Genomic DNA, 68701 nt, shown 5'->3' on the forward strand with positions numbered 1-68701 from the left:
ACAGATCCAATCAGCATGGTGCGTTCCTGTGTGATGTCTTGTGTAATGGAGGGGCAGTCGCGGTCCCCACAGCCTTGATAACACAGGGCTGGAGACATAACGTGGCCCCGAATGTGGACAGTGACAGCGTACAACTGGCCCTGAAGGCTAACCACATACTGAACCTGATGGCTTTTACAGAAAGAGCCAAGAAAATAAACCCACCAATCAGGAGCTGCACAGCAGGTGCCAAGAGGATTGGTGGGTTTTTTCTATGGGTCTTCAGATGGAGTAGAAGTGGAAACTGGAATGACCTGACACACAAGAGCCTGCTTCTCCAAGGCCCGTCTATGCCTTCCGTGAAAACCAAGTAGGCAAGTTGAGTGGGGATGTCTGAAACACCTACCTCTGTATCTTTTTGAGTCCTCGATAGCGGTGCAACTCTGTGCAATCTCTTCAAGAGTGCAGAATTACCAGGGTCCCTGGGTGGCTCAGGTGGTTGAGCGTCTGATTTCAGCTCAGGTCATGATCACGCAGTTCATGAGTTCGAGCCCCACGTTGGGCTCACTGCTGTCAGCCTGTCAGCACAGAGCCCGCTTCAGATCCTCTGCCCCTCCCCCCGCTTGTGCTTTCCCCCCAAAAATAAATAAATATTTTTTAAAAAAGAGTGCAGAATTACCTTCGTTCCACTATTTCGGTAGGGAGACGTGTTTCCAGAGCCTTCCACATGGCCTTTCCTTTGCCAAATCTCTTACTCCACGTGTCAGAAAACCACTGCCCGTTGTTGAGGATATCTGTGCCGCCTAAAGATTCCAGAACTAGGGGCGCCTGGGTGGCTCAGTCGGTTAAGCGTCCGACTTCGGCTCAGGTCACGATCTCACAGTATGTGAGTTCAAGCCCCGCATCGGGCTCTGTGCTGACCGCTCAGAGCCTGGAGCCTGCTTCAGATTCTGTGTCTCCCTCTCTCTCTGACCCTCCCCCGTTCATGCTCTGTCTCTCTCTGTCTCAAAAATAAATAAACGTTTAAAAAAAAAAATTAAAAAAAAAAAAAAGATTCCAGAACTAGAAAACTAACTACAAGGGTGGGTTCAGGGACCCACTAATCACACCTCCTCTTTACGCCTTTACTCTCACTGGCCCACTCAGACATCAGTAGTTTGGGGGTCTCCAGAAGTAATTGAATATTTATAACCAAATGGTAAGGTCAACAATGCATTTTTAGGAAAAAAAAAAAATCCGCAGGAGACTAGAGGTTACTATTTTACCAGTAAAGAAGGCAATGGCATTGTTCTTAAGTGAGGGGAGACAAAATGTTCAGAAACTGAAAAGCCTGCACGTAGGGCATGGCGATACCGTCCGCTCTCAACTTCCAACACACGTTCCAAAACGTGAATGTGCATGAGGCGCGGGTCCTAACTTCCTCCTCTCTGGAGAAACAGATTCTCCTGGGAAGAGCTCTTCATCCCCATTTCTCCTACGCAGAAATTCTTACTCTGTTACTTCCCATTTCAGGGTAGATACCAGATCTGAATCTGCCTCTCTTGGTGACTCTCCACTCCTATCTCGGCCTAACGGTTTCCTGAATCCCTCCCCGCTAGGCTCCCCTTCACCTACAGATCCAATATAATCTCACCTGGTGTCTAGGACTTTCATGGAAGTGACTAATTTTGCACTTCATGCTATTAACATGCTATTAACACATAGATTTTTTTTATGTGTTTTATGCTATTAACACATAGATTGTCTCTCCCTGCCTCGTAAATAATTGTCCCTGACAGGGTAGCGGGTGCATTTCAGAATTTGTTATAATGATTCTGTAGACAAACAAAAGGAATTCAGCAACAAATTGCCCCGTGGAAATCTTGGTTTTTAAATTTTTGGTAATCTTTATTTATTTTTGAGAGAGAGAGAGACAGAGCACGAGTAGAGGAGAGTCAGAGAGAGGGAGTCACAGAATCCGAAGCAGGGTCCAGGCTCCAAGCTGTCAGCACAGAGCCTGACGCAAGGCTCGAACCCACAGACTGTGGACTGTGAGATTGTGACCTGAGCCAAAGTCGGATGCTTAACCGACTGAGCCACGCAGGCGCCCCACCCCACCCCCGCCACGGAATTCTAAGCCACATCTTCTCAGTGCTGAATCATCAGCAGACCTCACACTGTGCTCCAGCATGTGAAAGATAATACGTGAACGTTTATATAGCAAACAAACACATTATTAATGCTTGGATAATATTTGCTTAGGTGATCGCCAATGCTTAGTTAAGACTATTTGTGAATGAATAGTAAATTGGTAACACACCACCAAGAAGATAAATTTGAGGGGAATTTTAAAGTAGAATTCAAGGGGGCACCTGGGTGGCTCAGTCAGTTAAGCATCTCACTTCGGCTCAGGTCATGATCTCACGGTTTGTGGGTTCGAGCCCCACGTCAGGCTCTGTGCTGACAGCTCGGAGCCTGGAGCCTGCTTTGGATTCTATGTCTCCCTCTCTGTCTGCACTCCCCCTGTTCATGCTCTGTCTCTCTGGGTCTCTTAAAAATAAATAAAAATGTTAAAAAAAAAATAAAGTGGAATTCAAGGCTCATTCTAAAAGTACAAAGTGATATCATAAATACGACTCACTTTCCTTCCCCACAGAGTACAGCAGTGAGTTTCACAACCTCAGTGACTTTCCTGCCGGCCCCGGGCTGTGTGGAGGGGCCAGGGGACAGAGCCTGGAAGGCCACACTGAGCAAGAGGGTGCATGAGTAGGCATCATTACCCTCCGCCTCTGTCCACATTTTGACACTGAAATTTTACAGGAAGCAGAACAGCTATTTCCCCATTTGTCAGTCCCTATAGTGGTCCCAAATGTGATGTGGACTTCTCCTTTCTCAGGTAACCATTTCTACGTGTCATAAGCACACAGTTGTGCATTGCAGGCGCTGTCCAAATGTGCCATCAAGTGAAGAGTGCCCGGAGCCAGGTTCAGAGCTGGACGGTCAGAAGGTTTGTGGTTCCTGCCCAGGTGACCGGCTCCCCCTGCACTTTGGTGGTAGACGTTGAGTACCTTTCCTCACAGCTGCTGGTCACGGCTGGGGTGGTGAATGGAGAAGACCGAGGGCTGATGAGAAGGGGTAGGCTCTGCAGAGGAAGAAACCATGGTGCACACGAAAGAAGAAGTTTGTCGGACGGCACCTCACATTTAGATTCGGGATGTACATTTTGGGGTGGAGTACCACTCCAGCGACGTTGTCCTCATTTTTTCTTGGGATTTTTGCTTTCAGAACTTGCTTAACTTTGGCACCCCCCCCCCAGGTTTGTCCACAGTGAAGTTGCCATTAGCCCTTTGTAATCAGTCACTGATTTGTGGGGAGCTAGTTTGAGACTAGGTACATATCACGTTCCCCCATGAAATTTCCACCAGCTGATTCTGTCAGCCACTGACCATCATGCTGAAGCAAATGCCTTCTCTTCTCCCAGAGGTATTCATTTTTATATAAATAATATTGTGGATTTCACTGTTTTTAAATGCCTATGAAACATAGCTGGAGCTACTGGTATTTCTTTCTTTTTAAAAATGTGTATTTATTTATTTTTGAGAGAGAGCCCAAGCAGGGTAGGGGCAGTGAGAGACAGAGAGAGAGAGAGAGAGAGAGAGAGAGAGAGAGGAACCCAAGCAGGCTCCACACTGTCAGCACAGAGCCTGATGTGGGGCTTGAACTCATGAACCATGCATGAGATCATGACCTGAGTCAAAATCAAGAGTCGGCCACTTAATGGACTGAGCCACCCAGGGGCCGCTCCTAATATTCCACAATAAGCAGCGGCATCTGGGCTTTCTGATTCCCCCATATCTTCATATTGATATCTGATGTTCTTACAGCACCATTTTTTCTTCTCTTTACTAGTATGTTCTTTTCATTTAACAGTTCACCCTAAAATTCAGTTTATGTAAAGATAACTTTCTTGCAAAAGGGTGAAGTTGGACCACTTTCTTAACACCATGCACAAAAATACACTCAAAATGGATTAAAGACCTCATTGTGAGACCTGAAACCATAAAAATCCTAGAAGAGAACGCAAGCAGTAATTTCTCTAAAATTGGCCATAACAACATTTTTCTAGCTATGTCTCCTCAGGCAAGAGGAAAGTTAAATCGTTGGGACCACATCACAGTAACAAGCTCTCATAGCAAAAGAAACCATCAACAAAATAAAAAGGCAACCTACTGAATGGGAAAAGATATTTTCAAATAATGTCTCTGATAAAGGGTTAATATCCAAGATATATAAACAAACTGAGGGCTGATGGGGGGTGGGAGGGGGAGGAGGGTGGGTGATGGGTATTGAGGAGGGCACCTTTTGGGACGAGCACTGGGTGTTGTATGGAAACCAATTTGACAATAAATTTCATATATTGGGAAAAAAAAAGAATTTACACAATTCAACACCAAAAACACAAATAATCTGATTAAAATGGGCAGAAGACATGGGTAGACACTTTTCCAAAGACGACATCCAGATGGCCAACTGACACATGAAAAAATGCTCCACGTCACTCATCATCAGGGAAACACGGATCCAAACCACAATGAGATACCACCTCACACCTGTCAGAATGGCTAAAATCAACAACACAAGAAACAACAAACGTTGGCGACGATGCAGAGAAAAAGGAATCCTCACGCACTATTGGTGGGAAGGCAAACTCGTGCAGTCACGTGAAAAACAGTATGGAGGTTCCTCAAAAAGTTAAACTAGAATTACCATATGATCCAGTGATTCTGCTCCTGGGTATCTGCCCAAAGAAAATAAAAACACTAATTTGAAAAGACATATTTATCCCTATGTTTACTGCAGCATTATCTACAAAGGCCAAGATACGGAAGCAACCCAATCATGGATAAGGAAGCTGTGATGTGTACATAGACAGATACACACAATGGGATGTTACTCAGCCATGAAAAGGATGAAATCTTACCATTTGCCACAACATGGTTGGACCTAGAGTGTATTGTGCAAAGTAAAATAAGTCAGATAGAGAAAGCCAAATGCCATATGCTTTCACGTATATGCAGAATCAAATCAAAAACAAAAACAAAAACAACCCAAAAGAAATGAATAAGCAAACAGACAAAAAGCAGAATCAGATCTATAAATACAGAAAACAAACTGGTGGTTGCCAGAGGGGAAGGGAATGGGGGTGGGGGGTGGGCAAAAGGGGTGAAGGGGAGAGGGAGGCACAGGCTTCCAGCTGTGGAACGAGTAAGTCATAGAATAAAAGGTACAACGTAGGGAATCTGGTCAATGATGTTGTGATGGCATCATGTGGTGACAGAGGGCAGCTACACTTGTGATGAACACAGCCTATCATACAGAGGAGTTGAATCACTCTCTTGTGCACCTGACACTAATATAACGTTCTGGGTCAACTATACTCTAAAAAAATAAAAGAAGATAATTTTCTATTGTTTTTTACCTTTACAGTTTATCTAGCTCGATTTCCCACTAGCTCACCAGTACAAATAATGCTTCAATTGGTAACCTTGGGATATATCTTCTCATATTTTGGAGGGCATTTCCTGGGCAAAAGCGTAATTTGCATATGGTGTTTTGGTAAATAATGACAATTTCCCCTAAATGTGAACTGTCCAATTTCTTTTTCCACAAAAAAGCAATCCCTTTATTTAAAAAAAAAAAATTTTTTTTAACATTTATTTATTTTTGAGACAGAGAGAGACAGAGCATGAACGGGGGAGGGTCAGAGAGAGAGGGAGACACAGAATCCGAAACAGGCTCCAGGCTCTGAGCCGTCAGCCCAGAGCCTGACATGGGGCTCGAACTCACGGACCGTGAGATCATGACCTGAGCTGAAGTCGGACGCTTAACCGACTGAGCCACCCAGGCGCCCCAACAATCCCTTTATTTTAAGGAAATTGGTATTTCCCAAAGATATAGAACTTTGAGGGTCTGGGTTCAATTTTGCATTCCTACCAACAATATGAAAGCATTTCTGTTCCTTCTCAGATTTGTAAAACCAAGTTGGCAAGTTTCTATTTTTTGCCAAATAGAAAAAAATAACATTTTGGCTTAGTTTAAATTTGCATTTTTTATAGAAGTAAATCTGAACAGACTTTTGTGTTAAAGTGCCATTTTCTTTTTTTTTAAATTTTTGTGCTGTAAAAGAGTGTTCATTTTCATGGAAAATATTAAAATTAATTTGGAAAAGAATAGAGCACAGGCATTGGATTATTCCTTTTGTTGTTGTGAAATATTCTGAATATTTATTTTTATTATTTATTTTTTTAAGTTATTTTTATTTTTATTTTGGTATTTTTAAAAATTCCATAATAGTTAACATACAGTGTTATACTAGTCTCAGGTATACAATATAGTGATTCAACACTACTATACATTACCCAGTGCTCATCATAGTAAGTGCCATTTTAATCTTTTTTATTAATTTCCTATTCACATAGTTTGCCATGTGTCTATTTTTCTTCAATAATTGACATCCACATATATAATGTTCATATACATGTGTATGCATATACATATAAATATATGCAGAATTTTTGATATATGTTATACATATTTGATTTTCCACCTATGTTTTGATTTTTTCTTATTTTTTGTATCATGATAAGAAGTTTATTTTAATTAAAAAAGTTTTTTTAATGTTTACTTATTTTTGAGAGAGACAGAGACAGAGCACAAGCAGGGGAAGGGAAGAGAGAGAGGGAGACACAGAATCTGAAGCAGGCTCCAGCCTCTGAGCTGTCAGCACAGAGCCCGATGCGGGGCTTGAACCCACAAGCCGTGAGATCATGACCTGAGCCGAAGTCAGACACTTAACCTACTGAGCCATCCAGGTGCCCTAAGATATGTTTATTTTTATGTAGTTCTATTTCCATTATTTTCTTGGCACTACATCTGCATTTTGAGTTATGTTTTATTTTTTTTAATATTTCTTTTCTATTTTTCTCAGCTTTATTGAGAATTGGCATATAACTGAATTACATCTTGAAAGTCATGTTTACTTCACATGCCTTTGTGGGTCATTTGTTCACCTATTTTATGTTTAGGGTTTTTTTTTATGTTTGTTATTTATTTTGAAAGAGAGAGAGAGAGAGAGTGAGAGAAAGTACGTGAGCACGGGAGAGGCAGAGAGGGAGAGAGAGAATCCCAAGCAGGCTCTGTGTTGTCAGCGTGCAGCCCACACGACCCTGGAATCATGACCGGAACAGAAATCAAGAGTCTGATGCTTCATCGACTGAGACCCCCAGGTGCCGCCTAGTTTGCATTTAGATCTCTGTTTTATCTGGAGTTTCATCTGTGTACCGTGTGACCTATGGGTCTAATTTCATTCCTTTCTGCCCAATCCCATCTTTGCCCCAGTGAGTTGATACACCATCTCGTTAGTATCTATCACATACTAAATTTCCATATGCCCTGGAGTCTACATCTGAACTTTATATCACGTTGCTTTTTTCTGTTTATCATTGTGTCGACAGCAACTTGTTTTAATCACGTGGTCACTTTGGTTGAGCCAGCCCACTCCTACGTCCATACCTGCACTTTGCTTTTTTCCTCGCTCTTCTTCCGTTTTCGTTTATCTGTGTGAACTTTCGTATCAACTTGCTTAGTTTGAGGAGAGCTCCTGGGTATATTTTGGGGACTCAGTCACATTTATAAATTCGCTTACAGGGAACTCACACCCTTACTATGCCCAGTCATTCCATCCAGTGATAAAGGCACGTCTCTCTTTTTGTGCAAGTCAATTTCTGGTACCACTCAGAAATGTCTGAAAGGTATATATTTGTGTGTGTTTCAAGCTATGCACATGGTGTAAAACATCCATTCCTTAGAATTTTCTCATCTTGCTGTCATTGGTCTTTAGGGTAAAGTTGGGATTTATTTGTGTGTATGAAAGCTGTTGGTTCCTACAAATTAATTTCATAACAGCTAACACATTTGATATTTTTTACTGCTGGGTGACTTTCACCATCGGGTCTCTAGGGCTTTCCAGGTCACTTCACTTCTAGCTGTGCACTCTCGCTCAATATCTTGCCCTCCTCACCCACATCCTTGCTGTCCAATTCCCTAAGAATTATGCACTCAAATTCTCCCTGCTCCTCAAATTCTTCAAAGAACTGGCTCATCCCGCCTTTCCAACTCTGTTTTCCACTTGATATCCCCACCAGAGTAGAACCACCATAATTCATGTGAGGGCAAGGTCTTGCAATGCAAAGAATTTCAGTAAAACAAACAAACAAACAAAAAAAAAAAACAAGAAAAAATGGCTAGAGTCCATTCTAAGTGTTTTAATACCCACCCCCTTGGTTTTTGTTGGCAACCAGCCTGGTTTCCGGGCTCACAGAATGCAATGAAAAATTTGTGGAAATGCAAGAATTGTAAATACATGTCTAATCTGGACAGTGATGTTGCAAAATAGGAATCCAAAAGTACAAAATAGTAAGAAATGATAAGAATACGTGCTTTCTCTCTCTTTTTTTTTTTTAAGTAATCTCTACACCCAACGTGGGGCTCACACTCATGACCTCAAGATTGAGAGTCACATGCTCCTCCACCTGAGCCACCCAGATGCCCCTGTGAAAGTTTCTTTAAGAGCTGATAGAACCCAATAACATGCTGAGGCAGGAGGCCCTTTGGGTATGACCCTTTCTTTACCTTGGCCTTCCAGAAAATTCTTAGCCAGATGAATGTGGGTTCCAACGGGGATAGCCTCAAATGATGTGGTGTTGTGGTCTGTTCCAGGCTACCGTTCAGCTCTATTCTCCCTAAAGGATGATGGGAATTTCCCATTTCAGAACCGAAACAGAAGTTGGGGGGGGGGGGGGGGAGAGGAAGCAGAGCTCAAAACAAAAATGAAATAAATTCTATCTTTGGGTTCAGAAGGCTGTGGAAATCGAGGGTTTAGCTTTCTAGGATTATGGGAGCAAATTCCAACGTCTTTGGTGAAATGACTGGGTCTCTGAAGACATTCAAAGTAAAGGGAACAATTGACCAGTGAGCTCAGTGCAGCCTGAGGTGACTGTTTATGAACCCCGAAAAGTGGAAATGCCCTCAATACTCATCTTTCAGTGAAGATATGGTCAAGCCAGCTCTGGTTAGAGACAACCTCCAGCCAGTTAAAACCAGAATTAAGGACATTTAAGCATCTGGGAAGAAACACACCATACTGAGCAAAGAGGTGAGGGAACAGAGAGGGATGTGTATTTATGGGTCATCTCAATTTTGCATTACTCCCATGGAGAGAAAAGACTAGCAACAAATACCAGGAGTAATACAGGTTGGTTTGAATTGTAAGATTATCAGGTTTTTATTTCTTCTTCCTACTTTTCTGTGATTCCTGAGTGTTCTGTGATGAACGAACTGTTTATATAAGATACAAATGTATGAATAAAAAAAGGAAATTTGTAGAAGGTCCAGGAGTCCAATGAGCACACACTGCATGAAATCCCCTGAATTTACATGTTAAAGCAGCCCTATTTCATTTCCCTCTGGTTGACTGCTGACTTCATATTAGATCTGCAGGTTTTAGAAGCATGTCCATGGGTACCCCATCCCAAGGATACTCATGAATCTTCACATTTGGTGTGGGGACTTCCTCTGAAGCAATGTCAACCCCAATCCCTAGCTGGGGAGAACCTTAAAGCAATAGGGGCTGGGAGCCCATAAATATATTCCCAAGTGTCTCATCATTTGGAAGGAAAACTCTGGATGGTATTCTGTTCTCTCTTGGAGATGCTGATAAAGTCTGGTCCACATGACCTACTGTAGCAACCTTAGGAAAGAATCCCTAATTCAGGAACCCCTTTCCCCATCTTATTCTTTCTTTCTTTCTTTCTTATTTACTTATTTTTATTATTTTTAAATGTTTATTTTTTTGAGAGGGAGAAAGAGAGTGTGTGTGAGAGGGAGACACAGAACCTGAAGCAGGTTCCAGGCTCTGAGCTATCAGCACAGGGCCTGACATGGGGCTCGAACCCACGAACCATGAGATCATGACCTGAGCTGAAGTTGTATGTTTAACTGACTAAGCCATTCAGGTGCCCCATCATCCTTGATGCCAAAGAAACTACCTGCACTAACATATTTGCCTTAGGCGCTGATTTTAGAATCACTAACACTAATTCAAGAACTAGAAAATTCCATGAGGTTTCTCCCCCCAGTGACATGACTGCTTCTCTAATTGCTCAAGATTCCTCACCATAACTAGCCCAAGACGTCTTCTTACTGATTTATTCACCCATTCACCATTCAGTAAGTCTTACTCCTGTTCATTTCAGAAATATCGAAACATGTCAACCCACAGCCACCAAATGAAGAGATAATGTTGAGCAAAGTGGATATATTCTCTGCCCTCGTGGAAGATCTGGTGTCACTGAGAAAGCCCAATTAATAAAACAATTACACAAATAAGTCTAATGTAGGAACCAGGATTAGTCCCATGGTGGAAAGTTTTAAAGCAATAGGACAACATAAGGTAAAGAGATAACCTGTTTTATGGATTCCAGATTGAAGGTGATGAGGGAAAATTATTTAAGTTACAGCTAAATGCCAAGCATGAATTGATATTATAGGAATTAAGTGACGTTAAGAGGAAGAAGAAAGCTCATCACAAGTGCCCTCCTCAGTACCCATTACCCACCTAGCCCATACCCCCACCCACTTCCCTCCATCAACTCTGTTTGTTCTCTATCCTGAAGTGTCTCTTGTGAAGGGGGGGGGGGGGGGGGGGCGGCGGCAAGATGGCGGAACAGCATGGAAGGTTTTTGTGCAACCCTGAAATACAGCCAGATCAACACTGAACCATCCTGCACACCTAGGAAACTGATCTGAGGATTAACACAACAATCTGCACAGCCTGAATCACAGAATTCAGCAGGTACATGGCACGGAGAGCTGAACTGGGGGAGAAAGTCACCGAGGGCAGGGAGCTGTTTGTGCTTGCGGAGAGAGGACGGAGTTAGGGGAGAGTACAGGACGCTTCCCCCCACCCCCAATGCCCGAAAGCGGCTGGAGAGAAAAGAAAGTGTATGCAAGGGACTGAACAAAAAAGGGAGAAAGGAGAAGGAGAGGGTTTAAATTCCATTAAACTCTGTAAACAGGGGGAGCGCAGAGTCCAAAACTCCGCAGCTGCATACCTGGTGGAGCTCTGATGGGAGGGGCGAATACCCAGGAGCAGAGAGCGAGGTCCTCAGGCCACACGGGAGGCTGTTCCCCTTCTGGGAGGAATCCCCACGGGCAAAGGTCCCAGCGGATCCTGCAGAACCACCACATTCGCTGGTGCTGGAACAGGGCCGTTGGGGGTGAAGCCTGGCGCCAGATGTGAGTTGTGATTTTCCAGAATCCCTGAAACGCTGCTGCTACATGCCCCCGTGAACTTTTTCTGGGGCGGGCTGGCACCCGGCTGCGGTCTATGGGCGTTGGCAGCAGCACAGTCTCGAGAACGTTCCCGGGGCGCCCGGCAGGTGAGACCCTCCCGCAGAAGGTCTGAGCGGGGACAAAGTCGCAGTCCCTCAGAAGTGACCGGCGGGAAACAGCCGCGTCTGAGATAAAATTCAGGAGGGAGGAGCTGCCTGGCAACCTGACAGCTTGCTCACAGATAGTGTGGAAGCGGGGAGTGGACGGAAGCCGGACACAGAGGATGAGTGCGCGATTGCTGGCGGGAGAGAACAGAGTTCCGATACAAGAGACCCGCTAGCTGGGTGACGCCATTTTTGCCCCTCCGCGCATGCGCACACACGCCTAGGTGCGCGGCAACATCCACCCCAGTAAGCTAAGCAGCGCCATCTAGTGGAGAACCGAACCGTTACATGAAGCCCCGCCCAACTGCCAAAAGCGCTCTGCAGGAACAACTCGAGTCTCTCCACCTGCTTAGTTTATGGACTACAAAGTGCTTCATAGTTCAACATCTAGGGGAAACTGATGTAATTTCAATCGTATTTCAGTCTGTTTGCTGGTCCATCTATTCAATTTTTTTTTTCTTTTCTTATTCTTCAATACAGAAAGAGAAAAAATTTATTTTTATTTTCCACTTCTACTAAAAATATTTTTCTTTAATTTTTTCTACTATGTTTTTTACTTTTTTGTAAATTTTTCAAATTCTATTTTTTTACTTCCATCATTTCATTTTATTCTCTTTCATTGTATTCATTTTTTTTTAAATTTTCAAACATTTTCCTTTTTTCTTTTCTTTTTTTAATATTAAATATAGTTTATTGTCAAATTGGTTTCCATACAACACCCAGTGCTCATCCCAATAGGTGCCCTCCTCAGTGCCCATCACCCACTTTCCCCTCTCCCTCACCCCCCATCAACCCTCAGTTTGTCCTCAGTACTTAAGAGTCTCTTATGCTTCCCTCCCTCCCTGTAACTTTTTTTTCCTCTTCCCCTCCACCATGGTCTTCCATTAAGTTTCTCAGGATCCACATATGAGAGAAAACATATGGTATCTGTCTTCCTCTGCCTGACTTATTTCACTTAGCCTGATACCCCCCAGTTCCATCCACGTTGCTGCAAATGGCCAGATTTCATTCTTTCTCGTTGCCAAGAAAAAATCTGTTTTGAAGAACCTCCACTGTACCCCAATGTTTATAGCAGCACTTTCAACAATAGCCAAATTATGGAAAGAACCTAAATGCCCATCAACTGACAAATGGATAAAGAAGATGTGGTTTATATATACAGTGGAATACTACTTCGCAATGAGAAAGAATGAAATTTGGCCATTTGCAGCAACGTGGATGGAACTGGGGGGTATTATGCTAAGTGAAATAAGTCAGGCAGAGAAAGACAGATACCATATGTTTTCACTCATATGTGGGTCCTGAGAAACTTAACAGAAGACCATGGGGAAGGGGAAGGGGTAGGGGAAAAAGTTACAGAGAGGGAAGGAGGCAAACCATAAGAGACTCTTAAATACTGGGAACAGGGGCACCTGGGTGGCTCAGTCGGTTAAGCATCCAACTTCAGCTCAGGTCATGATCTCGCGGTCTGTGAGTTTGAGCCCCGCATAGGGCTCTGTGCTAACAGCTCAGAGCCTGGAGCCTGCTTCAGATTCTGTGTCTCCCTCTCTCTCTGTTCCTCCTCTGCTCATGGTCTCTCTCTCTCTCTCTCTCTCTCTCTCTCTCTCTCTCTCAAAAATAAACATTAAAAAAATACTGAGAACAAACTGAGGGTTGATGCGGGGTGAGGGAGAGGGGAAAGTGGGTGATGAGCATTGAGGAGAGCACCTGTTGGGTAAGCACTGGAAACCAATTTGACAAAAAATTATATTTTTTGATATTATAATTCAGTGGTCTGTCCACCAAGAAGATCTATCAATTTTAAACATTTATGCTCCAAATGTGACAGCACCCAAATATATAAATCAATTGATCACAAACATAAAGAAACTCATTGATAATAATACCATAATGGTAGGGGGCTTCAACATCCCACTTACAGAAATGGACAGATCATCTAAACAGAAAATCAACAAGGAAACAATGGCTTTGAAAGACACACTGGACTGGATGGACTTAACAGATATATTCAGAACATTTCATCCTAAAGCAACAGAATACACATTCTTCTCCAGTGCACATGGGACAGTCTCCAGAATAGATAACATACAAATAAGCCCTCAACAAGTACAAAAAGATCGAGATTATACCATGCATATTTTCAGACCACAACGCTATGAAACTCGAAATCAACCACAAGAAAAAATGTGGAAAGATAACAAATACTTGGAGACTAATGACCATTTTACTAAAGAATGAATGGGATAACCAAGAAGTTAAAGAGGAAATTAAAAAGCACATAGAAGCCAATGAAAATGATAACACTACAGCCCAAAACCTCTGAGATGCAGCAAAGGCAGTCATGAGTGAAATATATAGCAAACCAGGCTTTCCTAAAGAAGGAAGAAAGGTCTCAGATACACAACCTAACCTTACACCTTGAAGAGCTGGAGAAAGAATAGAAAATAAAGCCCAAAACAGGCAGAAGACAGGAAATAATAAAGATCAGAGCAGAAATCAATGCTATTAAAAAAACCAACAACAACAGTAGAACAGATCAATGAAACCAGAAGCTAGTTCTTCGAAAGAATTAAGAAAATTGATAAATCCTTAGCTAGTTTGATCAAAAATAAAAAAGGAAGGATCCGAATAAAATCAAGAATGAAAGAGGAGAGATCACAACCAACACAGCAGAAATAAAAACAATAATGAGAGAATATTATGAGCAATTATACGCCAATAAAATGGGCAATCTGGAAGAAATGGACAAATTCCTAGAAACATATAAACTACCAAAACTGAAACAGGAAGAAACAGAAAATTTGAACAGACCCATAACCAGTAAAGAAATCGAATTAGTAATCAAAAATCTCCCAAAAAACAAGAGTCCAGAGCCAGATGGCTTTCCAGGGTAATTCTACCAAACATTTAAGGAAGAGTTAACACCTATTCTCTAGAAGCTGTTCAAAAAAAATAGAAATGGAAGGAAAACTTCCAAAGTCTTTCTATGAAGCCAGAATTACCTTGATTCCAAAACCAGACAGAGACCCCACTAAAAAGGAGAACTATAGACCAGTTTCCCTGATAAACATGGATGCAAAAATCCTCAACGAGATATTAGCCAACTGGGTCCAACAATACATTAAAAAAATTATTCACCACAACCAAGTGGGATTTATACGTCAGATGCAGGACTGGTTCAATATCCGCAAAACAATCAATGTGATTCATCACATCAATAAAAGAAAGGACAAGAACCATATTATCCTCTCAAGATGCAGAGAAAGCATTTGACAAAATACAGCATTCTTTCTTGATAAAAAAAAAAAAAACTCAAGAAAGAAGGATCATACCTCAAGATCATAAAAGCCATATAGGAAAGACCCACTGCTAATATCTTCCTCAATGGGGAAAAACTGAGAGCTTTCCCCCCTGGGATCAGGAACAAGACAGGGATATCCGCTCTCACCACTGTTATTCAGCATAGTATTGGAAGCCTTAGCCTCTGCAATCAGACAGCACAAAGAAATAAAAGGCATCCAAATCAGCCAGGAGGAAGTCAAACTTTCACTCTTTGCAGATGACATGATACTCTTTATGGAAAAGCCAAAAGATTACACACACACACACACACACAATCCTGCTAGAATGGATCCATGAATTCAGCAATGTTGCAGGATATAAAATCAATGCACAGAAATTGGTTGCATTTCTATACACCAGTAATGAAGCAACAGAAAGAGAAATCAAGGCATCGATACCATTTACAATTGCACCAAAAACCATAAAATACCTAGGAATAAATCCAACCAAAGAGTGAAAAATCTATACACTGAAAACTATAGAAAGCTAATGAAAGAAATTGAAGAAGACACAAAAAAATGGAAAAAGATTCCATGCTCCTGGATAGGAAAAACAAATGTTGTTAAAATGTCAATACTATCCCAAGCAATCTACATATTCAATGCAATCCCTATCAAAATAACACCATCATTCTTCACAGAGCTAGAACAAACAATCCTAAAATTTGTATGGAACTAGAAAAGACTCTGAATAGCCAAAGGAATGTTGAAAAAGAAAACCAAACCTGGAGGCATCACAATTCTGGACTTCAAGATGTATTACAAAGCTGTAATCATCAAAGACAGTATGGTACTGGCACAAAAAACAGACACATAGATCAATGGAATGGAATGGAGAGCCCAGAAATGGACCCACAAGTATATGGCCAACTAATTTTGACAAAGCAGGAAAGAATATCCAATGGAAAAAGACAGTCTCTTCAGCAAGTGGTGCTGGGAAAACTGGACAGCGACATGCAGAAGAATGAACCTGGACCACTTTCTTAAACCATACACAAAAATAAACTCAAATGGACTTTGATCTTGGCTGCAGCAACTTCTTACTCAACACGTCTCTGGAGGCAAGGGAAACAAAAGCAAAAAGGAACTACTGGGACCTCGTCAAAATAAAAAGCTTCTGCAGAGCGAAGGAAACAATCAGCAAAACTGAAAGGCAACCGACAGAATGGGAGAAGATATTTGCAAATGACATATCAGATAAAGAGTTAGTATCCAAAATCTATAGAGAACTTACCAAACTCAACACCCAAAAAACAAATAGTCCACTGAAGAAATGGGCAAAAGACATGAATAGACACTTCTCCAAAGAAGACATCCAGATGACCAACCAACATATGAAAAAAATGCTCAACATCACTCATCATCCGGGAAATACAAATCAAACCACAATGAGGGGGGTGCCTGGGTGGCTCAGTTGGTTAAGCATCCAACTTCAGCTCAGGTCATGATCTCACAGTTCACAAGTTTGAGCCCCGCATTGGGGTCTGTGTTGACAGCTGAGAGCCTGGAGCCCAATTTGGATTCTGTGTATGTCTCTCTCTCTGCCCCTCTCCTAGTCACACTCTGTCTCTGTCTCTGTCTCTCTTTCAAAAATAAATAAACATTTAAAAGAAAAATTTTTTAAGCTTGGGACACTTAGCAAGGTCACCTCCTTGCTGGGAAGTGATTATCATTTCAACTGTAAGTACAGAGACAGTGTCTGCATGGGGGTTCGACATGATCTCAGAAAAACATGTGTGGGATGTTCAGATTACTGAAGGCTATTCATAGCTATTGGCAGTGATGGATCAATTGAGAGAAAGATGAAGAGAGAGAGAGGTCCAGCGGCCCCACAGGCAGAGCAAGTTACATGAAGAAGTGGCCCAGATGCACACGGTCTCCACTCCTGCTACACTATCTGTCTCACAGCCTGCACTTATGCTCATGGGGTGCTCCGTATGATCAGCTTACAGAGGACGGGAAAGCTTGGACATGTTTAACGATGGTCTTGCACAATATGCGTGCAGCACCTGAAAGTGGATGCTGCACCACTGTAGCCCCTCCCTGGGACACCCCTGAAGGACATGGTGAAGGAAATCCTCCCAGTGGACAGAATTTTGAGCAGTGCACGTGGTTGTCCACTGTGCTTGGAAAAGGAAATGACCAGAAATAGGATTATATACCAATTCGTGGGCTGTGGCCAATGGTTTGGCTGGATGGTCGGGCACTTGGAAGCAACGCAATTAGGAAATTGGTGACAAAGAAGCCTAGGGAAGAAGTAGGGGCAAAGAAAAAAGACCATGAAGATAATTGTGTCCCATCTGAATGCTCACAAAAGAGTGACCTCAGTGGAGGAGAATTTTGATAATCACGTGAATGGGATGCCCTGTTCTGTGGATACCAGTCAGCCTCTTTCCCCAGCCACCCCTGTCATTGGATGCATGAACAAAGTGGCCACAGTGGCAGGAATGAGGGTTGTGCATGGGCTCAGGAACAGGGACTGACACTCAATAAAGCTGACCTGGTTTTGGTCATTGCTGAGTGCCCAATCTGCCAGCAGCAGAGACCAACACTGATAGGGAATCATTCCTCAGGGTGATCAGCCAGCCACCTGGTGGCAGGATGATTGCACTGAGACTCTCCCATCATGGAAGGGGCTGTATTTTGTCCTTACTTCAGTAGAGCCTTACTCTGGATTCAAATGTGCCTTCCATGCACACAATGCTTCTGTCGAAACTACCATTGGTGGATTTACAGAATGTCTTGACTGCTATCATGCTATCCTTGCATCTGACCAAGGAACTCACTTCACAGTCAAAGAGGTGTGGCAATGGCCTCGTGCTCGAGGACCATAGGAGAAGGGAAGGAAAAATAAGATAAAAACAGAGAGGGAGGGAAACCATAAGAGACTCTTAAGTACAGAGAACAAACTGAGGGTTTATGAGGGTGGGGGCTTGGGGTGGAGAAAATGGGAGATGGGCATTGAGGAGGGCACTTGTTGGGATGAGCAGTGGGTGTTGTATGTATGTGATGAATCACGGGAATCTACTCCCAAAGCCAAGACTACATTGTGTACACTGTATGTTAGCTAACATGACAATAAATTACTAAAAAAAAAAAAAAAAAAAAAAAAGACTATTAACTCCAGCAATAGTAAAAAGCTGTGCAATAAAGAGGAAAAAAAGGAATTTACTGGTCTTACCATGTTCCCCACCATCCTGAAGCACCTGGCTTGATAGAATGCTGGAAAGGCCTTTGAAGATTCAGCTACGGCATCAGCTAAATGGCAATACATCACAGGGCTGAGGCATTGTTTTCCAGGACGCTGTATATGCTCTGAATCAGTGTCTAATGTATGGTTCTGTTTCTCCAGTAGCCAGGATTCAAGACTCCAGCAATCGAGGGCTACAAATGGGAGTGACACTATTATTCCTAGTGACACACTAGGTAAACTGTTCCTTCCTGCCTTATGCTTTCCTTCCTGTGACCTTACGCTTTACTGGCCTAGAGCTCTTATTCCAAATGCGTCCACTAGGAGATGCAACCATGATTCTATTCACCTGGAAGCGAAGAATGCCTCCAGGCCACTTTGGGCTCCTCCTGCCTCTGAATCCACAGGCACAGAAAGGAATTATTGATTACCAACGGGAGACTGGATTGCTGCTGTGTTGTGACAGAGGTGAGAAAGATTATGTCTGGAACACAGCAGATCCCTTAGGGTGTCTCTTAATACCATCTGCCCTGTGAATAAGATCAATGAGAAATCACAACAATCTAATCCAGACAGGACTACTAAACAGCCCAGTCCCTTCAGCAGGGTAGATTTGAGTCATCATACCAGGCAAAGAACCACAACCAGTTGAGGTGTTTACCCAGGACAAAGAAAATATGGAATGGGTGGTAGAAAAGGTAGTTATAGATACCAGCTATGACCACGTGACCAGTTACAGACATGAAGCCTGCAATTGTCATTAGCATTTCCTCCTAATTTTATTTTAAATTATATTATTATATTATATTATATCTTTATACGTATCTTTGTTTTCTGTTTTCTTCCCTCTCCTGTCTCTTAACATCTAACATAAAATGTATTAGTTTATATCATTGTATTTATTTAAGTACTATCAACTTTACACCATAGTAATGAGTTATGAGATACAAGGAAAAGAGTGAATATCACCCAAGGACTTTGATCCTATTCTGAGGAAAGGGTTGGTGTGTTTCCAGCTGTATGAAGGGTGGTTGTATCATATCGGGTGGAAGTATGACCTCATCATCATGTTTATCTGGAGATTAATCATAGTTTGAGATGCATATGGGTGGCAAGTTGACAAAGGACTTTGTGAAAGTTAATTTTGTGTGTCACCTTAGCTGGGCCCATGGTCGGATGTGTAGTAAAACATTATTCTGGATGTTTCTGTGAGGGCGTTTTTGGATGCTTTAACATTTATTTGGTAAGTTTCCATCGAATGATGAATGGATAAAGAAAATGTGGTGTATATATCCAATGGAATATTACTCAGCCATCAAAAAGAATGAAATCTTGCCATTTGCAACAACATGGGTGGAGCTAGGAAGCATTATGCTAAGTAAAATATGTCAGTGACAGAGAGAAAAATGCCATATGATTTCACTCATATGTGGAATTTAAGAAACAAAACAGATGAACAAAGGGGAAGGGGGGCAATGAGAGAGGGAAGCAGACCATAAGAGACTCTTAACAGTAGAGAAGAAAGTGAGGGTTAATAGATGGAGGTGGGTGGGAGATGGGCTGGATGAGTGATGGGGATTAAGGAGGGTACTTTTGATGAGCTCTGGGTGTTGGAAGTAATGAGTCACTGAATTCCACTCCTGAAACCAATTGTACCATATATGTTATCTAACTAAAATTTATTTATTTTTTTTATTTTTTTTTAATTTTTTAATGTTTATTTATTTTTCAGACAGAGAGAGACACAGCATGAATGGGGGAGGAGCAGAGAGAGAGGGAAACACAGAATCTGAAGCAGGCTCCAGGCTCTGAGCCATCAGCCCAGAGCCCGACACGGGGCTCGAACCCGCAGACCGTGAGATCGTGACCTGAGCCGAAGTCGGACGCTTAACCGACTGAGCCACCCAGGCGCCCCTAACTAAAATTTAAATAAAAACTTGAAATAAAAAAAAATTATTTGATGAACTTTGAGTAAAGCAGGTTGCTCTCCATAATGTGAGTGGGTCTCATCCAATCAGTTAATAGAACAAAAACTGATCTCCTCTGAGCAAGAAGGAATTTTGCCAGCAGACAGCCTTTGGACCTGAGCATCAGCCTTCCTGAGTCTCCAGCCCGCCAGCCCACCCTTCACATTGTGGACTTACTAGCCTCCATAATGGTATAAGCCAATTCCTTATAATAAAGCTGTTTATATATATATACACACATCTTATTTGGTTCTGTTTCTGGGACAAACTCTGACTGATAACAGTGGGAACAGGGCTTCCTTTTGAGATGATGAAAACACCCTGAAACTAATTAGAGGTGACAGCTGCACAAGATTGTGAATGTACCAAATGCCACCGAATTGTACACTTTTAAATGGTTAATGGTCAATTCTATGCTATATGAACTTTCTTGCAACAGGAAGAAACAGCTATGATGTAATTAATGTTTGTTTTTAAAGCAGGCAGAACAGCCTTGACACTTTATGGGTGCGTGTACTCAGATTGTACACGTATCCAGAAAAGACAACATTACGACCAAAGTCCAGAGTACTTTCTTTATTGCTGTCTCTCTGCCTGCCCCAGTGTAGAGTAGAAATTATGTTCCCCAGACGACAGCATTCTGTGGTCAATGTGATCCGCATCTACATGTTGAGCTTCCCTCTCTCCTGCAAAATTCTGTCTCCTTCTTTGGGTGTCCCCAGCACCCTGGACCTGTGTATAAGCACCCTCCCTATTTCACCCATCAGGACCCAACCTCCAATGGGTGGGTTCTGTCTTTGCTGTCCATGGTGCTGATCGGGACTTCCCTATTCGGTACGTTTCAGCACCATGGCCAGAGTCTATTGGGGGCGGGGGGCACAAATTTGCCAAATTCTGATACCTCAGTTGGCAAGCTTGGCTTACTGAGCCCCTATCTTTGGTCCTCCTATATAGTCTCCACGCAGGAGTCAAATAAAAATATTCAGTCAGAACTTAAGAGTAAGTTGCAAAAATACAGGGGGATGTCAGTATTTGAAATTAACTCAGACCCCCTTGGCAATCCGTGCATCCTGAACAGAGACAGAATTCAGAAGCTCAGAATGTTAGCCCCACACTCAGCATTAATGTTACCTCAAGCTCATTACCGCAGAAGATCCCTTACCAGACCAAGTTCAGGGTACCGACTTTTGAGCATGGCCAAAGGATAACAGACTTGGGGGTACAGCAAACTGGTTTCAAAATGTAGAGCTGCCTCTTGCTAGCTGTGTCCTTGGGAATATCATTTCACCTCTCTGAGGCTCCCTCTGCTTTTCTGTAAGATGGGTGCCTGCTTCGCAGGAATGTTCAGAAGATTGATTGATGGTCAGAGATTGTTATACTCTGCCTTTCACAGGAGACAAGAAGTTCAGCTAAGTGGGAAAGATCTGGAGCCAGGTAGCCTGGGATTTGACCATAGGTCTGTCTCATTAACTACATGACTTAGGGAGAGCCACCCCCATGCCTCTGTGTTGTCATGTATACAATGAGGATAATGCTAGGATCTATTTCACAGGGTTTTGGTAAGAAACTAAACAGTTTTATATGCGGTGTGTGGAGTAAGGTGCCTGACATAGAGTTAGCTCTCATGCAGGAATGAGAGTTGTTGTTATCATCATCATCATCATCATCATCACCCTAGTCATTATGTGCCTAGACACAGCCTGATAAACTGCCTGTGTTCAGGAATGACGGATGCTCTTTGATAGATTACTGTTAGAACCGCTGACAACTGATACAGGTAAAGACACTGAGGCCAAGAGCTGAAAGTGACCAGCCTGGGGTCACACGGGCAACAGTTGGTGGAAATGGGGCCTGAAGCCAAGCCTGTATGATGCCAGTGAATGGGCTTTTACCACAATCCCACCTGCTCACATTTAGCACCAAGGCAAGAAGGATCTGAGGAATCCCCTCTACCACTCCAGAGGCTCAGAGTACTTGGCCAGGACTTTGGCCCTTCCCTCCTGCCTCAGATGTTCCACTGGTACCAGAAGAGTTGCTCCTGCAGTGGAATCCCAGGACCTTTCCCGAGGTGGGGCAGAGGAGTAAGGAATTGTACATGGTCTTAGTTGCATGGGAGATACAGGCACTGGGAGATGGCTCAGTGGGAAGGAGGAAGGAGCTGAGACTCATGACAAGGCACTCCAGAGACAGAACAAGGCTGTCCTGGGAAGCAGGCAGACTGGGTGCAGACCACTCCTGGTGCCATGGTTTCTCCTGGGGCTCCCTCTGCTGGCATGGTCCTCACCCCCTCTCTTCTGCCTCCTTCTCTGTCTCCATCTTTCTGGGGCCTCTTCTCTCTGATATAGATTTCTCTCTTTCTCTTTATGTGTGTTTCTGTCTGTCTCTGTCTCTGTCTCTCTCTCTCTCATTCTCTCTCTGTCTCTCCTCTCTGGGCCTCTCTTCTCTCCTTCTGAACCTAGATGGGGGTGTTTCAAAGTCCTTTTGGGTGCTGGAAATCCCTTCTGGTGGCAAAACCCGACCTTGGGCTACCCTGCACCTCAACTCCCCTGTTCACATCCCTGAGCTGGTGGAGAAACCCCCATAGCTCATGCATTGGCCACTGCACCCTTATGGCCTCTGACTCCCCTGGCCTCCATTTCCTCATCTGCTGCTCAGAGCCTGGAGCCTGCTTTCAAATTCTGCGTCTCCCTCTCTCTCTGCCCCTCCCCCCTCTCAAAAATAGACATTAAAATTTTTTTTTAATTAAGTAAAACTAAGTAAATTTTAAATTTCAGTTCTTCGGTTCCACTAGCCACATTTTAAGAGCTCAGCAGCCACATATGGCTACCATATTGTATAATGCAGATAACAGGACATTCCCATCACTCCAGAAAGTTCTGTTGGACTGATCCCTGTCTTCCTTGCTCCTGGGGGTCCTCTCCATCGTAGAACATACCCTCTCTTGTATTTTCCATCACTCCTTCCCTGTCAGGGTCAGCCTGCCTGAATTAAAATCCCACCTGCACACCTTAACAGCTACATTAGCTAAGTTATCTAAAAATTAAAATTAATTTAAAAATGAATTTTAAAACACCTTTCTGTTGTGTGCCTCAGTTTCCTTATTTGTAATATGAGGATAATAATATCAACCTCCACCACCCACCAAACACACAATGCTATTGCAAGAATTAAATGAGGTTACATACAGAGAGGGCTTAGAGCAGTTTCCAGAAGATTCTAAGCACTCGATAGATGTTAGCTGCTGTTATTATTATTATCGTTGTTGTTGTTGTACATCATTTTCAAAATGCGGAAATAAGCTCAAGCCTCCTTTTGAAATCTGTATGTAGGGGCACTTGCCTGGCTCAGTCAGTAAAGCATGAGATGCTTAATCTCCGGATCATGAGTTCAAGCCCCACATTGGGCATAGAGATTACTTCTAAAAATAAAATAAGAGGCACCTGGTGGTTCAGCCGGTTAAGCCTCCGACTCATGATTTCAGCTCAGGTCATGATCTTGCAGTTCATGAGTTTGAGCCCCACATCAGGCTCTGTGCTGACAGCTCAGAACCTGGAGCCTGCTTCATATTCTGACTGTCTGTCTGTCTCTCTCTCTCTCTCTCTCTCCCCCTCCCCCGCTCATCCTCTGTCTCTTAAAAATAAATAAACGTTAAAAAAATTCTTTTCAGTGTTTTCTTTGAGCACCATCTCGATCAGCAGTACTCAACAAGAGGCAATATCCCCCCTACAGGGGACATTTGAGGGGAGGCAGGGGTGATACTGGTATCCAGTGGGTGGGGGCCAGGGGATGGGGCCGCACATCCCACATGCACAGGACAGCCCACCCGTGACAAAGAATGATCTGGCTCCAAATGGCATAGGATGAAGGTGGAAAATGCTGGTCTATGTGTTTGCAAGAACCCAGACCATTTGGGAGGTGTACACCCCAAATTAATTTCAGGGGATACACAAGATGGAGACTGGATTGGAGAATGCCATCGAAACCTTATTAGTTGAGGTTTATTTCTCGATCTTTACAAACAGAATGTGTTCATGTATTGTTCATGTAACTAAAAATTACATTAACAACAAAACAAAATAGTAGCAAATGTATCCAAAGCAACCAAAGAAACAATACTCTTTTTCTGACCCCTATCTGACTCTTATCTCTCCTCCGTTCCTGTCACTGCCAGACTTCTGGGGTCTGTACCTCCTCTCTGCCTCCTCCCCCACCCAGGGCAATCTGGCTTCCGTTGCCAGCCCCCCAGCTGCTCACCCAGGCCATTATCAGGTCTCTGGGTTGTTACTGAATCCAGTGAATCTTCTTATCACGTTGGCCTGGTTTTGAGACTGCGGTGAGAGACTGTCTGACTTCCCTGAGCTTCTGGATCCCATCTCTCTCCCCCTCTTTCTCTGGCTGCTGCCAGGACCTTGTCCAAGCAAGTTTCTTTCCTTCTTGCTAGCCCTCCAATGTCACACTTCTCGGATGCTTTGTCCCAAGCCTCTGCTCTTCCCGAACTTCACCCCAGAACCAGCTACACAATCGGGGTGGGGTGTGCATTGCAAATGAAAATGTGGGGTCCCTTTTTCAAAATTGTTAATAATTTCAAGATAGTCACAGGAGATCATTAAACCAAGTGCACAGCACTTCTGAGCACAGGGCCCCAAGGGACTGTGCAGGTCAGTGGCCCATAAACTCACCTTGCTTCCTGCTCTCCTGGGTACAACCCCCAGCCTGTCTCACCCCCACCCCCTGTTCTCCACCTTGATAGTGGCCCCATCATCCCCCAGGACCTGCTTTCTGAGGGTTGTTGGGGTAGACAAAATGCACCTCTCAAGATGTCCCGGCATGAATGCCCAAAACTCACGAATATGTTGATCACAGAGCAAAGGGACTTTGCAGATATGATTAAAGTAACTTACAGACCTTCAAATAGATTATCCTGGTGTGATGGTGAATCTTGTGTCCACTTGGCCAGTCTCCAGCACCTGGTTATTTAGTCAAACACTAACCCAGGTGTTGCTATGGAAGCATTTTGTAGATGTGGTTAAATGTCTACAGTCACTTTACTCTAAGTAAAGGAGAGAACATGGCGGGGGGGGGGGGGTCTCTCATCCAATCAGTTGAGCAAAATGAAGGTTTCTTTGAGGGAGAAGGAATTCTGCTTCATCTTCTCCTGACTGACAGAGCTTCCAGTCAGTCCTGTGGATTTGTGTCCTGCCAGCCCTACAAGCACAAAACCCAATTCCTTGCAACAAATCATATATATATGGTGTGTGTATATATATATATATATATATAGTAAGTAATCATATATATATTGTAACTAATCATATATATATATGCAACTAATATATATATATATTTTAACTAATCATATATATATTGCAACTAATCATATATATATTGCAACTAATCATATATATATGCAACTAATATATATATATATTGCAACTAATCATATATATATGATTTGTTAACCGTATTCCCTAGTAATCAGTAGAAATTAATATTTTATATATATCTTAACTATGTAGGTATCTTAATTATATATCTTCTTAGTTTGGTTTGGATACATTTGCTACTATTTTGTTTTCAATGTAATTTTTAGTTACACAACAATACATGAACATATCCTATTTGTAGAGAGAGAAATAAACTTTGACTAGTAAGGTTTTGATGACCTTCTCCAATCCAATCTCCATCTCACGTATCCCTGTATATCTTAATACGTGTGTGTATATATATACACGTAGGATATGTCCTGGTTCCCTGGAGAACCCTGACTGATAAACCTGTGTTATCCAGGTAGGCCCATCTAATCACATGAGCCCTAGAAGCAGAGAACTTTCTGTGGCCAGAGGCATGAGAGAGATGAAGAGAATGGGGAATCCAAGAGATTTGAAGCCTAAGAGGGATTCAACTCACTGCCGCCAGAGGGGAGCTTCATGGAAAGCATGAGAAGGAGGCAGACAGCTTCTAGGAGCAGACCAGGCCCCAGCTGACAGCTAGTCAGAGCCAGGAACCTCAGACATATGGCCACAAGGAACTGAATTCAGCCAATACCTTGAAAGGGCTTGGAAGAAGATCGCCATATCGACATCTTGATTTCAGCCCTGAGAGGCCTAAGGACCCACCCGGACTCTGACCTACAGACACCGTGGAATAAAAAAATGCAGTGGTTGGCACAAAAACAGACACATAGACCAATGGAATAGAATAGAAACCCCAGAACTAGACCCACAAACGTATGGCCAACTAATCTTTGACAAAGCAGGAAAGAACATCCAATGGAAAAAAGACAGTCTCTTTGACAAATGGTGCTGGGAGAACTGGACAGCAGCATGCAGAAGGTTGAAACTAGACCACTTTCTCACACCATTCACAAAAATAAACTCAAAATGGATAAAGGACCTGAATGTGAGACAGGAAACCATCAAAACCCTACAGGAGAAAGCAGGAAAAGACCTCTCTGACCTCAGCCGTAGCAATTTCTTACTAGACACATCCAGAAAGTCCAGGGAATTAAAAGCAAAAATGAACTATTGGGACCTTATGAAGATAAAAAGCTTCTGCACAGCAAAGGAAACAATTAACAAAACTAAAAGGCAACCAACGGAATGGGAAAAGATATTTGCAAATGACATATCAGACAAATGGCTAGTATCCAAAATCTATAAAGAGCTCATCAAACTCCACACCCGAAAAACAAATAATCCAGTGAAGAAATGGGCAGAAAACATAAACACCTCTCTAAAGAAGACATCCGGATGGCCAACAGGCACATGAAAAGATGCTCAACGTTGCTTCTCATCAGGGAAATACAAATCAAAACCACACTCAGATATCACCTCACACCAGTCAGAGTGGCCAAAATGAACAAATCAGGAGACTATAGATGCTGGAGAGGATGTGAAGAAACGGGAACCCTCTTGCACTGTTGATGGGAATGCAAATTGGTGCAGCCGCTCTGGAAAGCAGTGTGGAGGTTCCTTATAAAATTAAAAATAGACCTACCCTATGACCCAGCAATAGCACTGCTAGGAATTTACCCAAGGGATACAGGAGTACTGATGCATAGGGGCACTTGTACCCCAATGTTTATAGCAGCACTCTCAACAATAGCCAAATTATGGAAAGAGCCTAAATGTCCATCAACTGATGAATGGATAAAGAAATTGTGGTTTATATATACAATGGAGTACTACATGGCAATGAGAAAGAACGAAATATGGCCCTTTGTAGCAATGTGGATGGAACTGGAGAGTGTGATGCTAAGGGAAATAAGCCATACAGAGAAAGACAGATACCATATGGCTTCACTCTTTGTGGATCCTGAGAAACTTAACAGAAACCCATGGGGGAGGGGGAGGAAAAAAAAAAAAAAAGAGGTTAGAGTGGGAGAGAGCCAAAGCATAAGAGACTCTTAAAAACTGAGAAGAAACTGAGGGTTGATGGGGGTGGGAGGGAGGGGAGGGTGGGGGATGGGTATTGAGGAGGGCACCTTTTGGGATGAGCACTGGGTGTTGTATGGAAACCAATTTGACAATAAATTTCATATATTGGAAAAATAAAAAAATTTTTAAAAATGCGGTGGTTGTCAACCATATAGGTTGTGGAGATTCTTTCCACCATCAATGGAAAAACAATACTTTCATCCTTGCTTCTCTCTCTCCTGCAAATCCCTTTTGGTTCTCAAGTCCAAGTGAACCTGCCTTGAATCCCTTTGCGTTGTAATTTCCTCTCCATTCTTGTGGCCCTGGCTCCAACTCAGGTCCCTCTACAGGGTCCCTGCACCCAGCCTCACAGCTTCCTGGCCAGGGCCGGGAAAAGGACACTGCCAAAAAAAAAAAAAAATTAAGGAAACATCAAAGATTCAGTAACCAAGATTGACAACGCTGTAACACAACAAACGAATAAATGCGACAAATAGGATCAATAACACATCCGTGATGAACAAAATATCAAAATCTTAAATGAAGATTTAAGGATCAGAGTGACTGATTTTTTTCCTTTTGTCCCAGGACCCAAAAAAGCTTTCCACCAGCCCGATCCTGTCTTTCTTTGAAGTTTTGATTTTTTTTGTTCATTTTATACATCCATTTTCAAAATAGGGCATTAAAATGTTCTTTATTTAGACAAAATGTGGTCTATCTGTGCCATGGAATATCATTCAGCCATAAAATGAATTAAACACCAACACATGCTACAGTGTGGATGAACCTTGAGGACACTATGCTCAGTGAGAGAAGTGGAACACAGAAGGCCACATAGCGTAGGATTCAGTGTCTGTGAGACGTCCTGAACAAGCAAATCCACAGAGACAGAAAGCAGACTGGTGGCTGTAGGAGCTGCAGGTGGGGAAATAGGGAGGGACTGGCTTAGGGATAAGGGGCTTCCTTTAGAGGGTGATAAAAATGGTTTGGAGCTGGACAGAGGTGGTGGTTATATAACACTGGGGATGTACCAGACATCACTTTTGAATAGTTCCTTTAGTTTTGTGTGGATTTAACGCCAATAAAAGTGTTTGATAAAAATCTATATTTAAGTATGTTATTTATCTTGGTTACCGAGTTTTGTGTAAACCCCCCCCCCCCATCCACCCTCAATCCACCCTAAAATGCTGGATTTGAAATGCAGCATTCCTCTTGTGAATCCCAGAGGGAACTTTCTTCTTTCTTTCCTTCTTTCTTTCTTTCTTTCTTTCTTTCTTCTTTCTTTCTTTCTTTCATTTTTTTTAAGCAGGGCAAAGGGACGGGGAGCTTTAAGGACTGCGATTTTATTTTATTTATTTATTTTTAAGTTTATTCATTTTGAGAGAGAGAGCATAAAAATTGGGAAAGACAGAGAGAGAGAGGGAGAGAGAATCCCAAGCAGGCTCTGAGCTGTCAGCACAGAGCCACACGCCGGGCTCAAACTCACAAACTGTGAGATCATGACCTGAGCCAAAGAGGGATGCTTAACGGACTGAGCCACCCGGCGCCCACCCTCCAGGAACTTTCTAATACCTGGATCCGACCCTGCTATCCTATCCTGGGGTACCCCTTCAGTACCCCAGGCTCCAGGACAAAAATCTAAGCTCCCGGTGGCTTTTGAGCTGATCTCTGCATTTTAGAGAGTGCTTTTTGCCTGTGGTCCTCCTCTGCTCACCTGGACTTCCAGCCTGCTCGGAGTGGTCCTCCTCTTCTTCTCAGCTCTACAACCCGCCCCTCCTTGGAGGTTTGTTCAAGCTTCACTTCCTTGTTACCTGTGAGATTGACTCTCTTCACCAGCCCCAGCTCACAACTAAGACAGCCTCCTCCCTGGGCCTCCTCCCAACCAGCCTCCTCTCTGGGGACTCCACTCTCCTGGGAAGACCCTCCCTCGTGCCTCCTAGGGGGAGGGGGCGGGAATCTTCCCAACATTCAAATCTGAGACTCCTCTTGTCACTAAAAGGTGCAAATGCTCAGAGCCATGGAATGATCTTTCCATGAGCAGTGTCAGGCAGGGACATTCGCCCAGGAAACTCTCCAAAGCAGAGTCAGAGCTGCTCCTGCGGACTCAGGGACCTTGTCTGTTTCATTCTCACATTCTCTTTCCCTCTCCCTCCCTCTCTCCTGCCCTCCCTCTACACACACACACACACACACACACACACACCACAGACACTCCTCCAACAGCTGCAATCTGGAAGAAATTACTCTTCTAAACAGCCAGACTTCCCCAGTTTCAGGAAATTCCAAGCTGGGCAGGAGGAGGGGCTGGGCTGGGAGGGGGGCGCGCCCTGTCCATCCCCCCACCCCTTCTGCGTGTCCTCTGTGCGCACCCGGTCCGGCCCAGGCCCGCCCCCACACTCAGCCCGGAGGCCTCTGCTTTTCCACCACCGCTTTCTAGTCCTTTAAATCCTAGAGGCAAAACTTTTGGGGGATAAGGAAGGCGGGGAGGGGCCTGGGCCTTAACCCTCTCTGCCCCAGAGGGACTGGGCTGGACTGGGCAGTGACTTCGCGGCCCGTTTGGGCTCCTACCATGGCCCCCCGAGAGGGGCTGACACTTCGGTCCCCGGTGCAGGTAAGAAGGGACTCGAGGCCAGGGCCTGCCAGGGGTGGGGGCCCGGACTCCTTGGGTCTGAGGCAGGGAGGGTCGGCGGCCTGGACCCCAGGGTCCGGGGGGGGGGGGGGGGTTGGGACCTGGGACTCCTGGGTCTGAGGAGTAAGAGAGGTAGGAGGCAGGACCCCTGGAACCTGAGAGAGGAGGGGTCCTGAGGAGGAGGACGCCTGGGTCCTGGACCCCCCCCCTCCAGGTCCCGCATGACACTTTGCCAGGTGTGATCCGCCCGGAGGAAAAAGGAAGAAGGCGCGGACTTGGGACTCGGAGGCAGAGGCGGGCTCCGAACCAAGGAGAGGGGCGTCCCAGTCGGAGCCCGAGAGCGCGCCTGCCCCACTCCGCGAGGGCCACGAGGTAAGGGGCAGCGGGGAGCCGGGGTCCCGGGGCCCCTGCTCAGGTCCGGGGGGCACGCGGGACAAGACGCGCGAAGGGACCGCGGGCGGCAGCCACGTGGCCCCAGCAAGCGCGGCGAGCCCACGGCGGGGGGGGGGGGGGGGAGGTGTCTCCCACCCGCGGACCCGGCCCCGCCTCGGCCCCACCCGCCTGGCCACCTCTCCCCCAGAGCCGAGAACCGGTCGGGCCGGGTCTGGAGCGGGCGGTTATTTCCGTCTTGGCGGGGCCGGGGCTGGAGGGGACGGAGGTGAACCAGCTGTGCCCTCCTCTCCTGCAGCTGCAGCTGCGGGCCTGCAGGGGCGCAGGGAGGCGGGAGGAGGGCGGCCCAGCCGAGTCTCGGGGCCAGAGCCCCCGGGCTCCCACCCTTGCGCCAGCACTCCGCCAAACAACAGCGCTCTGTACGAGCCTTGGCCGGCTGACGGAGTTTTTCCGAGCATGATCTCATTGTGTCGAGCACTCAGCTCTGCTAGAGGGAGACTAGAGCCCTCTATTTAAGAGGACACCGAGGCTGGAGCCACTTACCCGAGGCCCTTAGAGCTAGCACCAAGAGGCCGCGCTCGAAAACGATTTCTAGTTCATTGCGCTCAGTCTGGAATGGAAAAAAAAAAAAAAAAAAAAAAAAAAAAAAAGCAAGGCAAACAGATATGGTCAAGGGTGCAGGAAATCCCGGGACTTTAGAGCATCTCCGGACGTTGTTTTTTTCCATGGGGATAACACACCCACCCGCCCCATCCAAAGGGGTCTGTGGGCAACAGGGTGGCCATCTTTAGACCCTCAAGTTTAGACTCTGCCTGGTGTCCAAACCGGGACCCCCACATTTGTTGCCCTGTGACTCCGGGCAAGTTAGTCCCTCTCTCTGTGCCTCAGCCACCACATCTGTAAAATAAGGGTCTCCCCCCCTCACTGGGTTGTTCTGAGGATTGAATGAGTTTGTTTATTTGAGTAAACCATTTAGGCCCCCACCTGGCCCAGAATAAGGGCTTAGGAAATACAATATCAGCATCATGAATATACTTTTCAAGTACGCCTAGCAAACAGGCTTTCCGACTCCCATTTTTCAGTGGAGTAAACTGAGATTTAAGGTTGAGGAAGGTAGTTCAGGGTCCCACGGAAAGGTGTGTTTGGCCAGGCACTGGGAAAATGGTGGTAACGTGGCCTGGGAGAGCCACAGAAGGGTGGCATGAGGGACAAGCTAGGGCGTGGGCAGGGCGAAGAGCCAGCGGCTGAGAGCTGCCCAGGGAGGGCTCAGTTCAAGAGGCAGCAGGCAGTGGAAGTGGTAAGTCTGGGCTCCGGAGTCCCACAGAGCTGGCTTTGTGACCTTGGGCAAGTCTCTTTCCCTCTGTGAGTGTGTCCTTCTCTGGGACTTGGGAGAATGATCTAAGGTGGCCACTGAACATTTACTGAAGTTCTGCTTTGGCTGTGTGTGTTGGGTCCTGTGCCCAGACTTTATTGGCAACATCTCACCAGTTCTTGCAAAGGGACTATGACATGTTATGGGAACACCCTATGTCCCTAGGTTCCTTTTTTTTTTTTTTTTTTTTGAGGAGGAAATGAGGTCAGAAAGGTTAAGTAACCTGCCCAAGGCCACACACACCACACAGCCAGACCGAAACCTGGGCGGTTGGCTGAGCTGTGATCTTTTTTTTTTTTTTTTAATTTAATTTTTGAGACAGAGACAGAGACAGAGAGCCTGAGTGGGAGAGAGGCAGAAAGAGAGGGAGACAGAGAATCTGAAGCAGGCCCCAGGCTCCGAACTATCAGCTCAGAGCCCGACACAGGGCTTGAACCCACCAACCGCGAGATCATGACCCAAGCCGAAGTCGGACGCTCAACTGATAGAGCCACCCAGGCACCCCATTCGGTGTTCTTTTCACCTGCAGCTCACTCCACAGTAATGATGGGCACCTACTAGCTCTGGGAGCAGATTCTTTTTATTTTACACCGTGGATTGAAATTCATTAATGAGAAAAAGTCAGCGTTTAAAACAAATAAAATAGATTAGGATTGAAAACATCTGAGTGCCTTAGCTTGTAAGTCTTGTTTCATCCAATGTTTGTTCCCTTTTATTGGGGGAGTGGTGGGGAGGAAAGGCCATTACGTGCCAGGTTATAATTAGAATATATTTACTCATCTAGGTGAGGTCAGAGGAGTTTGAGAAACACTACAGAGGTGATAAAATCAAGACTGGTTTTTCCAGGGAAATAAACGTAAAGTGTGTGTGTGTGTGTGTGTGTGTGTGCACGTGCGTGTGTTGGGGTGGGGTAAAGGACAATCCTCAGAACACATCCAGCCATGGTTATTTTAAATCCTTTTAGCTTTAATTTTTCTCTGCATTATCAGTGATGTTTCCCAGAGTGCTAGTTACTGAAAGAATAGTGCTGACTGCTTTACCTTCTTCATAGGGTTTTATCAAATCTAAATTGTGTTCTAGTTATTTGGGGACACATCCTCCTCCCCCCCCCCCAACAACTGGCACCACCAATTGGCTGGCACTATTACAAGTATAGTTTTCTTTAATTGAGAGTTTTCTACATGCCCTTCAAGGAAGGTGGTGTTATTTTATCCATTTTTTTAAATGTTTTTTATTTATTTTTGAAGGAGAGACAGACAGAGCATGAGCGGGGGAGGAGCAGAGAGAGAGAGGGAGACATAGAATTTGAAGCAGGCTCCAGGCTCTGAGCTGTCAGCACAGAGACTGATGCGGGGCTCAAACTCACGAACTGTGAGATCATGACCTGAGCTGAAGTCGGACGCTTAACCGACTGAGCCACCCAGGCACCCCTTATCCATTTTATAGAGAGGAAACAGACATAGAGAAATCACATAATTTATCCCACTCATACAGCTGGCAAAGGGCGGTGCTTCAATTCAAACAGAAAGGCGATTTTTTATTATTATTATGATGATGATAACAGTGACTGTTAAAACAAAAGTACAAGGTCATCAAAGCCCCTCCCAAAAGTTCCATAAAAACAGCCAGGTTCCAGGATGTGGGCAAAGGTTAGCAGGCATTTCCAGGTACCATAGAGCCCAGGGAAGCCACGAGGTAGTAACACAGCTATTCCTGTAGTGCACAAGCAGCCAGCTTCAAATTTGCGCTGTTCTTGCTCATTTTTAGAGAAATTTGCAAAAAGCAAGACATTATATTGTCTCTTTCGGAATCAAATACTCATGATAAAATGCTGTGCAAGCATACAGATTCCCAGGCCCGCCTTAGACCTGAATTTGAGTTTCCAGGCAGGCCTGCATTGGGACTTGCTTGTGCCCTAGGCAAAGGTCTCGTGGACATATATTAATTTATATTTTATAGCTGTGTTGGTGTAAAGGCAAATCTTTCCCACACGTTTTAAAATAGATTAAAACATTTTAACATTCTCTTAGGCCTCTCCAAGTGTGGTGGGTCCCAGGCACTGTGCCTGCGTCCCTCCCCTCCATGGACAAAGACATCCCGCCTTCAGGGAAGGGGCCTGGGAATCTCTGTCGGGCAGAAGCCGGAGTTTCTCCGTCAAGTTTAGGAAACACTCGGAAGAGTCGGTGAAGCACTGTTGCCTGGCCTGTAGGGAGACTCGAATATTAGTAATTAGTGGAATCAGCATGGCGTGGTGGTTGCGGGCCAACCTCCGTTGGGGTCTGCGACCTCGGGCCTCCGGGAGCCGCGGTTTCCCCACCTGTCAAATGGAAGTAATCCCTCCTTTGAACCGCTCGCTGCCTTAGGCCCAGGGTGGGAACGCGGCCTCGCTCGCTCACTCGCTCCCGGAGGAGGCAGCGCTGACCCGGCCCTACCCCGCAGATGCCGGTGCTGAAGCAGCTGGGCCCCGCGCAGCCCAAGAAGCGGCCGGAGCGCGGCGCACTCTCCATCTCCGCGCCGCTCGGCGACTTCCGGCACACGCTGCACGTGGGGCGCGGTGGCGACGCCTTCGGGGACACTTCGTTCCTGAGCCGTCACGGCGGCGGGCCGCCGCCCGAGCCCCGGGCGCCGCCCGCCGGGGCCCCGCGCTCCGCGCCGCCGCCCGCGGTGCCGCAGCCCCCGCCGCCGGTCCTCCGCACGCCCGCGCCCGCCGACCCGCTGCTGTCCTTCCACCTGGATTTAGGCCCCTCCATGCTGGACGCGGTGCTGGGCGTCATGGACGCGGAGCGCCCGGGGGCCGCTGCCGCCAAGCCCGACTTGGACCCCAGCTCCGGGGCACAGCACCCCAGGGCCCGCTGCCACCCCAACGCGGACCTCGAGAGGGACGACGTCATCGGCCTGTAGGCACCCCTGTTCCTGATGCTTTTACCATCTGGCACCCCACTTCTTTATACATAAATGGCTAAGGTCTCTGCCCCGGGTTCTGCCTGTTTATTTTGCACGTAGGAAGGGAACATGGCGGGGGAGCAGGGGTGTCCGTGACGGGGTCCCGGCGCCTTTAAGGGCCAAGTGTGTCACCTCGACCTCTATTCCCCAAAAAGACTGGACCGAAGTCGAGGTCGGATGATTGCCCTGGTGAGATGTGGCCCCTTTAACAGAGGAGAGGCGTGGTTAGACGGTGCCCCTTTTAGGGGCGGTGTCCCCACGTGTGGGCTTTCACAGCCTCATTCATTCATCAATTTTGACGGAGGGCCTGGCCTGACTTGCTCCGGGGAGCAACCTGATTCACTCCAGGAGGGGGCCGCTGACTCGCTCCGGAGAGGGGGTGGGGCACCTGACTTGCGGCCGGGCCGGAGTGACTCGCTGCCCGGGAGGCTGCTGAGTCGCTCCCGGGGGGGCCACCTGACTCGCTCCAGAGGACCAAGTGCAGTCCCGCGTCTCCAGTGAACCCCCTGGGGAAGCTGCCCTTTATCCTGTGAGTGGCCGCACAGGTAAGTGTCCGGAAAGAGGCTGGGTCCTGGTGGAGGAGAGACCCTCCCAGCCCCGGATGTGTCGGCTCGAGGGCGACAGCGGCGTCCCATGTCACGGCTACCTAATTTCAGCCTGCCGGGGTCCAGTTGTCTCGCTGCAGGCGGGAGTGGCCAGAGCTGGTCGGGGCAACACTTGCAACTCTTAGGCGAAGGGTGGAACCTAGGCACCCCCCCTCCCCGAGGGCCCCTGAGGGGGCGGGACCTCCATACAAATCACCAGGCGGGGGCGGAGCCAGACTCTCTAAGAACTTGGAAGACGCGGGGCTGTACACGCAGACGCGGCGGAGGGCGAAGCCGGGCACCCTGGGGCCCCAGAGGGGGCGGGGTCGCACCGGTAAATCTTTTGGGCTGAGGCGGCAGAGGGAGGAGGATCCGGTTCCTTGAGGGCACTGACGGAGGCCGGCACCCAGGAGGCGGTGCCGAGCGTGTAAACCCTTTGGAGCGGGGGCGGGCCGCACACGTGAATCGCTGGTCCGCGGAGGAGGCGGGGGCCAGACCGCCTGAGGGCACCTCCGTGGAGAACGGTCCGCCAGGCCCGGGATCGGAGGCTCCGCGAGCGAGCGTGCGCCGTTCCCGGGGCGGCGGGGGCGGGGCGGGTGACGTCACGGCCGGGTCTGCGGCGGCCCGCAGAGGCTCTCGGCGCACTCCGCTCCCATGGCGGCCGAGCCCGAGTCGCCGCCGTCGGCCTGCCGCTTCTTCCTGGAGGGCCGCTGCCGCTTCGGCGCCCGCTGCCGCCAGCCCCACCCCGGGGCGCCGGCCTCGGCACAGCCTAGCCGCGAGGCCGAGGCCGGGGCCAAAAAACCGCCGCTGCGCACGGCCGCGGCCGTCATCCAGCGCATCCGCTGGGACCCGCGCCTCGACCCGGCCGACTTCTCTGTGGGCTACGCCGACCGCTTCCTGGGCGTGCGCGAGGAGCCCTTCTGCGCCTTCTGCTGGGACGAGCCGCTGGCGGCGCTGGGACCCGGCGTGCTGGCTGTGCCGCAGCACCGGGTGCGCTACTTCCGCTTCCGGGGCCGCCTAGTGTGGGACCGCGCCTCGCGTACAGACCACGTCTTCGGCTCGGGCTTGGCGGCTGGTCGCGGGCCCACCATCCTGGACGCGCTCGACAGCGGGGGCGCGCACGACGGTGAGGATGCCCATGTCGGCGAAGACGCCCACGGGCCCCAGGACGTGCACGATGGCGAGGATGCGCGTGCCCGCGAAGACGCCCCTGAGGCTGGGGATACGCGTGACAGCGAGGATGCCCATGTCGGCGAAGACGACGCCCATGGGCCCCATGACGCGCACGACGGTGAGGATGCCCATGTCTGCGAAGATGCCCGCGGGGCCCGAGATGCGAGTGACAGCGAGGATGCCCACGGGCCCCAGGACGCGTATGATGGCGAGGACGCGCGTGATAGCGAGGATGCCCACGTTGGCGAAGACACCCACGGGGCCCAGGACGCACACAGCGAAAAGGATGCGCTCGGCGGCGTAGCTGCCGCCCCTGCCAACATCCGAGTGGAAGAGCACAGAGCACCCCACTGGACAGAACTAGAAGTGGGGCGGAGGCCAGCCACCGCAGCCAGGACCACGGAGCCACGGGACGGGAAGGAGCAGGCCCAGGCTGCCCCGGGAAGGTCCGCGGGAGATTTCCCGGAAACCGAAGCAGAGTGGGGTCCCGGGGCCTGGCCCTCAGACTGCGGAGAGGCCGCTGGGGCCAGGGCCGCGGGGCCTCGCCAGCCCCGCCCCACGCATTTTGTGGCTCTTATGGTGACTGACCCTGGGCTGCAGGCGAGAGTAGCCAGGGCCCAAGAAGAGCTGGTCCGAGCCGCGCCCTCGTGCGCCGCGTTCATGGTACCCGCGGGCGCGCTGCACCTGACACTGGCCCTCCTGAGGCTAGCAGGCCCTGGGGAGGTAGCCGGGGCCCTCGGTGCACTGAGACGTGCGCTCTCGGCTCCAGGGCTTCAGGCACCCCCACAGGTGAGGTTTACGCGCCTGCTTCTCCTGAGGCACCATGTACTCTGTGCCCCTCCCTGCCCCTCCTTGGAAAATATGGCCCAAGTGCTGAGACAGAGACTAGAGGCGGAGGGGCTCAGAGTAGTTCAGCCCCTAGGGGGGCTACACCCCCACCTCACCTTGGCCAAGGTGCCCCAAGGTTCTCAAGTCTGCCTCCCCAAGCCCAAGTTCATCCCTGGACAGGAGCTAGGGAGCCAGCCCCTGGGGAAGCTCTGGTTGTGCCGCGTGGGCAGGGCAGGAGATACCTACCAGCCCCTGGCTGAGATGCCCCTGGGGTGACCGCCCCTGCTCAGACCTCTGGGGGAGGTAGATCTCCACCCTAAAGAACAGGAGAAGACCCAGTCCACGCAGGAAGGGACAAAGTGCTCTCTCTCTCTCTCTCTCTTTAATTTTGGTTTCTCTCAAGCTTCCAAATGGTGCTCAGTGATCCAAGGAAAAGAATGAAGGAAGGAGAAGGGAGGGGAGAGGGAAGGGAGGGGAGGCAGAGGAGGAACATCTGGAAAAAAAGCAGCCTGACAGTCCAGCTGTTTGCAAACTCATTGCACATCCTCCAGTTACATGGCAGAAGAGGGGGGAGGGCCAAAAAGAAAAAGGGGAGGAAGAAAAATAACTTAAATAAACACACACAAAAAGAAAAGAGAAGGAAACATGACGTGAGCTGGTGATCCATGAAGGCAGGGAGGGAGGGAGGGAGGGTAACCGTTTTACCTGTGCTGAACCAAAGAAGGGTGGGGAGCAGGAGGAGGAGGGAGGGAAGGAAAAAAAAACCAGAAGAAACACTGGGGTGGAGGGAGGAGGGACACGGAGACAACTTAATACAACTGCAGACGAGGCGGCCCGGCCGAGGTCCCGCGATGATGGCCTCCGGAGTCCTCAGTGTGCAGTGGCGACGTGGACGTGGCGGCGGCTTGGCGGCGGCATTTCTGGCGTGGGGGGCTGAGGGTGGGGCACAGTCTCTACACGGCTCCCCTAGCCCCAAACACTGAGGCCCCGGAGGGCTGGGCAACAAGAGTCTGTGGTGAGGCGGGCGGGGGGCAGGAGGCGGGCTGGTGTGCTGGTGCCCCCGCCACAGGCGGGCACGGGCGGAGCGGCCTGTCTTCTTCCGGCCCCCCCGGCGTGGGATGGGCCAGGGTGCCAGGTCGGTACCGGAGTACAAGCTCGAGAGAGAGAGAGAGAAAACACTGAGACAGCATTAGTAGAGGTGCAGGTGGACACAGAGCAGCCTACAGACCATGCCCCCAGCCCTCTGCTGTCCCACCCCCTCCTCCCCCAGTCCCATCCCTCTGAGACAAAAAATAAAAATGTAGAAAAAAATCTCTGTACAGACTCCCCGGTGGGAAAACGGGGACAGGGATGACGGCTCTTCCTGGAGCCCGCTCCCCGTGAATTAATTTACAACCCAAGTCCATGGCTCAAAAACAAAATCGGCAAAGGCGGCGCTGGGGAGCCACAGCCCTGCCCCCACCCCGCCCCCATCCGCGCTGGTGCTCAGAAGGCTGATAGCTGCGCCAGGCTGAGGCGGCAGTCGATGCTGGCGTTGTCCGGGCCCGTGTAGGCCAGGCCCAGGGGCTCTAGGAAGGCCCGGCAGGCGGCCTCGCCCTCGAAGGCCAGCTCGGCCTGCAGGTAGGAGACTGGCAGCGCAGGGCGGAAGCTACGGAGACAAGAGGAGAATGTGATGAGGCGGGCGGCGGGCAGGGGAGGGCCCCACGAGCAGGGAGTGGGCGCCCCCCCTTCGGGCACCCAAAGGGCTTCCTCAGCACATTACCTGCTGACCTCTCATCACCACCCCCGCCCGACCTCCCCACCTCCAGGGGCTTGGGGGGGCCCGGGGCAGGGGTGGTGGCCCCAGCCCCAGTTGTGCCCCCCTTCACCCTCACTTACCTGTACGGGGGGACCCAGGAGAGGGGATGGGAGGGAAGGGCCCAGCTGGCTCCTCCGCTGCTCAAGGGCCTGAGCAGGCCCTCAGAAGAGGGCCCACTTTGGCCCAAGGGCAGGGGCCAGGCAGAGGGAGTGACCCGAGGACACGGGCATGGGCACGGGTTGCAGGTCTGACAGCTATTCTGGGGAACCCGCCCTGCCTGGGTCTAAGTGCCTCGGGAACCCTGGGCACAGGGTCAACCCCCACTACACCCTTGCACACTGGCAACAGTCACTTGCACACAAGAGACTTGGCACGTTCCAGAAAACGGCTGTGAACAGGCTGAGCTCGCTCCCAGAAACCGTGTCACCCCTACCCTTTACAAACACACACGAACGAACCCGGAGCTCCAAATCGCACAGGGAGTAAGCGGCAGAGAGGACAGATGCCTCACACCCATGCCACATGGTGACCCTTGATAGCCACGGGAGGCACGAGACAGCCTATTTCTCCCCACATCTGAGCTGGCCTCCCACACGCCCTGCCAGGACTTGGTTCTGGAGGCTCTGGGACGGAGGGACGTGTCTGCCAGGGAGTAAGGAAGGGGTGAGAGAGCGCATCCGGCCAGTGAGAGGCCAGGACCCCTGCTCCCAGGCCCAGCCTGCCCGCATGACACCCTGGGAACGGCTGTCCCGCTGCAGAGGGCAGACGGAGGGACAGCCCCCGGGGCCTCCAGACGTACCACCTCCTCATCACCCCTGGGTACGCAACCGTGTCCTGTGTTTCCTGCCGCCTCCGTGTCTCTGCCCCACATCCTTGTCTCTCCTTCTGTGGCCTCTGCCCTGGCTCCGCTCTGCCTCAAATCCTCTGGACCCGAACTGGATCCCGGAATGTGTGCATCTCCTAATTTCACGGTGACTGTGTCTCCTCATCTCCACACCATCCCTGTGGCTACGCTAATGGATGTGGCCCCTTGGACCTACCAACCTCTGACCAAGGGTTTTCAACTCTGGCAAGACTGACACTGGGGCCGGGTAATTCTCCGTCATGGAGCATCCTGGGCGCTACAAGAGGCTCTACCCACTAGACACCAGCAGCACCCCCTAGTTGTGACAACAACAAATGTCTTCTGATCTGGCCCCATGTCGCCCAGAGGCATCTCCGCGCCCTGACCACAGGTTCCCCAGCACAAACACACGCGCGCACACACGGCACCAGTGACATCTATTGAACAGAGAACCGCCCTGCCCTGGCTTGCCCCCGAATCACACCGGTCTCCCTAAACACTCTGCACTCTTGAAGGAGCTCAGAAACAAACGGGGTCTCGTCCCATTAGATCAGAGGCTACCAAGAGCAGGGCCGTCCTTCCTAGTCTGTCTCTACCGAGTGGGAGCTGAGTGACGGGAGAGCCTTCAAAGGTGAACAGAGACCTCGGAGGAAGGAAACCAAGAGCCCAGAGCAAGAAGACAAACCAGGGTCCGGGGTGACGTGAGCAGAAGAAACAGAGACTCAGAGGGGTGCAGAGGGCGCCCTGGAGCAGCGAGACAGAGTGGGGGACACAGGGGACGCAGAGGGCGAACTGAGTGAAGGGAAGCAGGAGGGACTGGGGAGCAGAGCATATGTGGAAAGAAGAGACGGGCAGAGAGGACCATAGGCCCGGGGACAGGAGCCCAGGAGGGTGCGGAGGGCAGAGGGGAGAAGGGGTGGAGGGCGGCGGGGCCGGCAGAGAAGAGGGGGCAGGGAGAGAACCCAGCTTCACATACGTTTTGATCATCGCCTTGAGGGCAGCTCTGCGCTCCCGGTCTGCAAACTTGTCCACCAGGTACCCGGACATGCAGGGTGCGTGAGAGTAGAGCCGGAAGAAGCGGTGGTAGTTGCCCAGAGCCCAGGCTGCCCTCAGTGCCAAGGCGTGGGCCACGCAAGGGTCTGCCTTCAGTTCCCGAGTCAGGTACGCCAGCTCCGTCGTGATGTCTGGGGGCCCGAGACAAACGGGGTCAGCAGCACCCAACCCTGGGGGCCTGGGGCCAGCCCGACCTGTAGGCGGCGCCTCCCACCTCCTGAGTTCTTGGTGAAGATGTAGTAGAGGACCCGGTAGGCAGTGAACTCGCCCACGTTGCCGGGTAGGTTCTCGGCGTACAGCGACTTGAGCTGCGTCTGGCACTGGTTGAACTCCTCGTGATCGCCCTGGAGCCCCGGGCATGGAGAACGAGAAGGAGAGTGAGGCCAGGACAGGGAGCCCCAAAGAGCCCGAGAGGGCCCCAGCACCCCACTCACCTTCTCCAAGGCGATGCGGGCGTGCGTCTCGTACACCTCCACCGTGAACTCTGTCCGCACGCCTTGCACCTGGAACAGCAGGGGGGAGCGGTGAGGCCAGGGCAGGCCAGGACTCAGCACGGCTAGGCCCTCCCAGCACCCCCCTCACCGTCAGGTCCTGCCGAATCGACTTCATCTGCTCGCAGGCAAAGGCGTAGTCCTGTTTCTCTTTCCAGTGGGACTTGACCATGCACAGTGACTTTTTCAAAACCTGGCAAGGGATCCAAATTAAGGCTCAGCGTGCTTTCAGCAAGGTGAGCAAGGCTATAACTAACACCCGTTACTTCTTTTTTTTTTTTTTTTTAACGTTTATTCATTTTTGAAAGACGGAGAGAGGCAAAGCACAAGCAGAGGTGGGGTGGAGAGAAAGGGGGACACAGAACCCAGAGCAGGCTCCAGGCTGTCAGCACCAGAGCCCGACGCGGGGCTTGAACTCACGAACCGCGAGATCATGACCCCAGCCAAATTCAGACGCTCAACCGACTGAGCCACCCAGGCGCCCCACCCATTACAATTTCTTAAACTCCGTGCGTAAGACAAAAGGTGCAACATCAAAGCCGCTTAGCATCTTGCTACCAGCTTAATAAGGAACCCAAAACACTCGGCAAGAGTGCCAGCTCCCGAGCCCCAGCTGCCCACATCAGCATGTACCCTGGGCGCAGGGTCAGCCACGCTGCCGCTGCCCAGCAGAGAACACAGTGGCACGATCACCCGTCTCCCAAAGCGCTGGGCTGGGGAGGCGGCTTCCCTCCCCCTGCCTCCTCACCAGGAGACGGCTGCTCAGAGCCGAGGATGTCTCCCGAGGCGGCCACGTGACCGGGACCCAGGCTCCAGAGCACGTCCCTGCGCAGCCACAGGCTCCTGCCGCCACCCACAGCCCCCTGTGCCGGCGGTGGCCCCGCAGGGGGACCCGCCCCTCCCAGGCACTTACTGCCACGGGGCGCACAGTGGACGGGTCAGGAGCACAGGTGAGGCGCAGGTAGTGCTTGGTGATGTCAGGGCAGGTGCCCACGATCTGTAGCTCCTGCCAGTCGGGGTCCGCGCCGCTGCTCTCCAGGCTGCCCATGTGCAGCACCAGGGGCTCGAGGCGCAGGCGGCGGGAGTGTCCGTGCTGGAAGCGGGCAGCCCGCTTCTGCTTCTTCAGCTCACGCTCAGGGTCCTCACACTCCAGCGCAGCCATCTTTTTCCGGCTGCGCTTGGTGGGAGCCAGGTCATGCCTGGGAAGAGAGACCACGGGTGAACGCGGCCGAGGTCACCGGCTGCCTCGCCCGATACTCCCCAAGCACACAGCCCTCTTCCTCCCAGGAACCCGGATCTTGGTGCCGCCCCCCCCGGCCACCTGCCCCAGGTCTCACCTCTTCCCACGCTGTGCCCTGCCTCGGCCTCGATCCATGTGGGCCCCCCGACCTCCTCGGCCCTTAGGGGGTGGGTTCCGGCGACCCACAGGGTGACACTCATTCCCTGAGTAAGAACTGTCTGAATCCGAGTGGGAGTCACTGCACAGAAGCAGCAGGAAGGTGAGGCCTGAAACAGCTGCTTCCCCCCAAGCCCCGCCCCCCATCCCCAAGTCGTCGCACCTTCTGCGGAAGTGGCGGGTGGGGGACCGGGAGGAGGAACGGGAGCGCGAGTCCGTGCTGGAGGAGGAGCTGTTGTCCTTCATGAAGACATTGCGGTTGCCAAACTTGGCGAAGCTGCTGCCCCGGGCTCGGCCAGCACCCCCAGCCCCCGGTGTCCCTCGCTGGGACTGGGCACCCCCGCCCCTTGTCGCTGAGCCTGCCCCCCTGGGAGGATGTAGGCTGCTAGGGGCCTCCCACCGCTTCTTCTTGGGACTCTCAGCCACAGGCTCCCGGGTCAGCCTGAGGATATAGCAGGGCAGGGCATCACCAACCCAGTGCCCCCACCGTCCCCAGCATCTGCCGGCCACCCCAGGGACACACCACCTCAGGCAGGAAAGGAACTTACCCAGGCGACTCAGCTAACACACTGCAAAACCAGGAGGCAAACCCCAGGCTTCCTCTGTCTAGAGAGTGCTCTCCGCTGCTGAGCACCAGGCGCCCGGGAGCCCGCAGGACCTCCCTCCCACCCAGGATCTCATCCCCAGGCAGCGCCTGCGCCTCAGCTCTCCCCTCCTGGCCTTCCACCCCGGGGTCCGACCTCCCGGCTCATTCTCAGGGCTCCGGGGACCCAGGTCTGCGGGTCTCCGCTCCGGCACCCAGAACCGCCCTTAGCCGCACCCCCTGCCCGGACTAACCCCGGCAGGGGCTCCCGGCTCCAGTCGATGGTGTAGGCGGAGCCGTCCTGCAGCCGGGCCTGCAGCAGCTCCTTGAGCAGCTTCTCGGTCCGGTCCTTGTCCTCCTCCGACTCGCAGGCAGTGAAGCAGCGCTCCACATACTCCTTCATGTCCTGCGGCCAATCGTCGGGCTTCCCGGACAGGCTCCCCCTGGGAAGGGGCACGTGTGGGGCTCAGCCGGGCAGCACCCCACAGCCCGACAGACTCCGTCATCGCCGCCGCTTGCAGAGCTGACACGTGCCAGACACGGTTCAGGTGCCTTCTCTCCCCTCTCATTTCCCGCTCATGGCAGCCAAGAGGGAAGGAGGACCCCACCCCATTTCTGGAGGAGCCGACGGAGTCTGGGTGCAGAGCCCACCGGCGGACCAGAGGCGAGGGAGCGGGGACAGCAGCGAGGAGGCGGCCCTCACCGGTGGTTCTGGGCTTTTTCTGGGTTCGGCTGGGGGCCGAAGCTGCCGTGCTGACCCTCTGAGGTGGAGCCGAAGCTCTGGCTGGTGACGGCAAAGGGCCGTTTCTGAATGTTGAACTTGAGACCACCAGTCCCAGGGGCTGCTGTGGGGACCGCAAAAACGGGGTTAGGCCTCACCCCAGCCCACCTCAGACCGCCCCAGCCCCAGGAACGGGAGGCGCCCAGCTCCGGGTCACCTGCACCCAAAGCCTGGGGGTGCCCAAGAGCCCAGGACGGACCTGCACACCATGCACGCCACGCACCCCACGCCTACTTCTGGACCCCGCGGGCTCTCCTCTCCAAAGTCTACCGCCGACTTACGCTTCATCCGGTTCCACAGCTGTTGGCCCTTCTTGGGCTTGGCAGGCTCAGAGTAGGTGTGTGGCCCATAGGCCTGGCCGGAGGCGGGCCCTGCCTGGCTGTGCTGTGTGGCAGGGGCTGTTCCAGGCTGGGGGCCGCTGTTCAGAGTATGAGCCCCGTGCGGGGTGTTGGAGGGCTGAGGGGGCTGGGCTGCCGGCAGCTGCTGAGGGGGTGCCTGGTAGGACATGCTTTCTTCCATGCCGGGGACTGGGGGCTGGCGGAGGAAGCAGGCACTGAGGGCGGGAGCAGAGGCCTCTGTGCCGGCCCTCACGCTGCCCCGCACGATCACAGCACCGCTCAGCCCTCAACCCTGTGCCATGACCCTCCCGCACCTCGCTGTCCCAAGCCCGCAGACAGCTGACAAGGCTCAGGCTCAGACCTGGAGCTGCTCTCCTCTGGCCCCCAGCTGTTGAATGGCAGCAGTGGGCATTAAACCCTGCAGCCCACCCCCATGTGAGCACTGGCCCAACAGCGCATCACCCGGTGGTTCCTGTCTGAGCATATCCCGCGTGCCAGTCAAGGCACAGAAGTGATTACACACACTCATGGGAGCTCTGTGAGGAAATGACAGGACTGGCAGAGATGCAGAGGTATCACGTGGCTCGTAACGACACCACCGGAGGGGGGAGCTGGGGTTCTGGGCCAGGCCCGCGCACCTCCCCGGCACCAGCTCCACACTCCCCACTGCACGCTAAACGCCAAGGCCAGACTGCGGATGTGGCTGTGCAGGTATGTGTGCACACGCTGGGCGGAAATCGGGAAGACGGGCCGCCACGCTTCAGACTGCTCCCGCCACCGCCCCAGCACCCGGCCCCAGGCTGTGCCCAAGCCCTAGACCCTCCCTTTCAAAAGCTACACTTTGCCCTCCTCGTTATCAGATGAGGAGTTGCCCGGCAGGAGAGAAGGCAGGGGGCGGGTGGCTTAAATGATGCAGGTGTGCCCACTGCTCGCACCGCTCAGAAAAACTGTATTCCCCTTCTTCAACATTCCGAGGAGCCGGGTACGGGCATTACCTGGTTCAGAGTCCCCTGGTGCTGGGGTGCTGATGACTGCTGGGGGGTGGCGGAGCCATAGGAGCTGGCCACGCCGTACTGGGAGGGGGAGCCGTAGCTCTGGTACATGCTCTGCAAAGGCACGGAAAGAAGGGTCAGCGCAGGCGCGGGGCCGTCCCTGTCATCCTGCCCGCTGGGGAGCCACACGCAATCTGTGATGCCCCACTTCCCCTTTCTAGTTCTTCCTTTCCGCTGCATAAATGCACCCCATTCTCTTAAAGAAAACTAAAATAAAATGGGAACCTCGATCGATTCCATTCCATTATAGAAAATATTTACTGAGCACCAACTTTTCTAAGCACAACAGAGCCCCCCCAAAAGAGTAAATAAATAAAAAACCATGCTCTAATGAAGCCCGCGCTCAAAACAGATGCAGTCATCACAGGCAAATACGTAGCGTGTCCAGCAGTAAGCACCATGAAAGAAAAAAAGGCCCAGGGAAGACATGGGGCAGGGGTGGGTGGAACCGCTTTAACTACTCAAGTCTGCCAGAGGACGGGGCTCTGTGAGGCACGACCTGGGCAGCCCTCGGCAAGGCGAGGACGCAGACAGGCACGGGAACGTGGGAAGAGAGCTAAAACAGAGCACAGGTGCTCGTCGAGCGTGAAAGACCTAGGAGGTCTCTGCGCAGCGGTGGAATGAGCGTGGGGACGGAAGCGGCCAGAAGCAGGGGAGGCAGGTCCCAGGAGGCACCCTGAACTTGATCTTGTGGGCAACGTGCCAGCGGAAGATTTTCCAGAATTTGTCGTTGCTGTCTTCGGGCCGCCGGCTGGCCCTGGCCCCTGTCCCGACACCTCTCCCGCACCCCAGCGCGGCACCTGCCCCGCCGGGCCCGGCACTCACCATGGGGTAGTAGTAGCTGTAAGGGTAGGCGTAGTTATACTGCTGGTACCACTGGTAGTACTGCTGCTGCTGCAGAGCCGAGGCTTCTGCCTGTGACACGTACTGAGGAGAGGGACACACGCCATGAGCATCGGCAGCAAGAGCCCACAGGCCCTGCGGCCCCCAAAAGGAGCCCGGACGACAGCGGTTAAGAGCTAAGGAGCGACACTGGGTCCGCCTCTCTCCAGAGAGCCACGGCCTCTGCCAATGATCGTGGGTCACCTCGGAGACCCCGGACACATTCCCCTCTTCAGGCTGGATCCCCTGGGACGAGGACCGTGAGGTGCCCTAAGCTCTCCAAGCAGAACACACTTTGCTCCCCTCACCTGAAGGCTCCCAGGACATCTTCGGGGCACCCTGTCCTCGTGATACCAGAGAATACCAAGCGTGTCCCTCCCCTAGCAACCCCCCCACAGGCTACCCAGGCACTGTGTGCCTCCTCACTTGTGCGCTGGCCACGGGCCCGTTGCTGCTGGCCTTGGTGGAGCTGCCGGCAGCTCCTGCTTTGCTGATGCTGGCCAGAGCCTGGCGGGCCTTCTCCCACTCCGGGTTCTCATGCATAGGAGTCTCCATGCCATTCTCTCTGCCTGCCCCGGCCACCATGCTGTACTGAGAGGACCTGCAAGAGAAGGGACACTGGTCGTCTCTCTTTTCCCTGTGCACGGTGGGCAAGGTGGAGGCAGGCACATACTCGGGCTTGAGTCCTAGATCTCCCTCGCACCACCTACCGGAGCCTAAATTTTATTTAATCCAGAATATACTTTCATCGTAATACGCCGACACCTAGTTTCTGCGTCACACCTTTCTGTGAGAGATAGATTAGAGACCCAAGGCGCTACAGGTGCCTACTACACAGCAGTTCTTGCAAATCAGACAAAAAGATTACCAGTACCCACAGAAGTTAACATAGCATCTGGTGCCTAGTAGGCCTAAATGTTTCATTGGTCAGTTCTGGCTGACACCTCCCCAGCCAGCAAGTCATGATCACGCTGTTTTGGAAAAGACCAGGTATTAGCAGAAACACACAAGTATTTGAGGTGTTGGAGTCTGCCCCTTAATCACAGCTCACTGAATGAATTCCTGCAGTTGTAGGAAATAAGCACCGTACTGTGAATTTAAAACGGTGCTCAGAGAGGTGAAGACCCGACCCTCTCCACCCTGCAACCCAATGCTTCCCTGACCCTGGTGGCCAGAAGAGGCCCTCATCCCCACTGCACCACACTGTGTGCGCTGCCGTCCCTGAGGACAACACTGGCTCTTGCTTCCTCTCGCCCTCCCCTCCAGCCTCCGCCCCTCCAGCCACACTAACCAATCCGTGCTACGTTGATCACCCACGTTGGCCGCCATCTGGACCTTGGGGCATAAGGGGTGGACCTCAGGAGCCAGACTGCTTTTTCACCGTCTATGAGAAAAAGAGGAGTTAGAGAGACTTGCGAAGACGCAAGAAACAAGTCACAAAGTGGGGGACTGGAGGAGCCGGGCTCACGAGGAGCCCGGCACAAAAGGAGGGTCTGAGAAGTTAGGAGAGAATTCTGGGTGTGGAATCAAAGGGCTTCTGTGTGAGGGGAAGACCTCCACCACCCTGCAGTGTTCTGGCTGGAAAATGAAGGATTTGAAAACAGAGAAGTCTGAAGGAATTTCCCAAAGGGAAAGAGGAGTGCCTGAAACCCACATGGGAAAAGGGAAGATTCGAGGGAAACCCTGAGACGGAAGAAAGGTCCAGCGGGCGGGGTGGGGGGCCTCAGGTAAGGGCTGAAAAGAAATCCAGAGAGGAAGACAGCTTCTGAGAAGCAGCAGAAGAAAAAGGACGCTTGGAAAAACAAAGTCTACCTAACTCTTCGGGCTGCAAACAGGGAAGCATCTACGGGAACCTAGAGAGAACTCCAGAGAACAGATAGAAAAAAAATATCTGAGAGAAAAATATCTGGAAGTTACTCCAAGAGACAGGGAGAAGTGGAGGGTGCCCACGATGGTGGGGGGGAGGGGGGCGCTAAAATGAAGGAATGTGTTCTCAGCAAGCTTTCAGGGAGGCTGAAATTAGAGAAGTCCCCAAGGTCAGAAGACAAGCAGCGGCCAAAAGAGGCGATCCCCTGTTGCGGTCTAGAGAGAAAGCTTTGGAGATGCCTGAAAACGTCCAAAACGTCTTCAGGAAACTAAGACTGGAGTAGAAAAGACTGCAAGAAAGTGAAGGGGGTGCCTTGGGGGCAAAACTCGAGGGGCTGAGAAGTATAGGGGGCTCAAAGGCGAGTCTCCCCTGGAGAACCCGACAGTCCCACAAGAAGGGAGGGGACAGGAACAGCAATCTGGAGTTGGAAGAAGCCCTAAGAAAAATCTGAAAGAGGAAAGAGATTGGGGGGCGGGGGGAGGGGCAGGAGGTGATGAGTGGGGACAGTGAGCGGGCACAGCGAATGAGGGAGGCCTGAGACAGAAAGGAGGGTGGGAGTAAGGCCTGGGGTGGGGGAGGGAGGCTCGGAGGGTCCTGGGCTGGTCTGACCGGCACCGGCCACGAGGGGCACCTGGCCATCTCGCAGGCCCGGAGGGGGCTAAGGCGTCAGGTGAAGAAAGAGCCCGTCCAGATCCGGGCGACCGGCTCCAGAGCCACTGCCCCGGCCGTGCCGCGCGTGCGCACCGCGTCTCCGGGGGGGAGGTGGGGGGGAAGGTGCCGGGACCGCGCGTCGTCCGGGGCAACGCCATCCTCCCGGTGGAACCTCCCGGTCAATGGGATTGAGGGAGGGGGGCGCTCGGGGCCCAGAAATTCCGAGGGCGGGGGCGGGGAGCCGAGGCCGACCGCGCAAGCGCCAGGGTGCGCAAGCGCAGTGGCCTCCCGGGCCCGCCACACCCTGTCGTCGCTCGCGCGCGGCGTCCGTTGGTGCGACGGCCGACCTAGGCCTCGGGACCCGCTGGGCGGAGGGCCGGAAGGAAACGCCGTCCCCGCCCGACCGCCCACCGCTCCCCACACCCACCTCAGCAGTTCGTCCCCTAGAATCGTCAGCAGCGGCCCAAGGCGACAGCGACACGGCCGCAGAACTGCTCGCGACCCGGCTGGTTCTTGTCTTCCTTGGGCTTCGACGTTCTGACCGCAGCGTCCTGACGTCACACGGAGGCCTCGCCCCACCTCCCTCGACACAGCACAGCCAATGGGCGCCTCGAGCTTGACTTGAGCCCGCCCCCCGCTTGCGCAAGGACGCGTGGGCGTTTAAGGCAAGCCGGAAGACTAGGGTGGGGACGGTGGCCCCGAGGGGACACGCCCGGCGGGGTCGGCCGGCGCTGTGCCGGCACACGCAACCGTGTCTTGGCTCAGTGAGTTACGGTAGCCGCCGTTGTTTCCAGACACAGAGTAGCGTGAGGAGGGATGTGAGACTACCTGCCGTACAGCTGTGGAAGCCCGGGGCAGAGAATGGTGAAGTCGAAGAAAGGGGGTGAGAAAAGCCTCCGGGAAAGGGAGCTTCCCTACTGCATGAAACTGCCAGGCGCCCCCGGCCGAGAACGCCTGCAAACGCACGGAGGCGGGCGACGGGAAAGGCCTGGGGACCACCGCGGGAGCACGGGGGGAGCAGGTGGCCGCGGCGGAGTAAACGCGTGCGGGGTCCTGGACTAAGCTGATGGGTCTGTACAGGTGGGCAGGTGGCACACCCTGGAAGGGCAGTGGTGCCACGCTGGGAAATGTGGACCTGGCAGGTAGCAGGGTGCCCTTTGTTTCCATCCTGGATCCTGACCGGTGGCACGATCCAGTCCAGCTCAGGGACCGCTCAATGTACGCATAGTAGGCAATAGAATAATTATTTCAGAAGCCGTTTCCTTCCCGTGTTTTACTATTAGAAACTTTTCTGTTGATGACTGCGTATCATTTTAATTAGCACAGTTGATCTTTTTCTGTCTTCTCTCTTTAAAAAGAAAACTTTGTTTTAGGTTAATTTTGGGTGTACAAAAAGTTGCAAAGATAATTCAGAGTTCTGTGTATCCTACACCCGTTTTCCCTTAATGCTGTTATCGCGCATTACTGTAGTATATTTGCTAAACCAAGAAACCAACATTGGCACGTTACTGTTAACTAAACTGCAGCTTTATTTGATTTTTACTTTTTCCACTAATGTGTTCTTTATGTGCTAGGGTCTAATCTAGAGTACCCCATTGCCTTTAGCATCCCTTTGCTCTTTTTACTTTTGAGAGCAAGAGTGAGAGCGTGCATACTTGTAGGGAAGGAGGGGCAGAGAGAGGGAGAGAGAGAATCCCAAGCAGACCCTGAGTTGTCAGCGCAGAGCCCCTTGCCGGGCTTGATGACACGAACTGTGAGATTGTGACCTGAGCCGAAATCAAGAGTCAGACACTTAACTGACTGAGCCACCAGGCGCCCCTAGCATCCCTTTACTTTTAACGGTTATATTTAAGGTGGGTTTCTTCCTTCCTTTCTTTTTCTTTCTTTCTGCCGATAGGTTTCTTGTACATAGCTTATAGTTGGGTCTTTTTTACCCAAGTGAACAATCTCTGCCTTTTAAAAGAAGTGTTTATAACGACACTTTTAGCAAGATTATTGGTATGCTTGCCTTTATACCTGTCGTCTTGCTATGGGGTTTCTATTTGTCCCATCTTTGTTTCCCTTTTCCCCTTTTGTGGCCTTCTGGTTTGAGATTTTTCTTTTTTTAATAGGCTTTTTTAGAGCAATTTTAGGTGGGGCCTTTGGGAGGTGTTCTGTCTCAGTCCCCCTTTGCTGTTCTGTGGTCAGACTCTGATGACCATGGGCTGTGGTGATTTCAGGACTCACCTGGGTGTTTTCCATGTCAGGGATCACTCTCCTTTGCCTGATGCTGAGTCTTGAACCCTGTTGTTTTACATATTTTGTCTGGCCTTTTGGTTGTTTCAGGAAGGAAAGAAAACCTAGTCCCTGTTCCTCCCTCTTGGTTGGAAGTGAAAGTCCTTCTATGTATGATTTTTAAAATAAAAGTATATTTATCTTTCGTAAAGGTTAGACAAAATGTCCTTCTTTCTTGGTTAAAGCTCCCGGGTTATACATCACTCCTGGACCTGTTGGCAGAAAATCAGGCGGCCTGAATCTCAGGCTACTTTTGGAATCTGCAACCCATCAGGGGGCGTTTCAGCTTGCAGGCAAGGACTCACGGTCACCAGAGGGCGGTGTTTGAGGTCAAAGCAGCCTGAGGAGCTGCGGGCAGGCCCCAGGGTCAGCCAGCTCAGCTGCAGTCAAGAGGAGAAAGTGAGTCAACACTTAGGGCCCCCCAAAGCCCCTCACTGGAAGTTGCGGTCAGTTTCTGCTTCCCAGCTTCAGGCCAGTCCACCCTGAAAGCTTCCTTGAACATTCCTTGCAGTGCACAAGATGGAAACGATTAGCAAGACTGGTCCCCTAAGGCAGGCCCTACACCTGGCACTCTGGGCCAACAGGCTCTGACCTGAGACCCTCGGGTATGTGTTTTGAGCTTTAAGGATTTTTCATGGTTTCGAGAGGCAACATGATCTGTATCCCACACAGTGCCTGGTACCCTCAGTACTCTGCACGGCGTTTGGAAGTAACCCCATCAGTGTTTCTGGAGGGAAGAGATGAACATTCACACAGGCAGGGGGACTAGTCTGTTTTTGCCGCCCGGTGAGTTAAGGGAGTTCAGGGAGACTTGTGGTCCGGGAGAGCTTTGAATTTTGGAATCGCAGAGGAGGGCCTAGGGACCTGTCATATGTCCCCCGCTATGATGGATGAGGCAGCTGAGCCCCCAACAAACAGGTCAAGTGACTGACCACAGCCATCTGATGGTACGTAAGCAGCAGGCAAGGCCCTCAATCACAGCCTGCACATTTGTCCTCTGTGCTGCCACTGCCTGTCACACCCAGCTCCGTTCTCTCCTTTCTTAGGCCTTCCCTAAAGTCCCGAACCCAGCCAAGGGCTGTTGTGTTCCGGAGAGCCCTGCCATACGGTTATTTATTGGACTCGCCCTCTTTCTGTGACCTTCAGCTCCGAATTTAGCCAGAAGCCAAAGTTTTGTTGCAGCAGACAACCCTTAACATACGTCCCTAGATTTAGATGCCTCTGCTCTCCTTCTGTGAAGTGAACCCCCAGAGCAGGCCTGCCTGGTCAGAGGGTCTCCACTGTTTTGATTGATCACATGTGAGCAGACTGTTGTCACTGGATGGCGATTCCCAGTATCAGGAGCCGCGGTTTGAGTGCCCGCACCTCCACAGCCCTGCCATCAGGGAATCTTCGCACTGACTCGTTCCAGCCCGTGTTAGCGATGCTAACACGGGCTGGAAAACCGATCCTGCTTGTTTCCCACACTTCCTAATTATTAGGGTTTGAACATCTTTTTGTCTGTTCACTGGCATTGGGATGTTCATTTTAATTGCTTATTTTCAAGTCAAGTTGTCTTTTTCTTAGTCTATGGAAGCTTTGTAGATTTATGTAGTAATAATGTGTTAACATTTCCTTGCCATATGTGTTAAAATGACTTTTCCCTAGACTACTAATTTGCCTCTTGGCTTTATGGTTTGTTTGTTTGTTTGTTTGTTTTTTAGTTCCACAGTTTGTCAAATAAATTACCTTTTCCTTTCCAGCTTTAGAGGATCTTGCTGAAAATCCTCCCCTTCCAACCAAGGTATACCAGATACAAAATCTCTTTGCATACTTACTCTTTGAAATATTTCTGCCCCTTCCCTTGTCTACATTTAGATTTTCACCTGTCTTGTATGTAGAATGTTTTCTTCCGGGTGGGGGGCCACCGTGTTCGCAGATCTTTGAAAGCAAGCAGCCCCTTCACTCTGACTTGACGTCTGTCTTCTGTCCTATACATACACTCTAAGATCTATTTCTGGGTGGTCTGTTCCATTCCAGGGATGTCTGCCTCTTCCTGGGTCAGGACCTGGGTCCTGCTTTTAGAATCAGGCAAAAAGGGGCGCCTGGGTGGCTCGGTCGGTTAAGCGTCCGACTTCGGCTCAGGTCACGATCTCACGGCCCGTGAGTTCGAGCCCCGCGTCGGGCTCTGGGCTGACAGCTTAGGGCCTGGAGCCTGTTTCAGATTCTGTGTCTCCCTCTCTTCCCCTCCCCTGTTCATGTTCTGTCTCTCTCTGTCTCAAAAATAAATAAATGTTAAAAAAAATAAATTAAAAAAAAAAAAAAAAGAATCAGGCAAAAAAGTTGGTATCGTCATTATTACTATTTAAAATAACAATACCTCTAGAACCGCTACAGAGCCTGGACAGAAACAGAAGTGCCCGGCAGCCTCTGGCTGCCCTGAGGGGGTCCCTGGGCCCCAGCCGGGAGGCCAGATCAGGGAGGAGAGAAATAAGGACCCAGCTGCTTGTAAAATAAAGTTTTCCCTTTTATTTCAAATCAACCCATTCCCAAGTTAGTGCCGCAAGTGGAGGTCACGGCCCTAAGCCCCCTGGGGCATGGCAGGGGCCGGGCACTTGTGTCCCTGCAAGGATGGGCCTGGTGGCCAAGGGTGACGGGTGCGGGGCTAGCTGGCCATCCCTGCCTGCCAGCCCCAGGCCCCGGCCTGCCCCCTCGGTAGGGGCGTGTAGTAGAGGTGCTGTTAGTGGTGAGAGCCCGGTCAGGCTGGGTCAGTGGGATCTTCTCCGGCCGCCAGGGAAGGAACCGCAGGGAGAGGCAGACACAGGGGCCCGAAGCAGACGGCAGGGCCGTCCTGGTCCCCAGAGTGAGGGACAGGAGAGCAGCGGCGGCTCCAGGAGCCGGGGTGTCGCTCTCTGGAAGCTCACCAGGGTGGGGGTCACGGGCTCCAGTCCGGCGTGGAGGAGGGGCTCAGATGGATGACTGCCACTGCACAAAGCGCTTGGATTCCTGCGGGGAGATTGGGGACAGGGCATGGAGGGGGTCTGGCGCCATCATGCAGGCCCCCCAGCCCCTCCCCCAGACCAGTGGGTCCACTACCTGAGGGTTGAAAGGGTCGTCATCGTCTGTGTCATCATAGTCGTCACTGAGTGGCAGAGAGGCAGGATGGGGGCTCCATGAGGAGGCTGACCCCCAACACCAGCCGCGGCCCAGGGGTCGCCCCACCACCACCACTCCTGGGACCACGCCCCCTCCCCTCCTGACCTGGGCGGGAAGAGGGCCCAGGCGCGGGGCAGGCTGCACAGGGCGGTGGCTAGGGCCCCCGCGGACAGGAGGGAGAAGAGCAGCAGGAGGAGCAGGCCTTCCAGGGCATCCTCACACAGGCCCCGAAGGGCAGCGCCATAGTCCTGGGGTGGGCAGGGGAGGGTGTCAGTGGGCAGCGCCCCTCCCCCAGGTCCCCCCCCCACACACACACACACAGTGTGCACACCGCCCACCTGGCTGTGCCCTGCTGGGCAAGTCACTTGACCTCTCTGTGCCTCCGTTTCCTCCCCTGTCACCTGGACTCAGTCCAAGCACCCTGGAGGTGCTCCAAGCACAGTCATTGTACCTGGAGGTATAAACCCAAATCGTGGCCTCCTCTCCACTGCACCCCCAGGCGCCACACCAGCTCAGCCTTGGTCTGCTGTGGGGCTGTCCCGTGCACTGGAGGATGTTGGACAGCCTCTCTGGGCTCTATCCACTGGATGCCAGAGCACCCCCTCCCCGGTTGTGACGACCCAGACATGTCTCTGTGCACCCCCAAACGTCCCCTGGGGGCGGGATCTCTGGCTCAGAACCTCGCTAAGAAGAGCCACAGACTCAGAATGGCACCTTGCACGTAGTGAGGTCATTTCAGATCACAGGAAGCCGAGAGGGGACCAGAAGGCAGTGCTGGGCCCCGGCGGCAGTGGGGACGGATCCTGGCAGGAAGGCACGTGCCCGCTCGAGGCCCCGGAGCCGTCTGAGGGCTGCTGTGGCCTGTGCAGGGAGGGGGTGTGAGGGGCAGAGGCTAGGACCAGTCCGGGCCCCCTGCAGGCGAGGCGTGGAACTGGACTTTAATCCGAGTGCAGGGGAGTCGCTGAAGGGTTTTAGTGGAGAAAGAACTTGATCGGATTGTGTGTGAGGCTCAGCCAGCTGTTAGCTGTTTCGGGGAGGACAGATGGGGGGTGGGGGGGACAAGCAGGGGGACAGGGGCAATACTGTGTGGCCACTGGGTGGGAGGTGAGGAGGGTGACCAGGGTACAGCAGGGGTGGAGTGAGTCATGCTCAGAGCCCGGGTGGGTTTCAGAGGAAGGCCCAGCAGAACTTGCCTGGGGAATGGCTGCGGGAGGTAATGGCTTGCTGACAGACAGCAAGAAGGATGCTTCTAGAAGGTTTCTGGCTTGAGTCCTTGGCTGGCGGGCAGGGGTGCCTGGCACTGAGCCAGTGTGTCGCAAGGGAGGGGCCCGTCGGGGCGGTGGGGCCTTCTGTTTTTACTGTATCAGGCACCTACCCTCCTCATAGCCCTGCAAGGCAGAGATCAGCTCCCCCTCACACTGCTGCCTTTTGCAGTGGCAGAAAGTTGAAGCCCAGAGAGGGCAAGCCACTTGCCCAGAGTCACACAGCCTGGAAGGGGCAGAGCTGGGATTGGAGCCAGGTCTCTGAGGCTCCAGACCCACCCTCCTGGCACTTTATCCCTGCTGTCAATCCTGATTTTAGTATGTGGGGACCCTAGAGCCTAGAGAGGGGAAACTGAGGCCGAGGGTCACATGGCACACCAGTGGAAGATGAGACTCTGACCCACCCTTCTCCCTCCCTTCCTTCCCTCTGTCCACAATGAACCTTGGGAAGCGCAGTCCAGCCCAGTGTTGGCCTGGACCAGAGAGTGAGTGATCTGTGGGGCCCAGTTTGCCCTTCCATGGAAAGTCGGGGTGCTTTCTAGGATTTTGCAGCTCAGGTGTTCAGCAACCCTGAGTATTGCTTCATCGTGTCCCCCATGGCCCCCTTGTTAGAGTGCCAACCTCCGAAGCTTTGGGGACAGTGGGAGCTATGGAAGGGATGTGATCACAGCAAGGGCCGATTCAGATCCCTGATAGGGTCTCCAGAACAAAGGCAGGATGCCCACTTAGATTTGAATTTCAGATCCCCGACGGCAAAAAATTTTAGTACAAGCACCTTCCCAACACAGCATGGGACATACCTAACAGTAAAGAGATTATTTGTTTGGTACATCTGGCAGCCCTGTTGAGGGCCCATGAGGGGACACACCACAAGGGCCGAGGAGGCATGTGTCCTCCAGGGGAAAAGAGGCCTGAGCTGCAGTGGGCCCTTGGGATGGGGGTGGGGCGAGGAAATGAGGGCATGACCCTGGGTGACTGCCTGGCTGTGGAGGCTCACAGAGAGAGGGGAACAAGGCCTCTGGGACCCAGCCCTCTGCCCCTCATCTTCCAAGTCCGTTAGGTGGGGCAATGACAGCATTTCCTTCCGACCGACAGCATGACGAATGAGGGCTCAGGGAGCTACCAGCGGTAACGCACACAGCAAAGCCCCGTGCGTGCGGGGAGGACGGAGGTCCCGTGCAGGAAAGCAGGTGTCCTCTCCCTCCTTTCACCGGGGAGGGAAACCGGGGTTCAGGGACGCTCACCTGCCAGTGGCCAGAGCGGACTGAGTCTGTAGGAAACCAGGCATTCTTTCTCTGGGGTGCCCTGCCCACCCCTGCTGCCTCAGTACGATGAGACCACCCCCCCCCACAAGAGCTTTACAGCTGCTGACCCCCTGCAACCTCGGTTTTATAAGCGAGGAAACTGAGGCACAGAGTAGGTAGTGACTTGCCTGAGGTCAGGAGCCAGGACTGGACCCCAGGCATGTCTTGCTCCAGAATTCCCTAACCAGCACAGGCTCGAGGAGGAAGGCAGGGAGCAAGGGAGGGGTGGGGCGAGCGGGGAGGAGGAATACACATGATAGATAGGTGATAGGTAGGTAGGTAGAGAACAGCTATATGGCAGATAAATAATAGACATAAACGTAAGGATTTCTCAGGGTTGGTGGGAGAAAGACCGGAGGGCTCCCTGGAAGAAGAATTTGGACAAAGGGACAGGGCTCACCTTGTGCAGGCCGCGACAGTGCAGCAGAGCCACCAACTGGTGGAAGTTTCCTTCTGTGACATTGAGCGTCTCCTCCAAGGACAGCAGAGGCTTCTGCACGGGAGTGGAGTGTTACCCCACGCACTCCTCAGGCCGCGGTCCCCCGGGTCCGCCCCTCTGGACAGACCCCGCCCACAGGCCGCGAGCCCCCACCCGCCGCCCCGCCTCCTTCCCCTGGGAGCGGCCTGCGCACCTGCGCATCAGGGAAGTGGGGGACAGCTTCTCGCTCCAGGCCCTGCAGCTGGGAGTGGATGTTGGCCAGAGCCCGCTGGGACAGAGTCAGCCTCTGCGGGAAGACAGAGGGAGGACCGGGTAGTCCGCGCCCCCAGCCCGCTCTGCATCCTGGCGCCTGCATCCCCCCCCAGAACCTGCGGTCCAGGCCCCAGCCCGCCCTCCTCCGCCCGGCTCCCTTGCCCGCACCCCTAACCTGTTGAAAGGGGTTGGAGACTGCCTGGTTGCAGAGGAAATAATAGTTCAGGATGTCTGAAGCGGGAGGGAAAGAGGGGGGAGGCCATGAGCCTGGGTCCCCAGCGCCTCCCTAGGGCAAAGGTGGGAAGGGGCAGGGCCCTGTCTTTCCACCCTCAGGGCCAGGGGCGTCTCCCCAGCTCAAGACCCTCCTGTGGTCCCAGAGGCCTGGCATTCAGGGACAGGCTAACACACCCTCCCTTCTCCAGCCACAGTCAGAAACACGCGGCTCTCCACACTCCCCTGGAACCGGATCTTCTGCAGTCCCGTCCTTGTCTAAGGTGCACTCCCATTTCCTCCCATTCCTGGGGAGGCGGGCCCAGCCCCTCCTCTGGTCTCCCCTCTCCAGCTTCTGTATCCCTCTCTTTTCCAGCCCATCAGGAGAGGTGCCGAGAGCTTCTGAGACTGAGCCCCCAACCCCACCCCAGGCGGGACTGGGCACAGAGGCCTGAGGACCCAGGGCCTGCGCTGGGTTGATGGGATCACCTGAATCGAGCCCAGTCTCCTCCTCGGTCAGGTTCAGGATGTAGGTGTCAGGACTGGAGCAGAAGTCGCTAAGGCCCTGAGAGAAGCATCAGGAAAAAGGGCTCAGACCAGAAACTCTTCTAGTTCCACACTCGCACAGAACTCAGTGTCTGGATAACAGCCCAGCCCCAGCCCTGGGAAGCCAGGAGTCCAGGCCCCCAGGCCCTCCTCCCCCAGGCCCAGGAGTCCTGGCCCCCAGCCCCTCCTCCCTCAGACCCAGGAGTCTAGGCCCCCAGCCCCCACTCCCTTAGAACACACGTATCCAAGGCTCTAGCTTCCAGCCCTCAGGATCTAGACCTCAGAACCTGGGATCCTGGCCCCAAGTCCTTCCCCTCAGGGTCTGCCCCGGGATGCAGTAGCTAAGGCTGCTAGCCCAGCGTCCCAGGGCCCAGGGGCCTGGCCTGCAGCACTCACCACAGCTGTAGCCGCCTCCAGGCCCATGGAGCCCCAGCTCAGGACAAGAACCAGGAGACTCATCACTGCCATCCTATAAAGGGGGGGACTTGTCACGGTCCATCCCATCACAGCCCCCCTTCCCTACCACCCTCTGGAGCCTGGAGGGGTAGAAGTAGGGGCAGAGAAACTGGGCGGGGGTGGGGAGTACAGGTTGTAGATCTGTGGTTGTTGATGTCAACCTGAACATCTGGTTGCTACCCCGGGGGTGAGGGGGGAAGACAGTGAGAAGGGCCCTGGGCTGGCAAGCCAGCACCCCAGATCCCAGCCAGGCTCTGCCCCTGCCTTGCTCCGGGATTCTGGGAGAGCTACCGCCTGCTTCTGGACTCTTTCCTGGCTTTGAGTTCACAGGAGCCCAGCAAGCCGCAAACGTGCCTCCCAGGTTTGAGCATAGCTTGGTCAGCCTCCTGCTCTGTCCAGACTCCTCCCCCGAGGAGCAGGGACATAGCCAAGGCTGAAACTGCAGCCTGAGTTTTCTCTAGGGATGGGGTCTGGGCGCAAGGGTTAGCACTGGAGGGTGGTCACCGTCCGGAAGCCTCAGGGGGAGCCCGCATGGGACTGTGGCACTTCTTACCCAGGGTGGGCGTGGAGACCGGGGAGCCCCAGCAGGGCCCCCAGAGGCAGGGAGGAAGCAAGGGCCCCCCTGAGTGGGATAGGCTGGCCTGAGTCGAAACCAGCTCCAGCATTCCCTGGCTGTGCAGCCCTGAGCAAGAGGCCCAAGCTCTCCGCGCCCCAGTCCCCTCTGTGTCAAATGGGGAGAAGGAAAGTGTTTCCTCACAGGGTCAGCCTGCAGGTTCCAGAAGAGAGCTGGCCGTATTTAACGAGCTGTTAAATCAGAGAGTGGTGCTGAAATTCCCGTGAGCCACACAATGGTCACGCAGCCTCGGATGTGGCTGCCTTCTGCCTCGGTCCCTCCTCTGCACGTCAGGTGCCTGAGGGGCCCCTTGTTCACAGGTGGTTGTGTGTGGACGGTCCTCAGCAGAAGTCAGCAATCACCCCCTTCCTGAGCACGACCGTTACGGGCTTTTTTCTAGGATTTGGAGCACTCGCGTGGCCTCGAATCCTGTGTTTCCAGGTCTGCCCTGTGCCTCCTGGGCTGCTCCAGGCCTGGTTTCTCTGTACACACTGGCCCAGCCCAGGACCCTCGGGGGCAAGCCTGTGGGATGGGGGCACGAAAGCAGTACGAGGCTGGGAAGGACAGCAGTGGTCCCTCTCGCAAGAGCGCCGTGGGATGGAAAGAGGTCCCCTCGTGCTGTGACGTGAGCCCGCCTGCCACGAGGGCGCCCGCTCTTACACGATCACCAGCCACTTGCTCTGTTTTGCCAGGCCCAGGAGCGTGAAGAGACAGACCAGCAGCTCCAGCAGCAGCAGGAGGACGTAGGCCAGCCACCTGGAGAAGGGACAGAGTGAGACAAATCCAGCCTTCAGCACCCCGGCTCCCAGGCCAGGACTTGGCAGAGGGGGACAGCTCCCCGGCATTCATGCCCTGCTCTGCCTGACCATGCAGGTGCCCCCCCTACCCCAGCTTCCAGGCCCCCGGGCTGCAGCCGGCTCATCATGAAACGGGTGCGCTGGGAGGCGGGCCGCCGTAGCCCTTCAGGGCTCAGGTCCCAGGGCCGGGGCGCCTGGACCCGTTCCCGGATGGCAGTTCCCAGATGGCAGCGAGCAGAAGCCCGCTAACAGGCACAAGTGATTGGCCTCCTGGAGCCCCACCTGCCTCCCCAGGCTGCAGGGTGAAGTGAGTCATTCCCAGGCGCGCTGAGTGTCACATTGCACGGCCTGGGGCTCGGCCAGCCTCTCTCTGCCTCCTAGCTGCACGCAACCCTTGTCTCTGGAACTTTGCCTCCTGTGCCTCGGTTTCCCTGCCTGTATCACGGGGGGAGAACAACAGCACCTACTCCAAGAGCTTGTCACAAGGCTAGTGGGAGAGCACTTAGAAAGGTGCCAAGGGCGCCTGGGTGGCTCAGTCGGTTGAGCGTCCGACTTCAGCTCGGGTCATGATCTCACAGTCTGTGAGTTCGAGCCCCATATCGGGCTCTGTGCTGATGGCGCAGAGCCTGGAGCCTGCTTCCGATTCTGTGTCTCCCTCTCTCTCTGCCCCTTCCCTGCTCATGCTCTGTCTCTCTCTGTCTCAAAAATAAATAAAAACATTAAGAAAAAAATTTTTAAAATAAATAAATAAATAAAAATAATAAATAAATAAATAAATAAATAATAAGAAAATAAATTAAAAAAAAAAAAGAAGAAGCGTGCCAAGCACGTGGACACACTTAAATACGAGCTCGAACGCTAGCCAGGGAACTTCAAGTGTTACTTACTTAGGTCTCAGTGACTGATTCACTCTGATGGAGCACGGCCCCAGAGCGCGCTCAGCGCACGGCACCGCTCGCAATGCTCCCCACGCGGCCCGAGAGCGCGCTCAGCGCACGGCATCGCTTGCAGTGCTCCCCACGCGGCCCCAGAGCGCGCTCAGCGCACGGCATCCCTCGCACTGCTCCCCACGCGGCTGTGCCCAGGCTGCGGCCCCAGTGTGGCAGGGACCCTCCTTCCCAGGGAAGGAGCTGGGCCGCGTGGCCCAGTAGACCTCCGCGCTTTCGCTGCCAGTGTCCCCATGGCACACGGCGCACAGCACACCGCACGCACACACCGCACATGCGCGCGGCACATGCACACGGCAGCTCACTCTCACTTCCGTCAGGGGCAGCCCAGCCTCCTGCCCTAGTTGTGTGCTGTGAACTCCTGCTCTCAGCCTCCAGGAACTCTGCCAGGAAGCTCTCCCTCCAGGGGCCCCGGTTCTCTTGCAGGAAACTGGCCACCTTCGTTGAGGGACGACTCCCAAGTGCCAAGCACTCTTATGTTGGTGCATCCAGATGTTTCCCGTTGGTGGTGGGCCTGCCTCACCCCGATGGAGTCTGCACAGCTACCGGAAGCCCTGGAAGGGGGCTGAGGCCTGGTACGTGCGGCCTCTGGGCTCAGCCACAAAGCAGAAGCTGTCCTCACGGGGACCCAGGCCCGTCTGACCGCCCGTGGGCCATCCTCGTCACGGGCTGCTTCAGTCCTAATCTGCCTCCACCTTCTCCGTGTGGCCTTCTCAGGCCTCCCCTGCAGCCCCCAGCCCCTGCCAGCCTCTGGACCCAGCCCACCCCTCTCTCCTGCTCAATTTTCTCCCGAGCTCCCCCTACCCACCACCTTGGAGAAAATGTTTTACTCGTGTGTTCCTTATTGGCCCCCTTACTGGAAGACGGGCAGGAGTTGCCGTCTGTCTTAACAAAAACTTACATCTCACAGACAACCGTACAGAACGAGCTGGTCGCTGCTGGAAGCACTTAACGGATACAGACGCGTCTAATCCTCAACAATCCCATGAGGGGAACGCTATCCATTATTCCCGTTTCACAGATTGGGACACTGAGGCACAGAACTCGTGAGGAACTTGTCACACGGTTAGGGAGTGGCCCTCTGGCTTTAGAGTTCCCATTCTCAATCACTCAGGTATGTCTCTCTTTTGCACCAGAAGGTAAATAAACGTGTGTTGAGTGGATACACGTGTCAGATGGGTGGATGACCGAGAAGAGTAGAGCCAGTCTGGGCGTGAGTGGATGAATCCTCGGGGGTGAGGGGGGTGTGGGGCGACTCAGTCCAGCTGTGTCACAGGGTGTCTTCACCTGGGCACTACTGACACTTGACAAAGGCCATCCCTTGCTGCAGGGACCGTCCTGTGCATTGTAGGACGCGTCTCTGGTCTCTGCCTACCAGGGGCCGGTAGCTCCCCGTCCCCCAGGGGTGACCACCAAGCACGTCTCCCAACATTGCCTGATGTCCCCTGGAGGCACAACCACCCAGGCTGAAGGAGCGGTCACCCACCTGTACTCCTCCACGAAGGACACATCTTCGGCCACTTGCAGGGGGCTCAAGGGCACTCCTCGCCAGAAGGCCAGCCCCTGCAGCTGCTGGGTCACGGCCTCCGCCTGCCGCCGAGCACCCCGGGCAGCAGCCACCAGCTCCGTGCGCTGTGCGAGCACCTCCTCCAGGCTGGTCAGCTCTGTCCTCACTGCCTCACCCAGCCTCTCTACTGTCTCCAACACCTGCGTGTAGGGGTGAGTCTGGGGTCAAGGGAGGGCCTTCTCTGGGGAGGCCAGGGTTGGGGGACAGAGTTGTGAGGGTAAAGCAGAGGTGAGCGGTGGCAGGTGTCTGAGATCTAGGGGCTAGGACATCTGTGGAATGAGGAAAGGACGGAGGGGTACAGTTCTGTGGCCTCCATCAGGAACCCTGGGTGGTCAGTGGCTTGGGTCCCCGGTAGAGACCAAGTGTGAAGGGGGGGTGGGGTCTAGGTTCGAGCCCCACGGTCCAGATCTGGGTTAAGGTCCCGGTGGCAGTCAGGGATGGGGGTCCAGGTGTCCAGTCTGAGGTCCACAAGTTGCAGCCTGAACTTCTGAGTCTGGGGCCCAGGGTTTCAGGGATGGGTGCTGGGCTCTGAGTGTGGGTCCAGTGTCTCCAGGAGGTGGCCCTCTGTGCCTCGGGGGATAGATCTGGCCGCTGCCTGGCCCCTCACCAGGTGGTCTATGGCGCTGAGCGTGTGGTTGGCATGCAGCAGGGCCGAGCTGAGCTGGGACACCCCATCGCTGGTCTCGCTGTTGCCATAGAAACCGATGCCAATGCCGGCGCTGAGAGGGGAGGGAGGGGAAATCACAACCTGTCCTGGGACCGTGGGGGCCGTGTCCCCCCCCACCTCCTCACACGCCCAATCCCGGCTCCCACCCCCACCCCATTGGTCCAGCCCGTCGTGGGAAAGGAACGTCTCCAGCCTGGCCCCCACCGGTTGCCAAGGTAACGGGAAGCCCCCCCCCCCACTCCCCCGCCCCAGGGACGTCATTGTGATGCTAATGGTGGGTGGAGGGGGGGGGGGACAGATTTAACCCGCACCTCACTGGAGCCGAACTCCCAGCACGCCCAGCCCCAGGAGAAGCGCTCCCCACCCCCCCCCCACCCTCCCACCCCCGGACCGGACCGCCGGCCCCACACCCATTCCTCATCCTTCCCTCAAGCATCCCTGACAGGAGCACCTGTCTCTTCAGGGTCCCCGCCGTCCCCTCCCCGCCTGCTGGGGGATCCTAGCAGTGCAGGGCCCCAGCCCTCATCTCCTGGGGGACCCCAGCCTGGAGCTCCCCGCCTTCCCCCACCCCCGGGGACCCAAGCGTCTGGCCAGCTGGGAGCGAAGCAAGGGAATGTGGGGCCGATGGGCCAGAAGCCTGCGCCCCCGCCCCTCCGCGGCCAGCACACAGAGCTCCATTGTGGGGTCTGAATGTGGGCCCGTCCCTCCCCCCACCGCCCCCGGAGTGTCCCTCCGCGGAGGGGCCTGGCCGGACTGGGCGGAGGGAGGCCGGCGTCCGCACGGTTCCCAGCCCCGACTACCGGGCCCCACCCCCAGCCCTGGGATCCCACGCCCGCCCCGGCGCCCCCCCTCCCCCCCATTGTTGGAGGGCAGACAAAGCTGCTCTTGTTCCCGGGCCGCGGGGGCCGGCCGTGTCTCTCCCCCACGGGGCCTTTGTCCACCGTTCCTGTCCACCCCCACTCAAGAGAGCCCGAGGAGGAAGCATTTTGGATATAGGACGCCCAGCCCCCCTCCCCCACAGACACCCCCAAACACATTCTGCTGGTTCCTGCAGCGAGGGGGTGCGGTAGAACCCAGCCCGACACCCCCCCCCCCCAAGCGGGTCCAGTCCTGGGGAAGAGGGCAACTGTCCTGCGCTGGTGGGGGTGTGGCCTGCTGGCCAAGGTTGTGCTTAGAGCTGGCTCCTGCTGAATAGTGGGTCGTCAAGTCCTCCTTTCCTCTCCCCCCCCCTGCACCCTGGGGGTCACAGAAAAAGGCAGGGCCTTGAAAAGTTACTTTCCGCCTCTCCCTGAGACTTGGCCTTTCCAACCTGGGTGTGAGTACCCTGAATCCAGGCAGGTTACTGTGGGAAGGAGTTAGACCCGCTTAGGTCTGGGCCGCGGGGTCTGCTCTGGGATTCTGAATATTCCTACGATGTCTGTCTGCCTGACTAGAACATCATCAGCCCCATGAGGGCAAGAATCTTGTCCCGCCAGTTGGGTATCTCCTGGCACACAGTAGATCCCCAGGAAATAGTTGCAGAATGAATGAATGAATGAATGAATGAGTTCATGAATGACATCACCAGTCACCATTTACTGAGTACCACTGTGAGCCAGGCACTGTACATGCTCTCATTTAATCTTACCATAACTAGCAGGTGGGCTTTGCTATAGCGTCCATTTTAGAGATGTGGAAACTGAGACCTAGAGAGATTATATCCCCTAGCTGCACAGCTACTCAGTGACAAGGCCACCAAACCCTAGCTCTTAACCCCTGCCTCCTCCTGCAGGGCTGGCTGTCCTTGGGAGGTCACTCCTCCTCTCGAAACTCAGTCTCTCCATCCACGCAACGGGAGCTGTTTTCCTGGGTCAAGGCTGAGGTGGGATGCTAGGACACCCTCCACAAGACTGAGCGCGAGCATGGGGCGCCCCGTCCCCGCTTCCCCACCCGCCCTGGGGCCCCATTACCAGCCGACGAGAAGGGCAGCGATACAACTCCAGGTGATACAGCCTCCCCCGGGTGGGGGGCTCTTGGCCCCAGGGGGCTCGGGGGGCCGGCAGCAGCAAAAGCGGATGAGGTAGACAGCGATGAAAATGAGGCTCAGGCCCAAGCCCAGGCCCGCCAAGGCCGCCACCAGCAACAGGGCCTGGGGAAGGGGGAGACAGGAGGCCTCAGAGGGGCTGGAGGTCCTGGACGTGGGGGATTCCAGTGGAGGCGCAAGGCGGCCCCGGCTAGATTGGGGGTCAAGCCCAGCCTGTGGTTCTCAGTCTGTAGGGAAAGGGGGGGTCCCCAGCTCCTCCCAGGCTGGCAGCTGGGTCAGCGGAGGCCCAAATCCTGGGTTCCAGTTCTGCTCTGCGTGTGACCTTCCCCTCTCTGAGACTCCCTCCTCACCCCCACTAGGCGGTTGGAGTAGAGCCTCTCCTAGGACCTGCTGGGACCTGTCTCCAGAACCGAGTGGGATCAGGGGGTGGACGGGGGCTCCTGTTCCTGGAGCTGTGTGCACGAGGTTGGGGGTGGGCAGCCTGCCTCTCCCCTCCTCCTTGCTGCTCCTCCCCACTCACCGCTCGCTCTCTCCCCTGCTGCTGAGCTCTGCACACCCACCGCACTGTGAGTCTGTCACCCAGGGACTCACAGGGAGGGGGGCGTGACAGCCTCCATGGCAGTGAGAGCGTGTGCAAGACTCAGAGACGGAGACTTGGGACAGAGACAGAGAGAGAACCAAGGGCAGGGAGAGAACAGGCGTATGTAGTTGGAAAAGCCTTGCGGCACAACCTGGCTCTCCACGGGGCAGGATGTCACAGCGGGTGCCGTGCACTCCTGTCCTCTTCCGCACGCCCAGAACGGGGCAGGGCGTTACCTAGAGCCACACAGCACAGTGGGGACAACATGGGGAACGGAACCAGACCTCCAGGCTCCCTGATGCCATTTCCCGTAAACTACAGGCTCTCTGCTTTTGTCCCTGCAGGGTGGTGTGTGGGGCGTGTGACACAAGCGTGCGGTTTATTTGCGTGTCTGGCTGTGAAACTGGGTGTTTTATCTTTGACTGAGTTTGTCTACCATGAGATACTACACCTGACTCGTGTGTGTGTGTGTGTGTGTGTGTGTGAGGGGGGGGCAAGAATATATGTGAAAGTGGGCGAGAAAGTATGTGTACACAAGTGAGCTTGGGGTGTATGAGTGACTGAGGGAATTGTGAGTGTGTATGTCTATGTGACTGTGTGAGTATGGGGCATGTGTGAGTGTGTAAGTGAGGGCAGGAACGTGCGTGTGAGTGTGTGTACGTACATGTGACTATGTGGGTGTGTGTGTCTCTTCCAGCCTGGTGTCACCCAGCGCCTGACTTTTTCCAGCCGTGCCCACAGTGGTAATCTCCCTGGGGGGGCAGTGTCCCCTCCCAGGCCGTGTGACTTTGTGCGTATCCCAGACCTGTCACCCTGTCGATGACGGGGGCGGAGTGAGCCTCTCCCAGAGCCTCCGGCAGTGACTGGGACCGGGCCAGCTACTGGTGCTTGGCTGTGTGGGCAGGTCTCCCCGGCCGTGAGGGGGCGTCGGTGACCGGCACTGGAGGTCGTGGTTGTGTAAGCATGAGGCTGTGGGCAAGGGGGTTGGCGGTCCCCATTTGGTGGGGAGAGGGCGGCGCAGAGTGGCAGGGAGGAGCTGCTCCCGGCTGGCACAGCCATGACCCAAATAGCTCACAATACAGCACACATCCCCCTCTCTGCTTTTCTGGGACCCCCCCCACCCCTAAGCTCTCCAATCCCCAGCCCTCTATCCCAGGAGCTCCCCCTGCACAGATCCGAGGCGCCTAGACCCTCCAGGCAGGGCCCGGGACCCTTGGCTCCACCCGACCCCCCAGCTCCACCCCACCCCCCCACCCCGCCCCCGACACACGCACTCCCCCCACCCCGTCCCCGGCCAAGCCTTGCTTCTCATTAATCTCAAAGCCAAGGACTTGAATTAAACTGGGTCAGGGGACAGTTCTTTCTCCCCCTTTCTGGAGCTGACCCAGGCTGGGCCCCTTTCCCCAGGGACCGCCGCCTGTCAGGTTCCCACCCAGCCCCACCCTCCGGACCCATTTCTGTCATCCTCTGGTCCCCAAATGGAACCTCCTCTTCACCCCCACCCCCACACGCCCCAGAGCGCTGGACGCCCCCCCTCACACACACCCCGGAATGTACATACAGGCTGCAAGCTTCCTCTGCCAGTACCGCCAGCTCAGTCCCCCATCCCTGGCCCTGAACCCCTCACGCCCCTTCCCCACTTCAGGTCTCAATCCCGTCCTGGACTGAGGCACCCCGGCCTTCTTCCTCCCCACCGCGATCAGTTCCTGTCTCTCCCAAGTCGTACCTTACCTGGGACATATTCACCTGGACTGCCCCGACCCTATCAGGGGAGGGGTCATCTTTTAGGACACGGAGAGTGGACCTGTCTCCCTGGTGGCCCTGGAGGCTCGCTTCCCAGACAGCTCCCGAAACCCTGGGGTCCCTTCCCTGTGGGACTGAGGGGTCCAGGCCCCGGGCCCTCCCTCACTTAAGGAGCCAGGGCTCCGGCCCCCAGCGCCCGTCCCAGGGGAACCTCCAGGTAGGGGAGCCTCACGTCCTGCTCTTTCAGATACCCCGAAGTCCGGGCCCGGCTCCCACCTGCGGAGAACACAGGACTCTGCCACCCAGCCCCCTCCTCCCTCGGGACCCCTCAGCTCTGCCCACCCTCCGCGCCCCCGCCCCCAGGACCCCCCGCGCCCGCTCCCACCTGCTGGTATTCTTGCTCTTGGGGCGCGAAGCCGCTGGGTACCGGGCGGAGCTGGAAGTCGGCGCGGGGCAGCTGGTGGAGCAAATGCACCCAAGCCGAGGGTCGGTAGCCCGGGGGCGCCCCCATAGCCCCCGGGGAGGGCGCAGCGGGACGAATGCCGGGCTGCGGGAGCCTCGACAGCGGAGCGGGGCGCGGGCGGAGCGGGGTCTGGCGGGGCTCAGGGGAGCGGAGCAGGGGGAGGGAGAGGGTGGGGGGCGGAGATTGGGGGAGGAGGGGGGAGGCGCGGGCCAGGCGGGGACCGTGCTGCCCCTGGTGGCTGCCGGGGGGACTGCGGCGCCGCAAGCGGGCCCCCAGCGCTCCGCCCCTCGGTGACGGCTCCCACCCGTGGCGGGCGCAGGTACCACTCGGTCCGGCGACGGC

At 53.0% G+C, this 68701-nt stretch overlaps 4 protein-coding genes and 1 long non-coding RNA gene across 10 annotated transcripts; 2 read left to right on the plus strand and 3 right to left on the minus strand.

Moving 5' to 3' along the window:
• Positions 1–1839: 1839 nt before the first annotated feature.
• On the minus strand, positions 1840–11704 carry LOC128778009 (uncharacterized). The gene is made up of 3 exons (XR_008423320.1): positions 11130–11704; positions 8650–8759; positions 1840–3100 (listed from the first exon to the last, which is right to left on the minus strand). It is a non-coding gene; the product is annotated as an uncharacterized LOC128778009 (long non-coding RNA).
• A 17912-nt stretch (positions 11705–29616) lies between these two features.
• Positions 29617–34786, plus strand: CDC42EP5 (CDC42 effector protein 5). Of its 4 annotated transcripts, none has more exons than XM_053905778.1 (3): positions 29617–30037; positions 30292–30427; positions 33848–34786. In XM_053905778.1, the coding sequence occupies exon 3, from the start codon at positions 34257–34259 to the stop codon at positions 34716–34718; it is 462 nt and encodes a 153-aa protein (XP_053761753.1). In that variant the 5' UTR covers positions 29617–30037; positions 30292–30427; positions 33848–34256; the 3' UTR covers positions 34719–34786. The 4 variants fall into 4 exon arrangements, with proteins under 4 accessions (XP_053761753.1, XP_019292301.1, XP_019292300.1 ...); XM_019436756.2 differs by having other exon boundaries at positions 29620–30037; positions 30270–30427; positions 34257–34786; XM_019436755.2 differs by having other exon boundaries at positions 29620–30037; positions 34181–34786.
• Positions 34787–34901: 115 nt separating this feature from the next.
• On the plus strand, positions 34902–38154 carry LENG9 (leukocyte receptor cluster member 9). Its single transcript, XM_019436750.2, has one exon. The coding sequence runs from the start codon at positions 35999–36001 to the stop codon at positions 37619–37621; it is 1623 nt and encodes a 540-aa protein (XP_019292295.2). The 5' UTR covers positions 34902–35998; the 3' UTR covers positions 37622–38154.
• Positions 37711–49636, minus strand: LENG8 (leukocyte receptor cluster member 8). Of its 2 annotated transcripts, XM_053905775.1 has the most exons (16): positions 49509–49636; positions 47855–47947; positions 46990–47164; positions 46507–46608; positions 45625–45735; positions 44573–44825; positions 44214–44355; positions 43765–43953; positions 43091–43369; positions 42869–43009; positions 42445–42730; positions 41623–41724; positions 41475–41543; positions 41255–41384; positions 40964–41171; positions 37711–38993 (listed from the first exon to the last, which is right to left on the minus strand). In XM_053905775.1, the coding sequence occupies exons 2-16, from the start codon at positions 47890–47892 to the stop codon at positions 38831–38833; spliced, it is 2388 nt and encodes a 795-aa protein (XP_053761750.1). In that variant the 5' UTR covers positions 47893–47947; positions 49509–49636; the 3' UTR covers positions 37711–38830. The 2 variants fall into 2 exon arrangements, with proteins under 2 accessions (XP_053761750.1, XP_019292291.2); XM_019436746.2 differs by having other exon boundaries at positions 38876–41171; positions 49509–49635.
• A 4212-nt stretch (positions 49637–53848) lies between these two features.
• Positions 53849–68516, minus strand: TTYH1 (tweety family member 1). Of its 2 annotated transcripts, XM_053905776.1 has the most exons (13): positions 68282–68514; positions 65500–65678; positions 63491–63602; positions 62803–63023; positions 60233–60328; positions 58900–58972; positions 58447–58522; positions 57923–57978; positions 57689–57781; positions 57457–57549; positions 54596–54738; positions 54431–54476; positions 53849–54340 (listed from the first exon to the last, which is right to left on the minus strand). In XM_053905776.1, exons 1-13 carry the CDS (start codon positions 68405–68407, stop codon positions 54302–54304), a joined length of 1353 nt encoding a protein of 450 aa, XP_053761751.1. In that variant the 5' UTR covers positions 68408–68514; the 3' UTR covers positions 53849–54301. The 2 variants fall into 2 exon arrangements, with proteins under 2 accessions (XP_053761751.1, XP_053761752.1); XM_053905777.1 differs by lacking the exon at positions 54431–54476 and having other exon boundaries at positions 68282–68516.
• Between the last annotated feature and the right edge of the window lie 185 nt (positions 68517–68701).

This window comes from Panthera pardus, unplaced genomic scaffold, assembly GCF_024362965.1.
Source record: "Panthera pardus isolate Hobbes unplaced genomic scaffold, ASM2436296v1 HiC_scaffold_18, whole genome shotgun sequence".
Taxonomy (NCBI): domain Eukaryota; kingdom Metazoa; phylum Chordata; class Mammalia; order Carnivora; family Felidae; genus Panthera; species Panthera pardus.

Coding starts and splice junctions, on each gene's coding strand:
- CDC42EP5 (XM_053905778.1), top strand. CDS start 34,257: ATGCCGGTGCTGAAGCAGCTGGGCCCCGCGCAGCCCAAGAAGCGGCCG.
- LENG9 (XM_019436750.2), top strand. CDS start 35,999: ATGGCGGCCGAGCCCGAGTCGCCGCCGTCGGCCTGCCGCTTCTTCCTG.
- LENG8 (XM_019436746.2), bottom strand. CDS start 47,892: ATGGCGGCCAACGTGGGTGATCAACGTAGCACGGATTG. Junction 43,370..43,764: donor AGCCGGGAGCCCCTGCCGGG/GTTAGTCCGGGC, acceptor CTATATCCTCAG/GCTGACCCGGGAGCCTGTGG. Junction 43,010..43,090: donor ACCCGCCACTTCCGCAGAAG/GTGCGACGACTT, acceptor GCTTCTGTGCAG/TGACTCCCACTCGGATTCAG.
- TTYH1 (XM_053905777.1), bottom strand. CDS start 68,407: ATGGGGGCGCCCCCGGGCTACCGACCCTCGGCTTGGGTGCATTTGCTC. Junction 54,739..57,456: donor ACTGTCGCGGCCTGCACAAG/GTGAGCCCTGTC, acceptor TGCCCACCCCAG/GACTATGGCGCTGCCCTTCG. Junction 54,341..54,595: donor TGGGCCCTCTTCCCGCCCAG/GTCAGGAGGGGA, acceptor ATCTCCCCGCAG/GAATCCAAGCGCTTTGTGCA.